General features: G+C 41.2%; 1 pseudogene across 1 annotated transcript; it reads right to left on the bottom strand.

Annotated features, from left to right (window-relative positions):
• Nucleotides 1-32451: 32451 nt before the first annotated feature.
• Nucleotides 32452-55199, bottom strand: LOC120486099 (uncharacterized; annotated as a pseudogene). The gene is made up of 14 exons (XR_016150619.1): nucleotides 54764-55199; nucleotides 48929-49048; nucleotides 48686-48754; nucleotides 48460-48540; nucleotides 48303-48353; nucleotides 44464-44537; nucleotides 44035-44053; nucleotides 38528-38692; nucleotides 38275-38340; nucleotides 37788-37850; nucleotides 34483-34563; nucleotides 34313-34341; nucleotides 33390-33458; nucleotides 32452-33217 (listed from the first exon to the last, which is right to left on the bottom strand). The product of XR_016150619.1 is annotated as an uncharacterized LOC120486099 (transcript).
• Nucleotides 55200-72089: the final 16890 nt, after the last annotated feature.

Here is a 72089-nt window from a genome sequence, read left to right as displayed (position 1 = left end):
CACACTGGGTTCCCGCTTGTTCTGATAACATTTGATAAAGTTATTGTTTTCATAGAGAGAACCCAAAATATTTCACTTAGAGCTGGTATCAGTTGTTTTTGGTTCACCTCGAGCCGATGGGGGAGGGTGTGGGCCCTGGCGCCGTGGCAGAGGCCGAAGAATTCTCGGTGGAGGGGGAGGGCAAAATGGCTGGCCCCGAAAGCTTTGGTGGTTTTGGGGCCTGCCGTTTTTTGGTTGGTATCTGGGGCCTTGCAGCAAAAGAGTGTGATAGTTTGGTTCCAGCATACACCAGTTGTTCCATTTTCTCTGAGAAGCACAGAAGTGGAGATGCTGGAGAGAGTGATAACGTGTCAGGTGAGATGGGCTGTTGCTCTGGTGTTATTGGAGGGTGTAAAATGCTGTCCTGGTTTCCCTCGTTGTTTTCCAGAAAGTCGTCCTTGGGTGCTGAATCTGGGAGCAGTTCTGATTTGTCACAGTCTGTCTGTGGTGAGCTCTGTGGGCAGGGCTCTGCTGAGATTGTATCCGTGAGCAGAGGTTGTTGTTGTGGCTGAGTGGTGTTATCATTGTCCTTGTGTGATGTGTCAGCAATATGTCCATTTAGGCGTTGAAGTGAAGTCCTGTGGTCATTCATATTGTGTCCAGGTTTGTGTTTGCCATTCAGGTTGAGTGGATTGGCACACACTACAGAAGGATGATGGAGGGAGAAGTAGATATTGTCCTTTAGCACTCTTGAACCAAGTTTGTTTGGGTGATGGCCATCCCGTTGAAACAGTTGCCTCTGACTCCAGAAAAGATTGAAGTTGTCAAAAAAGTTCACTCCTTTTATATTGCAGGTTTTTTGCAGCCATGTGTTGAGCCCAAGCAACCGTGAAAACCTGTTTGTTCCTCTTGCTGGGAGTGGGCCACTGATAAATGTCTGAACTTTCAGTCTTTTAAGTGCTTCAAAAAGTTCATTGAAATCCTTCTTAAGGAGTTCCGACTGCTCTTTATGAATATCGTTCTTCCCCACATGAATGATGAATCAATATATGTTTCACCAGAATGTTCTGAAGTTCCCTGTTTACATCAGAAGTTGTTGCTTGTGGAAGGCAGCATGTAGTTGTATCTCTGATACTAATGTTTCTGATTATGGAGTCGCCCACTATCAGAGTCCTGGGCCCCGCTGTGCTCTGAGCTCAGTGCCGCTGTCTGCTCGACCTTGAGCGCCGGTTAGCATCAGTGTTAGCTACAGGCTGACTCAGTCTGTGTTCGATCACATTAGTCAAATTCAGGGATTAATTCATTAATACTTCGAATCTGTTCTCAAGATGAATAGGCGGTGGTAGGAGACCAGTGGTTGCATTCCTGGTCAGAGTCATATCTGGGGTAGATGATGCTACTGCTGAAATATGTGGTGCTCGTGACAATCTGATGTCTCGAATGCCTTTGGGTCTCGCTCCCTGTTTGTGCCATCGATTTGTAAGTCGATCGGCTTGTTTCTCTACAGTCAGTATAGCTTGTCGAGGAGCACTAGATTCATGGGACTCACCGGCTGTATGCTGAGGGCGTCCATGACGAAGCTCTGTTGTGCCTTCCGTCTGGTTTGTCAGTCCCGAAATTAACTTTGTTTCAAGAACTGCAATCCTTTGTAAAAGTCTGTGGCAGTTAGTGCAGCAAGTAGATTCCCGAAGAGGCATTTTCTTATCCTTATGAATGTAGGGAGTTGTGTTTTCTCACGTAAGCAGTGAGAGGCTGGTTGAATAAAAGTGTGAAGTACTTTTTAAGTAATCCCAGCGTCTGAGCACTGTGCTGATTTGCTGAAGTTAAAATTAGGTGAAAAGGAGATAAAATATATAAAAAATATTAAAGCGATAGAGCAAAGCGCGGAGCAGTAAGCAGGAGCGTCCGAACAGTAGCTGAGCAGGAAGATAACCCTGCTATGGCATTTACCATAATTACCATAGCACGCGAACGCATCATCAGACCGGGCCAATACTTTCAATCTGAGGGGGGATACGAGCGGCCCCTCCCAACTTGGACTGATCCTCGTTTTTCCTGACATCCGATTGGCTCAAACTAGGCGCCGATTAAAGGACTTTACTTTTGGTCATGTTTGGCGGGTTTGTGTGAATGCAACAGAGACGGATGGTAAAAACGGCCAAAAGAAGGAAAGAAGAGAAAGAAATGGATGGGGCCAAAAAATATGAATTAAAAAGAAAAAAACATTGGCACAAGAGGCAGCTAAATGGCAGCTGGAGGTGCAGATGAGGAAGGACCCAGCAGCATGGACAGCACAGGAGCACGATTAGTGATATATTAGTGATTTATTATACACTGTTATTGTTCATATTTGCATTTAAAGATAGGCATTTATTACATGGCTTGGTAGAATTACACGGTTTCTTGATAACAGACGCCGCTCAGTATAACACACGGGTGTCAGTTTGGGTTGAAATGTGCTGGACAGAGACGCATTCGGAAGTGCATTTTCAAAAGTGCTGGTACAAACTGTGCAGCCTTTCTGCTCAACCCGTAAATAAATGCATCAATCCGCAAATATTTGCTCGAGTTCTTCAATGGTCCAGTGGAAGATGTTTTGCCAAGCGTGTCAGAGGTTACGGGTTTTATATCCGCACTCGTTTTTTTCTCCCATCAAAACCGAATATGTTCATCAGTGGTTACAGTCTATATCAAGCAGAGACACGTTTGAGTGCATTTTATTTCGTGATTTCACCAGAATGAATAGAGTCTCCGCAACAGCGATAGATTGAAGTACGCGCAGTGTGTGTCCGAGTGAAGACTGTCCAAACACTGTATCCATGACACAAAACATTGTTTTAAAAAGGAGTTTATTAATTTAAAAAACGATTATATTACCGGAGTGAACAGAACTGCGTCCATAGCAACACCATACCTGCCAACTTTTGGGTTTTGCTTGGCGTGAGATCTGTTGATGGCAGGACCGGCTCTACATTATTTGGTGCCCAAGGCGAGAGTGCCCTCAACCCCCCCCCCCCCCCCCCCCCCCCCCATTGAAAAAAAAATAGTAATAAATAATATTTTCTTCATGTATCAAAAAAAAATCCAGCATAAATCTGAATTTTTTTACACAGAAATGAAGGCCTAGTACTAGAGCATACATGCAATGTATCATTAAAAAAAAAAAATTCATATGCAAGCTAATGTAGTTGAGGAATTAAAGAACAAAAGTACTTTATATCTCCAAAAACACAGCATTAATGAATAAATGAGAAGTAAACAAAAAAAATATATAATATTTGTATGATTAAAAATGTATATTTTTTGTACAATTACTCAATCAATTGTTGGGGTCGTATAGACCCCGAAGCCCAGAAGTGTAAACAGGAAACGAAGACCATTTGAAGGTTAATATAACACCGACGAACTAGCACTGATGAAAGCCGACTGTGTTGTCGCCTCTCGTCCGCTCTCGTCGGGGTAAAAAGCTGCACTTGAACCATGACTTGAACACACCGAGAGAACTACAGGCGACTGTCAGCTATAATGTGCATTCTGCGCCTGCGTGCAATGAGCCAACTGTCTATTTCTGCAGATATATTAGTCTTTATTCGTCATTCAAAAAGGAAAACCGACGCTGTTGGCCGGCTGCAGAAATAACGTAAACAAAGCAGCGCGTGCCAACCATTTTGAATATACACGGGCATCCCCTTGTCAACATGTGGAATCGGGCGAAACAAAGCCGACGAGGACTATTTTGAGCCGAAGGCACGGAACCGTGCGTATCACACCGAGGAAACTAAAGCGCTAAAACCGTCAGATGTTTTCGCGCCACTCCCGGTTGCTGAGCAACGCGCGTGAGTTTGACAGCTGCCTGTCGGAGTCACTCAGTCGTTTTTTAGGATTGTATAATCTTGTAAAAGAAATGGACAAATACAAGCAGTGTGTGGACAATGCACAGTAAAATTGTACAGCGTGTGCACAGCTTTCCATAGTACGATACATACATTTAATTAACTTTTATTTTTCAATTCTGCAATTTGCGCCCCGTCCAGCAGATGGCGCCCCAGGCGGCCGCCTGTGTCGCCTGTCGGCAAAGCCGGCCCTGGTTGACGGGATCTACTTCCTGAACTTCAGCCAGCTCCTTGTTTCCTGTCAGCCATTATTGGCCAAATTGATTAATTCAGGTGTGTCTGATTATTGTTGCCATGACTACTGAGGTCAAGCACACCTGAATTAATCAATTTGGCCAATAATGGCTACCAGGAAACAAAGAGCTGGCTGAAGTTCAGGAAGTAGTGCAGCTGGGCATAAAGCCCATTTGCGGTACAGTTAGTGGATCAAGAGTGGCCCAACAGATTTTTTTCGGACAATTCTTACTCACAAAGCAATAAATCAAAAAGTCTAAAGAGTTCAGAACTAGCCCACTGAAGAAATAGAAATTTATTCAATGTTTCATTAAGGTTTAACAGTATTTTCAACTGTAAAATGTATACAGTGTTTACCATTTTGAGGCCAATAAGATTAAGCCAAGCATTCCAGGTGTCACACATTAGCTTTTGTCTTTATGCGCTTCCTGGCCATTAAGTTCAAGATTCAGCTTTGCTTTTGTAATGGTAAAAGTGTGACCACGCTGGTCAGACTGATTAGATTAGCGTCTCTGGTAATCTGCTGAATCATTTACATTTGCTTTGTTTCAAGAGACTCCTCCTCAATGTAACTCCTCCAGATTAGCATCTCAAGGCACAGAAAACTGCTATGCTGATGAACTGAGGTGCCTGTTGAATCATATTCATTTGCATGCTTTGTTTCAGTTTCTCCCCCCGCAATGTAAACTCCTCCCCTCTAAATGTATAAATTGTAAGGGAATATTTTCCCTTAGTTAGACTATCTTTGAGATGACTACAGCTACGCAATAAAGAACTTCTGCGTGTAAGATACCTCAAGAGTCTCCTGGTCTGTTGCGTGGAAGAAGAAAAACTTCACTACAGATGGTGCCTTGTGACCCGGATAGAGAAATCTTACCTGAATCAAGAACTGCAACAAAAGATTTCAACAGAGAAATCTTACCTGAGTTCCAGAACAAGATCAACAAAGTGAACTGAGTTCCAGAACAAGAACAAAAAGAACTTTTCTGACTGAGTTCCAGACTGAATCTTTTCATACAAGCAACGATTCGGTGAGTTTCACTCTATTCAAAGAACCAGACCAGTACCAAAGTTGTGCCTCTGCGCCGTCAGAGAAAGAGTTATCAGGCAGCTGTAGTGTTTGATTAACTAAAGTTATCCTTTAAAAGTGGTCTTTTAAAGATGATAGATATCCTCTGTTGTCAGGCAGGGAAGATTGACATTAAATGTTAATATTTTGGGATCCTCTGAATAAGTCAGGGAAGTTCTAAGATATCCTCTGAATGAGTCAGGGAAGTTTTTTCGAACGGAATAGTGCCTCTACGTTGCTAGAGAAGATATCCTCTAAACTTAGGGAAGATTAACATTACGTGTTAATATTGGTGATAACCTCTGTTCGCAGAGAAGGATTAGCATTTTTTTTTTTTTTTTTTTTTTTGCTAGTTTTTTTGGTCATCCTCTAAAAGTTTTGGAAGGTGAAAGATCCTTTCCATTTTCTTTCAGGGAAGATTAGCGTAACATGCTAATAGTTTGTGTTGTTTTTTTTTTTTGTTTTGTGGTGTTACCCTCTAAAAATGTACTTTAGAGATGAAAGTTTGAACCTCTGTACAAACAGGGAAGTATTAGCATAAAGTGCTAGTAATATTGTGGATTTCCTTTGCTCTGTCAAAGAAGGTTTACAACAGTCGATCTGTGTAAACAAGTGTAGCCTCTGTTGATCAGAGAAAGTTAGTTGTTTTGTGTGATAACAAAGAAACTCACAAAATGGTTGTGACGAATGCTAGGTTGGTTCCTACAACTGAGAAAAGTGGCCTTGCCGCTCCATTGTGGTCAGATAGTGAATTTAAGTCATTGTTAGGAGAGCACATGGACTCCATAGTGACTCAGTCAGTCAGAGTGAATTTGACAAAGAAATTTGGCATTCACCCAGAAAAAGTATGGTCTATAGATGAGTGTAAAAAAGTGCTAGGAGCAAGTATTCGCAAGAACAATGTGAAAGCTATTATCTGTTGTTACAAAGAATACAGTTTATCCATTGCACAAGAGCAAGCTAGGTGTATTGCTAAGTTAAATGAACAGAACAAACAATTGCAGACTCAATTGTCCTGTTTCAAGACAAAGGTGGGCCATAACCAGGCCTCAGCCAAATGTAACACTGAAGACCAACAGTCAGATGAAACTTTTCCTGACTTACAAGCATTGTTTGAAAGAGATGTAGACATCCCATCAGTAACAGATAAGCATGTAAATTCAGTGAAGGTGTGTGCTGCTAGAAAAAGACCGCAGGGAATTGAACAGTCAGAAAGTGTTCCTTCCAGTGCTTCTGTTGTTCAAATCCAAACTGTTGCTACAACGCTTGGACCTAGAGACATAGAGAGATTGTCACAGAGTTTACCGCCAGCACGCACACAGTTCACTGAATTTAGAAGAGCATTGGTCAGCAAAATGCGTCTCTACGACATGTCGTTAACAGAAATCACACAGTTAATGTCTCAAATTCTAACTGAATCTGAATTCAACAGTTTTGAGTCTGCTGTTACTTCTGAACTGCAACATGCCAGAAAAGATGAATTGAGAGAAGGTGTTCTGAAAATCCTAAAGAATATCCTAGGACCCAAGATAGATTGGTCTAGAATTACTAACTGTGTACAAAAGAAAGAAGAAACTGTGAATGAATACACTGAGAGGTTTTGTCAGTCAGCTGTAACGTACAGTGGAATAGTGGATGATTCTGAAAGTGTACTCAATGACAAAGGACCGCTGGTCCGCATCTGGTCAGATGGCCTTATAGCTGACTACAGAAGTGCTTTGCCATTTTTGGATCTGACTTGGTCTCACAGAACTCTTAGAAGTAACCTGGACAGGTTAACTGCTTGGGAAAGAGATTTTGATGTTAAGGCAAGAGTACAAATTGCAGCAGCCTCTTTTAAGGTCAGCACAGAAAACCCACAGATACGTAAATGTCCTAAGAGAGAGGGCAGGTGTTATTACTGTGGTCAGCCGGGACATTGGAGCAGAGAGTGTAGAAAAAGCAGAAAGAAATTTAACGAAGTCAACCTTTTTGCCCAACTTCTCAGTTTGCTTGCTACTCTGAAGCCGCCATTCCCCACGTCTTTAAACGGGTGGGGCAGCTTGTTGCCGTGTTAACCATTTGGACTGTGAGTGCTTAATTTCCCCAGTAACTTACAACAGAGATAAAAGACTTATGTTTGTTTAACGGAACAAAAGGAAAGTGACTGTCTCAGCTTTTCCTTTGGGGGACTGCTTTAAGTAAACTCACAGCCTTAAATGGTATTCTACAGCACAGGCCTTTCATCAATAATAGTGTTAGGTCAGACTGTAAAGGCCCACATGCAGTGTAGCAATAATGAATGAAGCAAAAGTCAATTTTGTCACCTTTTCCCATTGGGGAAAGTGATTTAACTATCCTCACCCATTCTCACGTATGATGTCTACAACGACTGATGTTTTGTTAGAGGATGAAGGAGAAATAACTCATAATTGGGTTATGCAGATCAAAGTACACATGTCACAGGACAGGTCAAGCCATTAGAGCCTAAGTGGCATGTGCCCCATCAAGGGATGTTGATCGGGCAGTATTGTGTCAAGGAAGAAAAGAAACTTGGTATCATGTATCACAATGAAAAGTGTTCTGTCACATTGCAAAGTGTTCTGCAAAGTTCTGCCCACTGACAGGGACATAAAAAGGACACGAACCAGTGAGGAACCCAAGGGAAGAACCGAAATGCCATATGCGTCGGGGGTCACCCCTTGGGCGAAGATTCCCTCATAGGCCTTCCCCATCCATTTAATCCATCCTCACCTCACTGTTTTCTTTAGGTGTCAAGAATTAAGGAATAGGGAAAGAGGGAACAATAGCAGACTCAGTGTTTACTCAGCAGGATACAACCCTTGTCTTTGAAGAAATACTGCTCTCTTGTTTTCTTTTTCCTCTGTGCAGATACCACTTGATGACTATCCCGAGACCCATACACACCGACCCTTCACCTGTGTAGGAAGACACCACTTCCAGAAAAACAACGAGACCCACTGCCGGGCCAACTAGCATCAAAGAAAAGAAGAAAAAAATACACAACGCAGAGAAAAGACTTACGGAACCTTCAGTCATCCAACATGATCAAGATTGTCGTACTACTAACCATCCTGGACATCACACAGAGTGTGGACGTCAGAAACAACATATTCCTAGAACTCATGAATATGTCAAGAAACGCCTTGTTTGCGGGAAAGAACGTGTGCATGCCACACGCACCTTCAGTAGGAGCAGGAATCCCATGGGTGGCGCATCCTATCTCCAAATGTGACACGTGCACCTTATTCGATCATCATAGCAGTGGATTATACAACAAGGACACATGCCACAACATAACACTTCCTCCAGTTTCTTCATGTTGCATTCCAGGACTACCATCCTGCAACCTAACTTCAGCTACTCCCATCATGACAGATGTACTTCTGCCAATGATGTTCTACTGGTGCATGGAAAATTATGCTCCAGCATCGACTCCACTGGGTGAAATTCCTCGTGAACGCTGCAGATTTGTGATTGAAAGAGGAGAAGAAGAATCCCATGTGTATGTTCTAACAACCGAGGAGAAACAGGAAAATGACTTAAAAAGTTGTCTCTACAGGAACCCATCCCTACCAAAATTTTTTGCCGTAAATCAGTTGTGTAGGATCCCTCCACCACCTGACACTTTTTGGTTATGTGGAACTTCTGTTTACAGCATCCTCCCCAGCCAGTTCAACGGAAGGTGCACGCTGGTTTATGTTCTACCAGCTATCAGAGAGAATACACATTCCACCTCAAGCTCCCCACAGCTACAAAATTCAGCTCCCACCACAAACCAAGAAGATGGGTGCATTCCTGGACTCACTTGTGCACAAACATGGTGGTCAAGAACTCTTGGAGCATTAATACCGTCTTATGGTGTCATGCAGGCCTTGGATCAAGTCAGAAGCTTATCGAATTCTGTACAAAAATTGGCCAATGATACAGCATTAGCACTGGGTAACATCACAAACACTCTCGCTTCACACAAGATAATGATCTTACAGAACAGAGTGGCCTTGGATTACATTCTAGCATCACAAGGAGGAGCCTGTACCATCATCGGTCCTGAGTGCTGCACCGGGTTAATGGACCCCACAGAAAACTTGACCAAAATCCAACAAGACATTCTTGATCTCTCAACTGGATTAAAGAAGATGACTGAAGACAATTCGACATGGTTCGGAAACTTGATTGGTAAACCGTGGATGTGGATGAAGGAAATAGCAATTCTGCTGTTGTTTCTCTTATTAGCGTACAATCTATGTGTCCACAGTATCAAGTGTTTCATCCAAAAAATGAATTACACCTCTCACGAGAAAATCACCGTTCCAACCAGTAAAGACTATTATCCGTAAGAACTTCACGGACCCTAATTGCATGTTTGTTTTCTGTGTCAGCACGCAATTATAGAAAAAGCAAACACAGAACATAAGTATGTGCCTGTAACTAGCACAAGTTACATGAATTAACTTTCTTAAGTGTTTAAATTTGTACATAATGTGAGAGTTATTAATACTCTCAAAAGGGGGGACTGAAGAAATAGAAATTTATTCAATGTTTCATTAAGGTTTAACAGTATTTTCAACTGTAAAATGTATACAGTGTTTACCATTTTGAGGCCAATAAGATTAAGCCAAGCATTCCAGGTGTCACACATTAGCTTTTGTCTTTATGCGCTTCCTGGCCATTAAGTTCAAGATTCAGCTTTGCTTTTGTAATGGTAAAAGTGTGACCACGCTGGTCAGACTGATTAGATTAGCGTCTCTGGTAATCTGCTGAATCATTTACATTTGCTTTGTTTCAAGAGACTCCTCCTCAATGTAACTCCTCCAGATTAGCATCTCAAGGCACAGAAAACTGCTATGCTGATGAACTGAGGTGCCTGTTGAATCATATTCATTTGCATGCTTTGTTTCAGTTTCTCCCCCCGCAATGTAAACTCCTCCCCTCTAAATGTATAAATTGTAAGGGAATATTTTCCCTTAGTTAGACTATCTTTGAGATGACTACAGCTACGCAATAAAGAACTTCTGCGTGTAAGATACCTCAAGAGTCTCCTGGTCTGTTGCGTGGAAGAAGAAAAACTTCACTACACCCACATATGTGTGAGAAAGAGCACTGTGTCATTAAAAAAATACCATCCCTGCTGAAAAATCCAGCTAAAACCAGCCTAGGCTGGTTGGCTGGTCTTTAAGCTGGAAGTAGCTGGTTTTAGTTGGTCACCCAACCTGGCTTAGCTGGTCAAGCTGGTCTCCCAGCCTGGCTTAGCTGGTCAAGCTGGTCACCCAGCCTGACCAGCTAAGACCAACTTGATCAGCTAAGATCAGCCTGACCAGCTGAAAAAGTGTTCAAAACCCCTCTAAAACCAGCCTGATAAACCAACTATAACCAGGCTGGGAGACCAGCCAAAACCAGCCAACCAGCCTTAGCTGGTTTTAGAGCCCTGCACGGGCCTCAAATCTAGGCCCTAGCCCGGCCCCTGGCCCGAGACGTCCAGGCCCTAGCCCGGCCCGTGTCCGACAGCTCATCAGAATGATCAGCCCGAGTCCGACCCGAGCCCGTTATTTAAAAAAAAAAAAAAACACCTTACACAGCCTGCCCTGTTGCAGCAGTCATGTCCTCAATGGCAAAGTAGTTACCGTTTAGATTATTTTCATTTCTTTATAAAGTTAATTAAGACAAATGTTTCTTTTTATTTTTTTATGACGACCAAGCACCCGACAGCGAGTTAAACATGTTTGATCCATTTATAGCCTCTCAAATCAACACTTTACTTGGCTACAATAACATCCATAGATATAAAACAACTTAAACATATTCACAAAGACAGTTAACGTTAGTGTAAACATTTGTTAAACGTTTATTGTCATTTTTGAAAAGCTGAGGGAAACTGCTCTGCTGCTCGCAACAGCGCTCGTAAATGCTTACAATACAATACAATACAGAGAATGCAATCTAAACAAATCAGATAAATTACATTAAAAACAAACATGCAGGTTATCTTACCTCAAAAATCAAGTCTTCACTACAGAACATGGCCATTCGTATTTCCAAAAGTTTCCAACAGACTCATGAAACTGAAGTCCAATCAAAAAACAACAAGACAACCTCCTAAACAGTCTCTTACAGAGCATCGTGCAGAAAAAGCACCATCCACCGAGGAAAGTTTTAATCCAGTCGTACTTTTTCCAGCTGCGCTGAAGTCACACTCACTACTTCTGCTGCTGGCGGGACACTAAACAGAGAACGAGCCGGTCGCGCGGATCGCGTTGCCGGGAAACCTGTGTGCGCGTGTGCGTGCCGTGAGCAGACTGTCAGTCATATATGTCAGTATGACGTTATAAAACGTCTTTCTATGTTTGCTTTTCAATAGTCATCTTCTCATATTTTATTTTAAGTAATATCGAAAATAGGTTATAAAAAAGATAAGCCTAAAACAGGCCCGAGGCCCGGCCCGCGTGTGAACTATGACGTTAAAATTGGCCCGAAGCCCGGCCCGAGGAGTGTAAATAAGTCGGGGCCCGTCGGGCTCGGGCTGAAATGCAGGCCTCTAGCTGGTTTTAGCTGGATTTTTCAGCAGGGATAGAGAATGTTTAAATACTAAGATCAGGTTACGAGGGAAAAGGGGAGGCTGCTTCTGCTGGAGATGATTGGGAGAGGTCTCTGCACCTTGAGGTCTCTGCGCACGCTGACATGGAGTAAAGCCTATGAGTAAAGCCTTGTTTATACTCGACGCGTCTGCACGAGCGCGGTAAAAATGACGCGTTGGGTGCGCAAGACCGGCAATACCTCACTTCGAGCTGTGTGCAAAGCTATTGTGTTACAGCGGGCGCGGAACCGCATCCGAGGACGATCGACTTCAAGCCGAATCTGTCCGAGCTTGTACGTCTCACACAATCAGAGTGTAAAAATACGAGATATTTTACGGGAAATACTAACATGGGAAGACAGTAAAAGAGCTAAAATACGTGAGAAACCCGGAAAAACGGGAGGGTTGACACTTCAGCGTGAGAAATCGGGGGTGTGGCGTGTGAACGTGTGAAACCAATCAAATGCGGGTGTCTCACGGCCAATGCGTGAGAGTTGGCAGCTATGCAACACAATCTAGCTGTTAAAACATGCAATGGTAAAATATGTGATCAACAAAAAAGGCTAACGTTAACGTTATATGAATAGTAAAAATTAAAAAGTGAATCAGCGGTATCAGCGGTAAACAGCTTTAAATCCCCCCTCTCTAAATCACTTGAGCCGATGTGTTTAATAGTTTAACAAACATTAAATAAATGGCAAAACTGAAATGAATCTTAACATTTGCTTACATTTGAAAGCATATTGCCGTTATCACTCCGACTCCGCTAACGTTCAACATTTTCTATTTTTTGAACAAGCAAAGCTATCAGGATTGTGGGTGATTTGAGAGCGCGAAGCCTACACCCTTTCCTGTGTATGGGATATTTTCCGAACGAAGAGGATCCTCGTCATTCAAAGTCAGGGTATTTGTAAGACGTTGTGTTCGGAGTAAACTATGGAAATGTCACTTATCTGGAGTCGTTTCAGAGGCCACAGACTCACGGAGCGATCGGGAATTCACAACTCACTCTTTATTCCCCAGTTGATCTCCTGTAACTCTCTGTCAGACACGATCAGCCGTCCACAGCGTTATTAACTAAACACAATTACTTTAAAAAGAGCATCAGACAGAAATAACCCGCATGGTGTGATCGAGACGCACATACAAAAGCAGAGCATTCAACAGGGAGCGCGCAGCTCTTAAAGGGGCCACACCTTATTTCTTATACCTTATTTTTGAAAGTCTATAAAACTTGTTAAAACTCCGCAAACTTGTTAAAACTCCACTTGTCTAAACAGAACACAGTTTAAACATCAGTCATTCTATTAAACTTCCACTTAGCAATTTTCCAAATTTTCATTAAAAAAATATTATTTTTAAAAAAACGTACAACTTTAAAGATACGTTAATCCTCCACAAAACATATTTTCCCACCTTTTATTCAGGCAAGGTAGTCTTGAAATATAACAGACAGAAATATATATTTTTAAATCGAATGTTTCCCTAATAGTAAAATGCTAGTGGAAACCATTAATATAAAGTCTTTATATATTAATATTCAGGTATTAGTGCATGATTATTCATGTAGCCTTAATGTAAAGTGTTACCCTTTGACACTATGTCCAGTATCAGGAATAATACAGTATGATCTGTGTGTATCAATACACAACTCTGAGATCACAACGTGAATGTGTGCAAGAATAAACTGAGCATGTTCAAATCAACTCTTTCCAGACTAATTCCACTAAATGTGTTTAGAGAAAATACAGATTTCTTTACCTGTGAGAAGTGAAGAGAGAATGATCAGTCCCAGCAGACACAGATCACACTGATCAGACATTTCTGCTTCTGTCAGCTTCTGTCTGTCTTCCTCTTTATTATATATAGTTACAGCTCCTCCTTTAATCATCATCAGCTCCTCCTCTTCATTATATATAGTTACAGCTCCTCCTTTAATCATCATCAGCTCCCCCTCATCATTATATATAGTTACAGCTCCTCCTTTAATCATCAGCTCCTCCTCTTCATTATATGCAGTTACATCTCTTTCTCTTTAATAACTTTTATGTCCGCAGGTTATACATTCATGTTAAAAATACAATATTATAAAATAAACAGTTTAGTTATTTAAAATTATATTTATTGCACCACGAAAAAATGTTATACACTAAAATCAGTATGATTTCCATTTTTAAAATTATTTTCATCACTAATATTTGGCTATTCAGGCCTTGTCCCCAACCCAGACTTCAAAACTTGTCTGCTCTAAAAATGTGATAAAATGTTATCAGTTCATTAAAAAATTACAATATATGTTTAAACAGTAACTTTAAAAGGCACTTGATGCATAATTCAGGTTAATATCTGTGCAATTTGTGAATATTTTTAACAATTTAGTATTGTCCACAACAATACTGTCATTACCGCAACAGTCTATAATTACAACAAGGATATTTCTGAGGGTGAGACTTGTTTATCCCGTAACCATGGAAATGAAGACTAGAAGTGGAGCACTTGTCAGCCATGAAAGAACAGTGAAATTTGATGTCTGAAAAAGTAAGTTATTTAATCTTGAATTCTTTCTGACCATGGAGTAGACTTATTCAGCGTCATTACCATAAATGTTGTAGCAGCAATATTTTGATACATTTATATATACATTCACGTGATTTATGTGTATTTAAAGTTTTTTTGTACTAGCTGTTGAGTAATGTTAGCAAAACCATGACCTAGCATCTTTTTTCCTGAAAAAAATTAAAAATGTCATTACCGCAACACGTCATTACCAACACACAACTTGTTGTGATGGTAATGACAAGTGATGGTGGTAATGACATGTTCCGTGTCACTATCTATATCATATTGTGTGTTTTTTAATTAAGTTAAAGAAGCATAATACTGTGGTTTTACAGTGAAACTTAAGTGATAGGTCTTACTTCATAAAACATTTATTTCTTATTTTTTTAACCAGAATGGCTTCCAAGAAATCAACAGAAAGGTCTATAGATTATAGAAAAAAATTGATGGGAGATCCTGTAAAATATCAGCAGTATGTTGACAGAGAAAAGGAAAGATAGAAAAGAAGAAAAGAAACAGGAAAGCTTAAAGTAATCTCACACTTTAAGGCATTTTTCCACTACACAGTACCAGCTCGACGGTGTTAGGCCACTCGTGAGCAGTGTGGAACCTGTGTTAGGCTGGGTCCATTTGTTGCGGTCCCTGTGACGGGAGTGTGTGATGCAAATCACGCACGCCAATTACATTGGCTTGTTCAATAGTACTCGAAGAACATAGGCTCTCTGGCATGATCCCCATTCAGGTCAACAGTCGACTACGTCCTCCGTTCCCTCCTTCAGGGAACGGTGGGTTGCATACGCAACCAGGGCGATTTCTTTTAACAACACTCACCAGAAGCCATTATTTTAAGCCTTTAAATTTGCTTTACGTATCAGTGCACTTTTCATTTATGTCATTACCAAAACACTATGTCATTACCAGAACAGTATGTCATTACCGCCACGTTGCTTAATTTACAGCAAATGTACCTTTAAAAATGTTTTATGTTCAATCCTGAGGTGCTACATGAAAAGCCTAATAAAATACTCATTCACCTATTCAAAAAAAAAACATCTAAAATTTATTTTCCAGAAATTAAACAAAAGTGTGCTTTGATGAACACAGAAAAAATACGTTTTTATGGTAAGAACAAGACAATATCCGTAATTCGCTGAGTGGAAACATTTTGTTTTTTATACGCATTGTTAAAGGTTAAAAATATTTGCAAGATAAATGAGTTTAAATGATCTCCTTGATGCATTCTGTGCATTATAAGACTTTTTGATGTTGTGATGGGAATGACATTTTGAAGTGCCAGTTGACAAATAGATATAAAATACTCAAATAATATTTAAGCTCAGTTGCGGCCATTATTAGATCTTTACATCAAAACATGTAAACATTGTCTTGACATAATTCTAACAAAATTTAACCAAATTTCATTAATCAAAATCTAAGATGGCAAAATAGCCCCCAATTGAAGAATCACCCATATATAGTTACAGCTCCTCCTCTTCATAGTTTCAGCTCCTCCTCCTCTTCATTATATAGTTACAGCTCCTCCTCTTTATTATATATAGTCACAGCTCCTCCTCTTCATTATATATAGTTACAGCTCTTCCTCTTCATTATATAGTTACAGCTCCTCTTCTTCATTATATAGTTACAGCTCCTCTTCATTATATAGTTACAGCTCCTCCTCTTCATTATATATAGTTACAGCTCCTCCTCTTCATTATATAGTTACAGCTCCTCTTCATTATATAGTTACAGCTCCTCCTCTTCATTATATAGTTACAGCTCCTCCTCTTCATTATATATAGTTACAGCTCCTCCTCTTCATTATATACAGTTACAGCTCCTCCTCTTCATTATATATAGTTACAGCTCCTCCTCTTCATTATATATAGTTACAGCTCCTCCTCTTCATTATATAGTTACAGCTCCTCATCTTCATTATATATAGTTACAGCTCCTCCTCTTCATTATATACAGTTACAGCTCCTCCTCTTCATTATATATAGTTACAGCTCCTCCTCTTCATTATATATAGTTACAGCTTTTCCTCTTAATTATATATAGTCACAGCTCCTCCTCTTCATTATATATAGTTACAGCTCTTCCTCTTCATTATATAGTTACAGCTCCTCCTCTTCATTATATAGTTTCAGCTCCTCTTCATTATGTAGTTACAGCTCCTCATCTTCATTATATACAGTTACAGCTCCTCCTCTTCATTATATATAGTTACAGCTCCTCCTCTTCATTATATATAGTTACAGCTTTTCCTCTTCATTATATATAGTCACAGCTCCTCCTCTTCATTATATATAGTTACAGCTCTTCCTCTTCATTATATAGTTACAGCTCCTCCTCTTCATTATATAGTTACAGCTCCTCTTCATTATATATAGTTACAGCTTTTCCTCTTCATTATATATAGTCACAGCTCCTCCTCTTCATTATATATAGTTACAGCTCTTCCTCTTCATTATATAGTTACAGCTCCTCCTCTTCATTATATACAGTTACAGCTCCTCCTCTTCATTATATATAGTCTCCTCCTCTTCATTATATATAGTTACAGCTCCTCCTCTTCATTATATAGAGCTACAGCTCCTCCTCTTCATTATATATAGTTACAGCTCCTCCTCTTCATTATATATAGTTACAGCTCCTCCTCTTCATTATATACAGCTACAGCTCCTCCTCTTCATTATATACAGTTACAGCTCCTCCTCATCATTATATACACTTACAGCTCCTCCTCTTCATTATATAGTTACAGCTCCTCCTCCTCATTATATATAGTTACAGCTCCTCCTCTTCATTATATAGTTACAGCTCCTCCTCGTCATTATATACAGTTACAGCTCCTCCTCCAACAGATAAGTTATTATCTGTGACCATTTCATTTACAATAACCGCCTTAGGTGTGAGCGATCTAATGTTTAGAAGACCTAGCTTTAGAAATTGTTTTTGTTCACCGATATTTAGATTTTCTGGTTAAGATTTTTGCTAGATCCTGCACTAGATTTATTGTTTGGCTTCACTAAACGAGGAATAGACACAGTTTCTATATAATGTTCCACACTATGCATATTAGGTAAGTTTGGGCCGCAAAGGCTGTGATTTGGACTTTGACTTACTAGTCATCTGGTGCGTAACGTCTTGGAGATGTTGTCCGACAGCACAGCCGCTCCGATTCGGCTGGGATGGAGTCCGTCTGCACGATACAGCCTGGGTCTCTCCCAAAACAGATGCCAATTATTTACAAAGAGCAGCTTCTGTTCATTACACAATGACATTAACCATTCATTTAATGCAAATAGTCTACTGAACCTTTCCTGTCCTTGTCTGTACGTGGGAAGCGGTCCAGACACGATGATCATTGCTTTAGGCGCTGTGCTGCGTACCGTCTCGATCAGGCTCCTGTAGTCCTTCTTCAGAACCTCCGTCTGCCGCAGCCTGATGTCGTTCGCTCCCGCGTGCAGCACAACAGCTCCGACGCGCTCGTCACCATTCAGGATCTCGGGAACCTGTGCAGCGACATCAAGAACATGAGCACCAGGAAAGCAGTGAGTGCGCACCTTACCTTTCCCCGAAGTAGTAGCGCGGACATGACGGACCAAGGATGTGCCGATGATCACGGCGTCGTCGCGTTCCGGCTCGCGAAGAGGGGAGAAGCGGTTCCGGGTGGAGATCTCGAAGACCGGGAGGGGCGGAGAGGCAGCTCTGGTCCTGGCTCGTGTCTTCCGCTGTGTGATCCACGGTCCATGTTGCTGTTTCGGTGCCGGAGTGAATGAAGCCCGAGATGATCGCGTCCTCCTGGGCAGAGTAACATACGGAGTAGACGAAGTCGGATTCAAAGAGTTAACGTTACTAACCACTGATTTGCGCGTGATGCTTCAAGCGTTGAGCGCCGATCCAACAGCTCGGCTTGCTTCACCAGCAGACCACGGATCTGTTTCTCGACGTATTCCAGCTCCTGCTTCACCGTGAAGAGCTCGAACGTGTCCTCACCTGCACTCAGAGGTAATGTTAGACACGCATCTGATGTGTTCGCCCTTATAACAGATGAACAGTAAGTTAGTAGTGAAACTACAACTATCACTACTAATTTAGGACTGAAATGCCGGAAATAACCAGGATTCAGTGAAACGGGTGTAAAATGAGACGGCCAATAGGCCACGCGTGGAATGCTAGCGGGCTAAAGGCTAGTAGCTGGGATTAGGAAGGTTGGATATAAGTAGCGATATCAAAGCAATCCAATTGTTTTTTATAAGGAATAGTATCGAGGATAAGTTCACATGATATAAAAATAGAAAGTGCTTCTTTATAAATAAGTGGTAAAGAAGAAAATCAAGGATTAGTGAAGAAATTCTCCAGAGCTACAAACACAAACATGAGTTGTGTGCTTATAATGTTTAAAATGTATTTAAATTAAATCGAAAAGAAGCAGAGTGGTGTTTTATAATCGTTTTATAATATAATTAGTTTTATTGTTGAGCATTACACGAGGATCCACACTGGAGAGAAGCCGTTCACATGTGATCAATGTGAAAAGAGATTACCATCAGTAGGGATGGGCGGATCGATCCTTAAGTATCGATATTTTTTCGATACTGCTTTTGTATCGAAAGGATCGATTCTCACATACAAGTATCGATACTATCTGTTTTTTGTGTACGTTTTTTTTTTCATTTTTAAAATGAGTAGTACGCCGTATTGTACAAATACACTTAAATCATAACATCAATGGGAACTATATCTTCTTACGTGAGCGAACTGTATCACCGCGTTCGCTCACGTTACGTCTCCTTCCGCTGTATATCACCGTGCGCGCCGCGGCGCTCAAACACTCACAACAAGTCCAGCACAGGAGCACGCTCAGTCAGTCAGCGCAGACAGTCAGGTTTAAGAAAGGTGATCGTTAGAGTGCATGGCTGCGATGAGTGAAAGAAAAAGAAGTGTAATTTGGAGTTATTTCACTCCAGTAAATACTGATGAAGCCTCGTGTGACATTTGTAAAAAAAACATACGCCACTGTGGTAATACCACAAATTTGACAAAACATCTTAAAGCAAAACACCCTACAGACACGACGAAGTGCAGCTGAAGCGAGCAGAGGAGGTAACACAGACACGACCCCCATCTTCTGGTTCGAGGCAGAGTTCATTAGCAGAATGCTTTCAGAGAGGTCAACGACGTTATCCAGGTATCAAGTGGTTGTTAGATTATTTGAATACAAAAAGTTAAAGGGATAGTTGACTTTGAAATTAATTTGATATGTTTTATCTTACCTCAAGGGCATCCAAGATGTAGGTGTCTTTGTTTCCACGGTATTTTCAATTTTGACATTTTTCAGTCAAACCGTTGTTGTCTATCAGTCTATCACTGGAGGCTAAGGCCAAAAAGCATGCACAGAGAAGTCAAAATTAAACATGATTTAATGACTCGTAAATGTAAGTACACATTGATGGCCTAAGACACGAAACGAGAGGTTTGTGTGAGAAAACGAACATAATTTATATAGTTTTTACCTTTTACCAGTACCTTGAGGTTAGCTAAAACATATCAAAAATTAATTTCAAAGTGAACTATCCCTTTAAGTCACTATATTTTATAGCTATAGGCTACTTTGTACAATACATAGGCCTACTGTTTCGGATATGAAGATGTGGAGCAGAATATTAAACTGGATATTTTGCTTTAAATGTTTTTTATTAGCTATATCTATTTCTGTTACTTGATAGGCTATCTGGTGGATATTCTTAATTAAATAATTTATATATTATTTTTATCATTTAAAAAAATGATTAAACAAATGACAGTTTAAGTGTCAAGTAATACAGGAGAGATTTACTATCATTATAAATTCTTAATGCCTGTAACAGCTTTAAGAATAAAATATATGTATTATATTTTATAGATGACTCGCAGAGAGCATCAGAAATTACAAGAGGCATAGGAGAGATGATTGCAAGGGACCTCCAGCCAATCTCAGTTGTAGAAGACAGAGGATTTATTGCTCTTGTCAAGATTCTTGATCCACGTTACCAAATCCCTTCCCGGAAAAAGATGATGGAGTGCACAATTAACAATATGTATGCTGAATGTAAAGCCAAAGTAATGACAAAATTACAACATGCAAACCATGTCATTCTCACAACAGATATGTGGACCTCAAGGTCCATAGAGGCATATTGAACTGTGACCTGTCATTTTATTGACAACAACTGGCAAATGCAGGATTTTGTGCTAGAAACCTGCCATTTCAGTGTACAGCACACAGCTGACAATATTAGTGCAGAGCTGAAAAGAATAGCTGAAGAATGGGGCATAACTCAAAAGGTGCTTGCAGTTGTCACAGACAATGGTGCAAACATGGTTGCAGCAGTGCATAAGGCTGGGTGGAGGCATTACCCATGTTTTGCCCACACATTAAACTTGGTGGTCAAAGATGCAATAAAGGAATCTCCGGAGACCGTTCATCTGCTGGAAAAATGCAGAAGCATTGTATCCTTTTTCCACCACAGCACAAAAGCCACAGAGAAGCTTAAACAGATACAAAATCAACTGAAAGTGGCAGAACATAAACTGATTATTTCAGTTGAAACCCGGTGGAATTCAGCTTTCTACATGTTGGAGAGGCTACATCCGGTTACCACAGCCCTCTGTTTACTTGGAAAGAGTGACCTGTGCTTTACAACTGAAGAGCGGTCTGTTATCCACCTAACCATTGAGGCCCTGAAACCTTTTGAGGAGGCAACACGTGAAGTATCAGCAGAAACATACACTTCTGTCTCAAAGGTCATTCCCCTAGTATCACTGCTGCTTAAAGCATCTGCTGCCACTGAGCGTCAAGGAAGCTCTTTTGCCACAGAACTGGCATAGCAATGTCAGCGGAGATTCACAGTCTTGGTGCCAGCACCTTTCTTGACATAAGGTTTAAGCACCTGGCATTTCGTGACAAGGATCATGTAGAACAGGGGTGCCCAAACTTTTTCCTACGAAGGGCCAAAAATCAAACTTGATTGTAAAGTAAATTTTGCATCATAAATCAAACGGTATTACATTAAAGTTGCTATGGGTTTATTTATTTTATAATATTTAAAATAAATATAAAACAACTTCAATCTGATTAACTAATGCAGTTTTATTTGTAAAGTTTTGCATTTTAAAGAAATCCCCTCCAGTGTTTCCTCTAGGATTTTTCCAAGCTGTGGTGGCAGGCCCATATCCCCAGGGGGAGGGGGCGTGGCCCACGAGTGATATTCCCTTAGGCCACGCCCCCTTGTCTCCCCTAAAGGCCAATTTATACTTCTGCGTAGGGTTCGCGCGGTAGGTACGCCGTAGCATACGCACAGACGCGTCCCATACCGCGTACACTTCGCCGTCGCCTGACGCGCACCTCTTCAAAAATGTAACTACACGTCGCGACGACGCAGACCGCAAGATCGGTGATTGGTCGGCTTGGTAGCATCGCATTTCCTCCTACGCATTTCCGCACGTACCTTCTCACTCATTTCCACCACTATCTATGATTTCCACACGTACCATCTCCTCCGACGTCTTCTCTCATTTCTGCCTTTCAGTTTTAGTAATTTCACTAAATTGAACTGTTTTTCCACCGCAATAAGCTCCAACTCCAACATGATCCACTCTCTTTCAGTCGCTATTGCTTGTAGTAACCTAGCCGTGAGGAATCTAAACACAGTGGAACATTAAAACCCTCCGCCGCCAACTAGCGTTTCGGAGCAGTACTGCAGTGCAACCAAGACCTGAACGCAGAAGTATAAATGTTCACAACGGCGTCGCCTACGTGCGTAGCCAACGCCGTACATTACGGCGTACCCTCGACGCAGAAGTATAAATTGGCCTTAAGTATTATAATATGAAAGGCTCCACAAGCGATCGAGCTTTTTAAAAAAATTATTAGGCTTAAAAAAATATAACAGCTTTTAAATAAAGTGAACTTCAAACAATCCTCACATAAACCCATAAGTGCCATATTTACATGTGCCCTTCCTGTCTTAAAAAGTAGGATACAGAAATTGAATAAACAGTCTGCGCTGCATGAATTATAAATTATATACAGACTTTATTAAAGCTACTAAAGTTCTTTAGTCAAGACCAGTGAGTAAAAAGAGCAGCAGTTGCCGAGACGCGGATCTCACGCGCGCCTCATTCTCCCACATGCACAACTCTTTTCGTCCATATAAGACTTTTCTTATGTTATTAACATACTCGACAAAACGACATTTTGGCATAATTGTGTGTGTTATTGTTCGTTCAAGCTCGAAAGAGAACTGCATTCTCTGGTGCGCGGTCTGCGCATTATTCTGGCGCGCGTCTTTCTGCGAGTCTCATTCAGGACATCCAGGCAGCGCGCTCTCTTTTGACTTCTTGTCGTACAAAATGCAAAACGGCATTTTCACGAATAAGAGCGGGATCATGTAACACTAGTCAAAACGATGACAAAAAAGAAGAGATATCCTACTGTACTGCGTTAATATCCCTAATTTGTTTATTTCATAAAATCGCGGCATTTTGCGTTATATAGCCTACTAAACGCTATTATTACGATTGCTATATGATATGATTAATCATGCAGCACTAATGCTTAGTGTATTCTATCTATGCAACAGTTTTTTTTAGCCTTTTCTTTTAACATTTTTAAATTTCAGTTACGCAGTGCGCATGAAGAACAATTATAGCACTCGACTCCAGTGCTGGAATCTTACGGACACCTGGGAGAAAGGGATATGATTTAGAAAGGGCAATAAACTCCAACGAGATAAAGTCATTTTAGACCTTTATGCTTTATCTACAAATAAAGTAGCCTATTATAATGGGAACATTGATCTTGAAGAGAGTGTCGTCGTGTTACTGTCGCAACCGAACGCGACGTGCAGTTTGAATGCTGAATGGAGAATGACTGAGGAGAGATGACTTAACTTTACGACTTAAATATTCATTTTACCTCACATTATGCTATTGAATGACTTTAGAAGTCTTGGAATATAGTGCGAAAACTCGATTGTGCTTTACAAAGTTTTTTATGCCTTTAGTGGGGCTCAACAAAATAACACAATACAGAAGCTGCAGCCGTGCAGGGAGGATTTTAGGTGTGGCGGCCCGCCACAGCGGAATGAATGTAGCGGAAACACTGCTCTCTCCCCGGACGGTATGGCGGGCCAAATCAATCAAATGAATCAATCAAATTTGGCCCGCGGGCCCTAGTTTGGGCATCTCTGATGTAGAAGCTGTAAAAAAGCGACTCCTATCTGAAATGCGGGATGTTCACTTGAGCTACCTCAACATCTACCCTAAGGTCTGTGTCAGTACCTGCAAACTGTGCATCATCCGAGACTCCTCCAATGACCCCATGTACTGCATCATCTACAGCTAAAGGAGGCATATGGGGGGATTTTGACTCGCAGGTTCTATCAGCACAACAACAACAATCAGGAAGCAGCGATTCCATAATTGAAATGCGTCGCTATGCTGAGGAAAAAGTACTTCCATTAGTTTGGTGGAGAAATCACGAACAAACGTTTCCAACTCTCAGCAAACTAGCAGGAAAATATCTTGGGGTCACTGCATCATCTGTCCCTTCTGAGAGACTTTTTTCCAAAGCAGGGGAGTTGATCAGTCACAGAAGAAACAGACTAAAGGGCAAAAATGTCAACATTCTCTTGTTCCTTAACAAAAACCTATAAATCAGTTCTAAATCATTTAATGGTTTACTCATGCTGGCTGTGTATATATCAGTACATGCACATATGCAACCCGGTCTCACCCCAAGACGTCATATAACTGACGTTTTGGGACGTCTTTTGACCATACGTCAATATTCGCCTTTTTAGGGCCCCCTTAAACGTCGGTAGATGAGGTTATGGGATCCTAACTCTACCCCATACCTAAACCTAACCCTAAACCTAACCCGTCACTTAACTGACGTTAAAGGTAAAGCGTCAGTTGTATGACGGCCCGGGATCGCCATCTACCGACGTTTAAGGGGGCCCTAAAAAGGCTGATATTGACGTATGGTCAAAATACGTCCCAAAACGTCAGTTATATGACTTTTTTGGGATGAGACTGTGTTAACATATGAAGATTCCAACTTAACAAGTTCAGGTTCAAGTTTGACATTTAACTAATTTGAAGTGTTCTCAGCCTAACAGTCATCCCTGGTTTGGTTTCAAGTGCATTCCAGTCTTTTATCAGGGGGTTATTTTATTTTTTAAGCTGTAGAGTTTATCAGTCATAGAAAAAACAGGCTCAAGAGGAAAATGTTAATGTCAACTTGTTTCATCTCAAAAACCTATAAAGGGAAGAAATGTGGTAAAAGTGTTCAGTGTTTGTTAATAAACGCAAGCAAAACGTTATCATGTCCATTTTATTTATTATTAATAATGTTGCTATCAAAATACTCTATAAAATCACGTACATAAAAATATTTCATAAAAGTATCGGTATCGGCGATACTTGTCCTGAAAGTACTTGGTATCGGATCAAAAAGAAAATAACTGGTATCGCCCATCCCTAGTTTTGGATAAGCGTAACGTTATAATGTTAAGTATGTTGCATGATCCATATCAAATATATATAACTTCTTTTTACCTCTTTCTCTTCTTCTTCGTCTTCTTTTCCTTGTTCTACAGTGTGCTCCGCCATAATTAAAACTTTTACTGTCTTAAAACCTTTTTCTGTGTAGTCTAAACACGTCTAAACACAGCTAATGAAGAGACGGCGCGAGCGAGCGGTGACGTCATCGGCAAACCAACGCACGAGTGTACGGACACCCCCGCAAGCAATCAGGGCCACGCCATAGTACGGAATACAGTCGTTTCTCTTTTGATTACGGAGCAGCTACATGTTTTTTTCAATTCACTACTTAGCTTTTGTAAAATGAATGGGGCAGACAGAAGCATGTGTGCATAAAAGCATTTTATGTTAAATAAACTGGTAACACTTTACAATACGGGTGCACTAAAATACATTAATTCATGCTTAACTAATGCACAGATAATCATGAGTTAATGTATAACTAATGAAGAACTAAACCATTAATTAATGATTACTGCATCAGCAACTAATAAAGAGTCTATGATTAATAGATTAAGTAATACATGAATTGCTATTAATTCAATGTGTCATTGTGGATTAATTCCTTAATAACACATTTTATTAAGTAATCGTGGAAATGAATGTGTTAATTACCACAATTAGTCAAAGCTATGCACTTCAATTCAAAAAATGTATTTAAGGGGGCCGAAGAAGGCCAATTTAGCTCAAAGGGAAATGATTCATTGATTTGCAATGAATCTATGGAACCGAATCACTGAACCGAGCAAATGACTCGCTTAGAATTCATTTGAACGGGCCGTAATTATAACCAAATCTATAGTGAAACACTATGTCTTAGCAAGGTAACTTTAGATCGAACAGTACAAGACATTAAATGTGCAAACACAACACAGGGCAATTATCTTTTCAAACATATGGAAGACTTTATTAGCTATTCTAAACACAACTAAGGTCTACACATAATCACGCACACACATTCATGGGTGATTCTTCAATTAGGGGAACTTTTATGTCCCCAGGTTATACATTCATGTTAAAAATACAATATTATAAAATAAACAGTTTAGTTATTTAAAATTATATTTATTGTACCACGAAAAAATGTTATACACTAAAATCAGTATGATTTCCATTTTTAAAATTATTTTCATCACTAATGTTTGGCTATTCAGGCCTTGTCCCCAACCCAGACTTCAAAACTTGTCTGCTCTGAAAATGTGATAAAATGTAATCAGTTCATTAAAAAATTACAATATATGTTTAAACAGTAACTTTAAAAGGCACTTGATGCATAATTCGGGTTAATATCTGTGCAATTTGTGAATATTTTTAACAATTTAGTATTGTCCACAACAATACTGTCATTACCGCAACAGTCTATAATTACAACAAGGATATTTCTGAGGGTGAGACTTGTTTATCCCGTAACCATGGAAATGAAGACTAGAAGTGGAGCACATGTCAGCCATGAAAGAACAGTGAAATTTGATGTCTGAAAAAGTAAGTTATTTAATCTTGAATTCTTTCTGATCATGGAGTAGACTTATTCAGCGTCATTACCATAAATGTTGTAGCAGCAATATTTTGATACATTTATATATACATTCACGTGATTTATGTGTATTTAAAGTTTTTTTGTACTAGCTGTTGAGTAATGTTAGCAAAACCATGACCTAGCATCTTTTTTCCTGAAAAAAATTAAAAATGTCATTACCGCAACACGTCATTACCAACACACAACTTGTTGTGATGGTAATGACAAGTGATGGTGGTAATGACATGTTCCATGTCACTATCTATATCATATTGTGTGTTTATTAATTAAGTTAAAGAAGCATAATACTGTGGTTTTACAGTGAAACTTAAGTGATAGGTCTTACTTCATAAAACAATTTTTTCTTATTTTTTTAACCAGAATGGCTTCCAAGAAATCAACAGAAAGGTCTAGAGATTATGGAAAAAAATTGAAGGGAGATCCTGTAAAATATCAGCAGTATGTTTACAGAGAAAAAGAAAGATACAAAAGAAGAAAAGAAACAGGAAAGCTTAAAGTAATCTCACACTTTAAGGCATTTTTCCACTACACAGTACCAGCTCGACGGTGTTAGGCCTACCACTCATAAGCAGTGTGGAACCTGTGTTAGGCTGGGTCCATATGTTGCGGTCCCTACAGTGACGGGAGTGTGTGATGCAAATCACGCACGCCAATTACATTGGCTCGTTCAATAGTACTCGAAGAACATAGGCTCTCTGGCGCGATCCCCATTCAGTCAACAATCGACTACGTCCTCAGTTCCCTCCTTCAGGGAACGGTGGGTTGCATACGCAACCAGGGCGATTTCTTTTAACAACACTCACCAAAAGTCATTATTTTAAGCCTTTAAATTTGCTTTACGTATCAGTGCACTTTTCATTTATGTCATTACCAAAACACTATGTCATTACCAGAACAGTATGTCATTACCGCCACGTTGCTTAATTTACAGCAAATGTACCTTTAAAAATGTTTTATGTTCAATCCTGAGGTGCTACATGAAAAGCCTAATAAAATACTCATTCACCTATTCAAAGAAAAAACATCTAAAATTAATTTTCCAGAAATTAAACAAAAGTGTGCTTTGACGAACACAGAAAAATACGTTTTTATGGTAAGAACAAGAAAATATCCGTAATTCGCTGAGTGGAAACATTTTGTTTTTTTATACGCATTGTTAAAGGTTAAAAATATTTGCAAGATAAATGAGTTTAAATGATCTCCTTGAAACATTCTGTGCATTATAAGACTTTTTGATGTTGTGATGGGAATGACATTTTGAAGTGCCAGTTGACAAATAGATATAAAATACTCAAATAATATTTAAGCTCAGTTGCGGCCATTATTATATCTTTACATCAAAACATGTAAACATTGTCTTGACATAATTCTAACAAAATTTAACCAAATTTCATTAATCAAAATCTAAGATGGCAAAATAGCCCCCAATTGAAGAATCACCCTCATACAGTCGCGAAAGGGAAAGAGTGAGTTGGAAAGAGTGAAAGAAAGTTTTAACTTTCTATATGCACGTAAGACATGACCTGAAAGGACCACCAAGCATTAATTTGAACCTTCGTTTCTTAGAGAGGTTATTCAATTTACATTAAAGCACCAGTTCAGCTAAGAGTCTGGAGTACTTGCTTGTTTCTTTGCGTGGCTTTGGGGATTCCTTTGTTGCGTTGCATCGAAGGCGGTTCCCCGGGTCCTCGTGGCAGGTTGTCTTTAAAGTGCCTGGCTGGAAGTTCCTGAGTTTGCCGGTCACGTGTGACTAGCAGCCGAATGAAAAGTCTTTACGATTTCGAAGCGCGTTGCGGAGAGCCGTTTAAAACGAAGCTTTGCAGCAAACTTAACTTTGAAACGAGACTTTTACGAAAAAGGAAATAAAGGAAAGAAATGAAAGTAAGGCGAGTCGGATGGCTTGACTGAGCTGAATTGTAACCCTGATCTTGATGGGTTATTCGTCTGCTGGTCGAATTTGGTCTAGTCGATGTAGATACATGCGAACACGCTCTTTGTTTCAGATATAAGCACGAACAGAACACTCTTGCTGGTTTTAGAGAGAGGCACGAACTTAACAGTTACAAACTGGAAAACACGAACAAAAAAATCTAACATGAACGGAACATGAGGACTTGTTCCTTTGTTTGAATCTTTAACTTAAACTCTAGTCCAACCTCCTAGAAACTTCTGGCCAATGAGGTAATGGCATGATTTAAGGAGGTGGATCTACTTCTTGCTTATCATAATTTATGCATGGTCTGTGAGCTGGTCTCCAGCACTTAGCAGAGAGACAAAATACTATAGTTTAAACCTTATGATTATTATAATCATAAAACAAAACCTTTTACGCAGATTTCAATCAAGCCATCTTTTGAATTAAGAGAATACGGTTCGTTTAAGAGTAAACGAGGCATTCACACTTCTAATGGTTGTATAACAATTACAAGAGTTAATAGTTAACAACAATTACATGATTATTATGTGATCTAAGCATAATAACACATGAAGTCTAGGAACAACAAGAATTATGATTGGTTATAAGTAGGGTTGGGTATCGAGAATCGAGTATCGATTGGAACCGAGACTAACTTTTTGTTTTTCCCGGAATCGTTCAAAAGTTAAAATTTCGATTCCTAGTTTCGATATTCACAGTCCGCCGAGCGTAAGAAGAAACCGCTGAACAACACCAACGAAGAAGCGTCTGCCGGAAGTGTTGGCATAACCACGCGAGTCGAACATGAGTACCTTACGTCGGCGATCCAAAGTGTGGCTTCACAGTATTTTTACAGAAGGATTATTTCCTTCAGAAAGACCGTTGGTTAGCAAGGTTAGCTAAACTTTTTTGACCCTGCCTCTTAAAAGAATCGGAATCGAGAATCGTTAGGAACCGGAATCGAAACAAGGAATCGGAATCAGAATCGTTCAAATTCAAACGATACCCAACCCTATAAGTCCAAAAATTGTTCTGTGGTGAGTTTATATGATTTTATGTGGGAGATCTCCGATCTCAACCGCAAGGTCACTGAGGGTTCAACTCGTAGGGGACGAGGAAAGGTGTTCTGTTGAACATCTCTGTCAGGGGATCAAAGGGGTCTTAGTTGTGAGCCTCTCGTTCCACCATTTTGGAGCCGATTTGTCTTAGTAAAACATTAACATATTGACACGTTTCTTCCTGTGGCATTCTGTTGCTATCTGCAGGACCATAAAAAGTTTTCGGAGGGGGGGGGTTTATTGTCCTTTTGGAGCAGACCCTTGGTGCCGTTCCGTGACTCTGTTGAAGCCATGTGAATTAATCCCATGAGAGATTAATTTGATTAAGTTGTGTTTGATTCGCCTCGATTCTCTACATTAAGATATTAATTAACACTATTAGTTAAACAAAAATTGTTATAATGGAATTAATCCACAATTACATATTTAATTAATAACATTTCATGTATGAACTAATACATTAACCTTTCAGACTCTTAATTAGTTCCTAATGTGGTAATCATTAATGAATAGTTTAAATAATCATTAGTTACACATTAATTCAGTATTATCTGTGCATTAGTTAAGCATGAATTAATGCACCCGTATTGTAAAGTGTTACCAATAAACTTTATAAAAGACCCAGATTTCTAACTTTCATTCCTGGGGATACCATGAATAATTTTACAAGGTTTAATGTAAGACTTTTGCCCATTTTTTTTTTTTGTGGAAAATACTGGTTAAAATCTGTAATAAGTCACTTTAACCACTAGATGGCTATAGAGATCCTAGGCCTATATAGGCTACTATTTGAATTACTGAAAGATATAGTTTCTAAAGTTGGATTCAGATCTAAATATTATAAAATCACAATTATAACAAAAATAAAATACTTTTTGTCAAAGTTTAGCATTTGTTTTTGTACTGAAGAAACCACAGTTTTTCAATAATGTTACATTATGATTAGAATCAAACCTGAACAACATGTTACAAAGAGAAATGTTGGAGTATTAAGATTTGATCATTTATTTCAGCTGAACAGCAGTAACAAATTAGCAGATAAAGCAGTAAAAATAAAATATTTGTAAAAATAAATAAAAGTAAATGGGCCTTGTTCCCACTGTGCAGGCTGGTGGTGGTGGTGTAATGGTGTGGGGATGTTTTCTGGACACACTTTAGTGCTGAAGTGATGATGTCACTTTGTGGGACAACTCAGAAGTTAGCAGCACATGGGTTCCCTCGATCGAAAAGCTATGCATTTTCACCATTAAAATTACGTAGAATTAAAGCAATTCTGAAGGTGAAATGGGGTCAAACACAGTATTAGTATGGTGTTCCTAATAATCCTTATATATATGAAGAGTTCAGATGCAAAAGCCTCTAAATGCCATTTGAAATTTTCTTCTTTAATGATGATTTTTATCAAACTTGTATATTTAAGTTCAGTGATTTCACTTAAATGGCAATGATAATTACCTATTAATTGTTATTTAAGTGAAATTACTGAACTTAAATATACAAGTTTGATAAAAATCATCATTAAAGAAGAAAATTTCAAATGGCATTTAGAGGCTTTTGCATCTGAACTCTTCAATATATGTATAATGTTTGATTCACTGACCATTTACACACATTTATTTGGGGTCAATAAAACATGATAAGGAATACATCAAGGATCTGCGATATAGACCATTTCACAAGATGTAAACAACACTGGTCCAGAAGCACTTCCTGTTTCAGTTTTTTAACACTACATAAAAGCTGGGATAAAATACAACCAACAGAACATTTAAAACTGAATCAAAAAGTTAAACAAACATCTTTAAGATGTTTTCTTTACATGTGAAATAAAGAAAACAGTTACAAACTGAAACAGGAAGTGCTTCTGGACCAGTGTTGTTTACATCTTGTGAAATGGTCTATATGGAAGTTCATTTTCTCTTGCAACATTGTTTTCATGTTCAGGTTCCCAGGTTCAGTCCAAACTGGGTTCAGAGATGACCAGTTGTGTGTGGGTGAGGATGTCAGTTCCTCTTCTTTCTTTCTTCTTTAACCACACATGTTTCTCTAATAGCGTGTGTGGTTAAACTAACTGAGCTCTCACACTCATCAGTAACATGTTCCCAGACCTCAACAGTGAGTTCATCGCTCTGAAAATACTACTGAAAATATGAAGTCACACTAGCTCCAATTAATTAGACTAAAGGTTATTAAAATAGTTCTGAAAGCACAAGAACTCCAAGAGGACAAAAGACAACAATTAGGCAGAAACGCGTGTGTGTTAGTTTGGCCATACTGGTTTTAGACATTTGGCGCTTTTCCACTGCATAGTACGGTACGGTTCGGCTCAGTAGCGAAGCGAAAACTGCGTACTGTACCGTACCATGCAGTGGAAAAGCACCACAAGTGAGCCGTACCGAACCGAACCATACTATGCAGTGGAAAAGCGCCTATTGAGAATTGAGAAAGCAATAATTCTATTGGTATATTTATAAAAAAATAAATAAAAAAAGATATACAGTGGTATGAATAAGTTTTGGCACCCATGCTAAAGTTTCCCAAAAAGAGGAATAAAAAATCATCTTTTGGATATTGATCCACACCTAGAGATTGGCATGGTTTTACTTCAGTTAGCCTAATAGCTGGTTTGATTTGCATTGAAAGATGATCTTATGGAAAGTACCCCATGCCAATCTCTAGGTGTGGTGGAAGGTGTGTGATGATGTGGGGATATTTTAATCCCAAAGGCCAAGGGAACTTTATCACGATGTATATTATCCTGGATCCATGAAATAACTGGCTTTTAAAAATAAAAATCTGCCTGACTCTATGGGAATTTAACATAGGGGTGCCCTGACTTATGCACCCTGTATTTTAAGGAAAAACATTTATTTATTTATGATACATTATTCATTCACAAAGAAAATTTGTGTCCTTAAAGGTTGGAGTTTTCCTCATTTTTCTAATTAAGGCATTAAGATCAATATCCAAAAGATGATTTTTTTTATTCCTCTTTTTAGGCAACTTTAGCATGGGTGCAAAACTTATTCATACCACTGTATGATACAGTTAAAAATTATTTAAAATAGTAAAAAGATGTTGCATTAGATAAACTTCTCATCTGGCAAAACTTCGATGTATTGTATTTTTCACAACACCCAGTTTTACCCTGAGATTTTCGATTACACTTGTTCTTTTGGCGCAATATAAATCTACTGGGTGTCTCTGATGGACCCGATTTCCCCCTAAAGTCGGACAGGGCGAGCTCTAGGACTGACTCACGGGGTAACCTCGGGTTCACAAACCCCCAAAACCCATTTGTCCAAACTGGGTTCAGAGATGACCAGTTGTGTGAGAGTTAAGATTCAGTTCCTCTTCTTTCTTTCTTCTTTAACCACACGTGTTTCTCTAATAGCATGTGTGGTCAAACTAACTGAGTTCTCACACACATCAGTAACATGTTCCCAGACCTCAACAGTGAGTTCATCGCTCTGAAAATACTACTGAAAATATATACCATTAGTCACACTAGCTCCATATCGCTAAATTAAAACTAGACCAAAGGTTATTAAAACAGTTCTGAAAGCGCTAGAACTCAAAGCCAGAACACAAAGAGGATAAAAGACAACAATTCACTACAATTAGTTTGTTAACATGTTAAAGAATGAGTTATATTAGATTGATATTCCTGTGCTGACGTGTGTTTTGTATAATTATTTGACTGGTGTGTTCTTGTTCACAGAGGCATAAAGTTCACTGCAGTTCTCCTGAGCTCCAGCTTTTGCTCCTCTGATGGAAGCATACGTCACTCTATCATCACAGCGAACCTGAATGAACATCACAGTCGTTTCAACCCACCATTATTACAGCATGTTGTCTGAGCTCAATTCATGAAGAACTGCATATCATCACACAAATCAAGAATAACTGAATATGAGAGGAAAACACAAACTATCATGTTGAGTGAAGCTGGACAACATCAAGGAAGTGTTCGCTCACCTTGTTCTTTTTGTTTTGTTTTTTACTGTACGCAGCGACTTCAGTATAAGTCACGTCATCTGTCTGCTCCTAAACATCAATGGAAATAAAATTAAAAATTAAATGCCATCCATCAATAATATTTTACTCGGGTTTTGCAGTAGCACAACAACACACACACTCAGGGTATGTTTACTCTAAAACATTATGCTTAAAAAAATAAGTTTTTCCTTTGAGTTTTCCGTGTACAGACGACACGATTGTCAAAATTATCCCCGTTCACACAGATCCGCGAAAACCACTAAACACTGTATTTTTCTGCCAGGCCACTAGATGGCGATGAAACACTATAGACTGAACATGTAATACGCATGTGCATGATGTTATCGTCTCCACAGATTCACGTTTTTGTTGTTTACATTTCAAAGATTTCAGGCACCCAAAACACTGTCGTGTAAATAAAAAGTTTTATGTTTTTGGTTGAAAGCGTTGTCGTGAACGTGTCGTTGAACGTTCCTCACGAAACTGATTTCAGACTTCTGCTACGGTTTAATAATTGACAACAAAATAGAGCGAACTTTGGTGAAAACTGAGAGAATATTTAATGACTACAATAGTAATTTATCGCTAGAAATGACACCACAAGCGGTAAAAGTTAATCAAAAATTTACATTTACACACAAACAGCCGCAACTTTCAGACGCCATCTTAATTTGTCAGTTTCACTTTATTTGGACGGTCCCTTTAACACATTCAGTTGACTATAAGTTACGTTGCACCTACATGTGGTAGCGAATCTATGTGCCTCATGAAATTTCCTAGTTTATGGAAATGTGGTGGTGTAGTCTGCTCTTTATCTTACTCTATTTTGTACATTAGTGTAATTTTTGCCCTTCCCCACCACATGAACATTAATAACTCATGGTTAAACCTGCAATACTTACCACAGAGTCACCAGACCCTCTTCTGTTGCCTGAAACAGAGTCACCAGTCCCTCTTCTGTTAACTGAAACATAATGTCACAGGAAAGTTTATGATCAAACACACAGTCTATAATGCAGATGACAATCAGTTTTTAAAATTTTGTCTGTTGTTACAAATATGAAAAACTCACCTGCTCTTTTTTTACGAATCACCCAGAGAATAAGAGCCAGAGCGAATGAAGCGGCAACAATCACAATCACAGCCACAAGCCCTGAGAGAGACATTATAAATAGAGACACATTCAGCAGGACTATATTACTGTTTAACCAAAAACATAAAAACAACTATAGCATAATTATCCATATTTATCATAAAGTAAATTGATGAATTTATATAAAGTTCAGTAAGTTTCTGTCAGATATTATTATAGTGATGGTCCTCTGAGATACTGTTGTTGCTTCATAGTTCAGCAGCTGTAAAGTGTTTATTATCTTAAAGCCTTAACTATAAATACAGCAACAACACAAACAATATCAGTAAATAAGAGTATATATTAAGAGTATACTCAATATAAGAGTGATATTAATAATAATTCAAGTTTTGCAGATTGTTTATATGTGCTGAAAGCCATCTGCACACCAATTGACTGTACCACACACGTTCACTAGTCGGGGTGTGACAAAATCTCGCGAGGGTAAAATGTGAAGAGATCTCATTGGACTTAAATGTGACGGGATCTCGTGGGACTAAAATGTGGTGAGATCTCACAAGACTAAAATGTGACAAGATTTCGCAATACTAAAATGTGACGAGATCTCACGAGAATAAAATGTGACGAGATCTCACGAGAATAAAATGTGACGAGATCTCGCGAGAATAAAATGTGACGAGATCTCACGAGAATAAAATGTGACGAGATCTCACTAGAATAAAATGTGACGAGACCTCGCTAGAATAAAATGTGTCGAGACCTCGCGAGAATAAAATGTGACGAGACCTCACGAGAGAAAAATGTGACGAGACCTCGCGAGAATAAAATGTGACGAGATCTCACGAGACAAAAATGTGATGAGACCTCGCGAGAATAAAATGTGACGAGACCTCGCGAGAATAAAATGTGACGAGACCTCGCGAGAATAAAATGTGACGAGACCTCGCGAGAATAAAATGTGATGAGATCTCGCGAGAATAAAATGTGACGAGATCTCACGAGAATAAAATGTGACGAGACCTCGCTAGAATAAAATGTGACGAGATCTCACGAGAAAAAATGTGACGAGACCTTGCGAGAAAAAAATGTGACGAGATCTCACGAGACTAAAATGTGACGAGACCTCGCGAGAATAAAATGTGATGAGATCTTGCAATACTAAAATGTGACGAGATCTCACGAGAAAAAATGTGACGAGACCTCGCGAGAATAAAATGTGACGAGACCTCGCGAGAATAAAATGTGATGAGATCTTGCAATACTAAAATGTTACGAGATCTCGCGAGAATAAAATGTGACAAGATATCGCAATACTAAAATGTGACGAGATCTCGTGAGAAAAAAATGTGACGAGATCTCACGAGACAAAAATGTGACGAGATCTCACGAGACAAAAATGTGACGAGACCTCGCGAGAATAAAATGTGATGAGATCTTGCAATACTAAAATGTGACGAGATCTCGCGAGAATAAAATGTGACGAGATCTCACGAGACAAAAATGTGACGAGATATCACGAGACAAAAATGTGACGAGACCTCGCGAGAATAAAATGTGATGAGATCTCTTGTCGAGTGAAAGTGGTCTTGTGATATCGCCTTGACGGAGTGCAAGGGTGGAATTAGCACAGAATATGCGCCTCTACATTCACATTACGACCGCGTCACTGCCTCCAAGATCGTTTTTGCTGTTTCTTTAAAAATAAAAACCATTGTAAACTATTGTAAACATCTGCTCTGCTCATCCAGCACGAGTCGCCAGAGAGGACTCACAGGGATACAACCACGTTCTGCCTTCCACAAGCAACAACTTATGATGTAAACAGGGAACTTCAGAACATTCTGATGAAACATATTGATTCATCATTCATGTGGGGAAAGATTGATATTCATAAAGAGCAGTCAGAACTCCTAAAGAATGATTTCAATGAACTTTTTGAAGCACTTAAAAGACTGAAAGTTCAGACATTCATCAGTGGACCACTCCCAGCAAGAGGAACAAACAGGTTTTCACGGTTGCTTGGGCTCAACACATGGCTGCAAAAAACCTGCAATATAAAAGGAGTGAACTTCATTGACAACTTCAATCTTTTCTGGAGTCAGAGGCAACTGTTTCAACGGGATGGCCACCACCCAAACAAACTCGGTTCAAGAGTACTAAAGGACTATATCTTCTTCTCCCTCAATCATCCTTCTGCAATGTGTGGCAATCCACTCAACCTGAATGGCACACACACACCTGGACACAGTATGAATGACCACAGGACTTCACGTCAACACCTGAATGGACATGCGGTTGACATACCACACAAGGACAATGATAACACCTCACAGACACAATTTCAGCAGAGCTCTGCCCACAATTCACCGCAGACAGACTGTGACATGCTAGAACTGCTCCAAGATTCAGATACCAGGGACAACTTTCTGGAAAAAGCGAGGGAACAGTTATCCCTCTCTCCAGCATTTCAACCAGGAAAAACTGGTGTATGCTGGAACTAAACTATCCCACTCTTTTGCTGCAAGCCCCCAGATGTCAACCAAAAAACGGCAGGCCTCACAACCACCAAAGCCTGTAGGCCCAGCTCACCCCCAAGCCCTCCTCCCCCCTCCTCTGAGAGCTCTTTGGCCTATGACACAGCACCAGACCCCATACCCTCCTCCGGCGGCTCGAGGTGAACCAAAAACAACTGATACTAGCTCTCAGTGATATGTATCGGGTCCCCGCTATGATAACAGTAACTTTCTTGAATGTTTACAAAACAAGCGGGAACCCAGTGTGTCTGAATCTTTCTCTATTGCTGTGCATAATAGAAAGTCTAAGGCCTTCAAAAGCCACACAGCAAACCCATCTAATCTGGTGCCTATTACATGCCAAACTAAGATTGCTGTGGGTACAAAAAGACTGTTAAGTTAGCGATTTTAAACATCCGCTCACTTAAAAATTAATAACTTCTGGTCAACGACTTAATAACCACATAAAACCTGGACTTTATGTTTCTAAATGAAACTTGCCTATAAGACAGTCCTCAATGGAACTTTACAGTTATGAGTGTCTGCAGAGCGGGTAAGAGAGGCGGGGGATTAGCTGCTCTTTTTAAATATGTTTATGAATGTAAGCAAATCACTCCCCTATTGTTTAGGACAGTCTGGATGAGAATGATGTATCTTTGACAATAACAATCAATATTTGTGATCAGCTGTTTGAACAACTTTAGAGAGGATTCAGATACTGATTCTGTAAACTCTATGAGTCGATCAAATGAGGATGATGTTCATACACACCTGGATTCAGAGATTTTGCTGTGGGAAGTCCTGTTACTGTAGTTGATGTAGTTGTAGTTACACCTATTAAAACAAGATGGAAATAGAAATATGTCATATTTTAATGCATGAACAGAATGTCAAGGCATTTATTTTCCAAAAATGAATCCACACGATCATTTGAATTTATCATGGGATGGCATGAGATACACTATCTGTATAATATTTATAATTAATTTGTATCAGACAACAGAAAGTACAAGTCATACTGTCCCAGTAAGCAAAAATTATTTCCAAAAGATGTCTTTTGGACATCATTGTGTTTAGTGGGGTATGTATTAAAATGGCATAGACTCACTGACAAATCTGACTTAAGAGATACTTTTTGTAGATAATATCTGTGATAATAAACCAGCCTGAGAGAGACAGTGCAAACCACTGAAGCGTGAGTGATGATGTGTGATCAGAAACTGATTCTCTGGATGATGAGGATGATGTTCATACACACCTGGATTCGGAGAGGTTGTTGTGGGACGTGTTGTTACTGTAGTTGAAGTAGTTGAAGTAGTCACAACTATTAAAAACAAGATGGAAAAAGAAATATGTCATATTTTAATGAATGAACACAATATATCCTTTGAGGTTTCAATACTGAATTGATGGAATTATCCGGCTGATTTTACTGTGGTGTGATCAAACCACTGAAGCGAGAGTGATGATGTGTGCCAGTGGTCATGTGATCATGAACCTTGTGCAGTAACCTTTTGTAACAGCTGTTTCTTGCTTGTTGTTGTTTGCTGTGGTGTCTGGAGTCAGAGCTGTTGCTGTAGTTCTGCTTGATGTCTTCTCAGAGTTTGATCTGCTGACTGGAGTCAGTGTTGTTGAAGAGACTGGAGCTGCAGAAGATGAATGTTCACACACATCACCTGTAGGACATTAACATCATATCTTCACATTGTGAAGATGCTTTCCAACAGGTTTTATCGTAGTTTTTGTACCAAGTCAAGTCAATGGAGTCGGACAAAACTACACTAAAACCTGTTGGAAAGCATCTTTTATAGCTATTTTTTGTGTGATTTGTGTATCAGTGAACACCCCAGACCACTCGGTGAGTTTCACGTCTTTGTAAACTAAAGTTTAATGCGTTTTATGAATGATTGTTTCAGTGCACATAGACGACCATTGTGTATGTGGGGGTGCTAACACAGAAAACTACAATTCTCGGGACAGCAGCATTTGTCCAAATTTCAATCTTAACCGTTTTATTTCATCAGAAACGATCTTAAAACAGGGCTTTAAGTGTAAAATACCGAACTAACCCTAGAGAGGTTCGTTTATAATAACAACTTAAACATTTTTAATGATGTAAGTAAAGAAAAAATATAATATGTAGCCTAATATAGTGGACATATTTAACAAAACGCTTCTCTCTATAGCTAATTTGTCTAGTCTGTATGATCATTAAATGGCTTTCGTGAGGTAAATGTAACGTTGACATGTTGTTCTCCAGCTGTTTTATGGACCTCTTTCCCCGGTTGATAAACACTGATCAAGAGTTTTTATTTAAAATTTTTAAATTATATATTTTTCAAAATGGCCTATTGATAATTCATGCTTATATTAGTAGTAAAGAAGAGTAACAGATGATCGGTTACGTGCCGCTTGAACTGAAGCGCTACTGAGATCTGTCACGACACACTTACAAGAGCCAAAACGCCATTTATTGATTGAATTTGGTAATAAAATGGACAGAATCTGAGCGCTGATCATTTGTTTTGTATTAAAGTAACCTGCTATGTCTTGTCTGTCGGTGTCAGTGTCCTCTTTGCTACATGATCATTCTCTGTGTGAGTAAATGGATGTGTGGTGAGAGTGTGTGGAAAGGGTCAACTGTGTGAGTCTCGCGCTCAATGCGTGACAGTTTACAGTAAAACTCGTCAGAACTCAGCGAATCACAACAAGTGTATCAGTGAAAACACTTATTTAAACAGCACACACACACACACACACACACACACACACACACACACACACACACACACACACACACACACAAACTCGACTGCACATCACATTTTTGACATTATTGGTCCTGCGGATTGGCCATCGGGAATACCGGGAACAATCCTGAACGGCCGGTCCAATTCAGGCCGAAAACCGGTCGGTGGTCAAAGAGTTAACGTTATATGAAGTAAAAATTAAAGGTACTGTATGGAGTTTTTAGCGGCCTCTAGCGGTGATGTTTCAGAATGCAACAAGAGCGCTCGTGCTCGTGTCCATGTCTGTGCTAGATCTCAAGAATGAGCATTCACTAGCGGCCACACGGAGACTTTCAACGCAACGGCGAAATCATCACACAACATGCTGAAAACTAATGTAAACTCCCACTGCAGGTACAATAATAGCCTACTTTTATCAGCTTGACGTTGAACTAATGCTCTGTGCTCGTACCATGATCATAATGTTACAATAAACTGCATTTAGCCGACATGTGATGTTATATAGCATAAGCCATTTCTCTAACTATTCGTGTATCTTTCACAGTCAGATATGTCAACACAGGTGAATGTATAATATGATAACGAAAACGGTTAGTGAAATAAACTGAACAGTTTCAGTGTATCAGTAAGATCGCAGGAAGTGACATTACTGTAGTGAACGTGTCTGGAAATGTGTATAAACAATATGGTAGTAGTGGATGAGTGACGTTAGTCAGTAGATCTAGTAAATAAAATAAGTTACATCCTAAACCACCGACTTTTTGTTATCCTGGAACATTCTTTCGTATTCATGTCATGTTTCATGCACGTTTTGGGGAGTTATCAGACTCCGTGTCGTCAGCTGAAGTGCCGTTGGTCACATGTTGAAATCAAAGGGGTTACTGTGTCCATTTCCTTTACTGTCTATGGGTCGCATAGGCTGTAGGATAGAGAGGCTCGGGAGCGTGCATGCACGTCACATCCGAAGGATTTCGCAGGGAATCCGACCCGGAGACCTCTCATATAAATATGAATATTGGCCTTCAGAGGTAATAGCAAAACCCGAAAAGTGGATCATTGCAATGTGTGATTACAACCCCTTCAAACACAGGCAATAAAAAGAGGATTCATTTTATAAAATAAGTCCCATATAGAACCTTTAATAAGTGAATCACCGGTATAAGAGAACAGCTTTAAATCCCCCCTCGTAAATCACTTGAGCTGATAATGTAATTAATGTATCTATTAATAGTTTAACAAACATTACATAAATGGCAAAACTGAAATTAATCTTAAACTTGCTTACATTTGAAAGCACATTGCCGTTATCACTCCGACTCCTAACGTCCGACATTTTCTATTTTTTGAACAAGCGATCAGGATTGGGGGTGATTTGAGAGCGTTAGGCTACACGCATCCTTTCCTGTGAATGGGATATTTCCCGAAATAAGGACTCACTCCTTGGTTGAAATTCTGAGGATCCTCCACATTCAAAGTCAGGGTATTTGTAAGACGTTGTGTTCGGAGTAAACTATGGAAATCTCATTTAAGTTATCTGGAGTCGTTTCAGAGGCCACAGACTCACGGAGCGATCGGGAATTCACAACTCACTCTTTATTCCCCAGTTGATCTCCTGTAACTCTCTGTCAGACACGATCAGCCGTCCACAGCGTTATTAACTAAACACAATTACTTTAAAAAGAGCATCAGACAGAAATAACCGGCATGGTGTGATCGAGGCGCACATACAAAAGCAGAGCATTCAACAGGGAGCGCGCAGCTCTTAAAGGGGCCACACCTTATTTCTACTCGCTACTTCTTGACTTTTTTTTTTAGGTCACAACTTTTGAATTTTTCAAAGTCTATAAAACTCGTCAAAACTCCACAAATCACAACAAGCGTATCGATGAGAACACTTGTCTAACAGAACACAGTTTATGTACTAATGACAAATTATTAAAAATAGTATGTTATTCTTTAAAAATAGTATTTTATCACATATCATGTTAACAAAAAAAAAAAAACTTGAATTAATAACTTTAAGCTTTGTAAACACATTTTGGGACATTTTTGTGCCTTAAACATCTCATCAAACGTTGCGGACCCAAATGGCACCAGTTTGGTAGAATGACTCGCATCAAATTTTTGACATTATTTTTGACATTATTGATACTGCTTTCAATCGTAATGCAACGGACTGGTCTACAGGACATAAATTAACCCTTTAAATAAAAGGGTTATTGGGCTGTTTACACTGAAACACACAATAGAAGAGCGTACACAGATACAGGAAATAGAAATGAACACAAAAGCTGCAGCTGCTGCACCCCCACTTCCTGTATCTCTGGTTTGATTAGGTTTATCCATAAATGTTAATGAATTAATTAATTATCAAACATGTATAACATGTAGTGAAGGCTGCCGTTATTCATGTGTGAATCCGTAATGACAGTCGTAGTTCAACAAAACTCTTCATTGATTCGGTCGTGCCTTTAATAATTATTAGTTCATGTTTAATTAAGTATTAATTCAGGTATTAGTGCATGATTATTCATGTAGCCTTATTGTAAAGTGTTACTCTTTGACACTATGTCCAGTATCAGGAATAATACAGTATGATCTGTGTGTATCAATACACAACTCTGAGATCACAACGTGAATGTGTGCAAGAATAAACTGAGCATGTTCAAATCAACTCTTTCCAGACTAATTCCACTAAATGTGTTTAGAGAAAATACAGATTTCTTTACCTGTGAGAAGTGAAGAGAGAATGATCAGTCCCAGCAGACACAGATCACACTGATCAGACATTTCTGCTTCTGTCCGTTTCTGTCTGTCTTCCTCTTTATTATATATAGTTACAGCTCCTCCTTTAAACATCATCAGCTCCTCCTCTTCATTATATATAAGTAGTTACAGCTCCTCCTCTTCATTATATATAGTTACAGCTCCTCCTCTTCATTATATAGTTACAGCTCCTCCTCCTCATTATATATAGCTACAGCTCCTCCTCTTCATTATATATAGTTACAGCTCCTCCTCTTCATTATATATATTTACAGCTCCTCCTCCTCATTATATATAGTTACAGCTCCTCCTCCTCATTATATATAGTTACAGCTCCTCCTCCTCATTATATATAGTTACAGCTCCTCCTCTTCATTATATATAGTTACAGCTCCTCCTCTTCATTATATATAGTTACAGCTCCTCCTCCTCATTATATATAGTTACAGCTCCTCCTCTTCATTATATATAGTTACAGCTCCTCCTCATCATTATATATAGTTACAGCTCCTCCTCCTCATTATATATAGTTACAGCTCCTCCTCTTCATTATATATAGTTACAGCTCCTCCTCATCATTATATATAGTTACAGCTCCTCCTCCTCATTATATATAGTTACAGCTCCTCCTCTTCATTATATATAGTTACAGCTCCTCCTCTTCATTATATATAGTTACAGCTCCTCCTCTTCATTATATATAGTTACAGCTCCTCCTCCTCATTATATATAGTTACAGCTCCTCCTCTTCATTATATATAGTTACAGCTCCTCCTCTTCATTATATATAGTTACAGCTCCTCCTCCTCATTATATATAGTTACAGCTCCTCCTCTTCATTATATACAGTTACAGCTCCTCCTCCAACAGATAAGTTATTATCTGTGACCATTTCATTTACAATAACCGCCTTAGGTGTGAGCGATCTAATGTTTAGAAGACCTAGCTTTAGAAATTGTTTTTGTTCACCGATATTTAGATTTTCTGGTTAAGATTTTTGCTAGATCCTGCACTAGATTTATTGTTTGGCTTCACTAAACGAGGAATAGACACAGTTTCTATATAATGTTCCACACTATGCATATTAGGTAAGTTTGGGCCGCAAAGGCTGTGATTTGGACTTTGACTTACTAGTCATCTGGTGCGTAACGTCTTGGAGATGTTGTCCGACAGAACAGCCGCTCCGATTCTGCTGGGGTGAAGGCCATCAGCACGATACAGCCTCGGTCTCTCCCAAAACAGATGCCAATTATTTACAAAGAGCAGCTTCTGTTAATTACACAATGACATTAACCATTCATTTAATGCAAATAGTCTACTGAACCTTTCCTGTAATTGTCTGTACGTGGGAAGCGGTCCAGACACGATGATCGCTGCTTTAGGCGCTGTGCTGCGTACCGTCTTGATCAGGCTCCTGTAGTCCTTCTTCAGAACCTCCGTCTGCCGCAGCCTGATGTCGTTCGCTCCCGCGTGCAGCACAACAGCTACGACGCGCTCGTCACCGTTCAGGATCTCGGGAACCTGTGCAGCGACATCGAGAACACGAGCACCAGGAAAGCAGTGAGTGCGCACCTTACCTTTCCCCGAAGTAGTAGCGCGGACGTGACGGACCATGGATGTGCCGATGATCACGGCGTCGTCGCGTTCCGGCTCGCGAAGAGGGGAGAAGCGGTTCCGGGTGGAGATCTCGAAGACCGGGAGGGGCGGAGAGGCAGCTCTGGTCCTGGCTCGTGTCTTCCGCTGTGTGATCCACGGTCCATGTTGCTGTTTTGGTGCCGGAGTGAATGAAGCCCGAGATGATCGCGTCCTCCTGGGCAGAGGAACATACGGAGTAGACGAAGTCGGAGTCAAAGAGTTAACGTTACTAACCACTGATTTGCGCGTGATGCTTCAAGCGTTGAGCGCCGATCCAACAACTCGGTTTGCTTCACCAGCAGACCACGGATCTGTTTCTCAACGTATTCCAGCTCCTGCTTCACCGTGAAGAGCTCGAACGTGTCCTCACCTGCACTCAGAGGTAATGTTAGACACGCATCTGATGTGTTCGCCATTATAACAGATGAACAGTAAGTTAGTAGTGATACTACAACTATCACTACTAATTTAGGACTGAAATGCCGGAAATAACCAGGATTCAGTGAAACGGGTGTAAAATGAGACGGCCAATAGGCCACGCGTGGAATGCTAGCGGGCTAAAGGCTAGTAGCCGGGATTCGGAAGGTTGGATATAAGTAGCGATATCAAAGCAATCCAATTGTTTTTTATAACGAATAGTATCGAGGATAAGTTCACATGATATAAAAATAGAAAGTGCTTGTTTATAAATAAGCGGTAAAGAAGAAAATCAAGGATTAGTGAAGAAATTCTCCGGAGCTACAAACACAAACATGAGTTGTGTGCTTATAAATTTAAAATGTATTTAAATGAAATCGAAAAGAAGCAGAGTGGTGTTTTATAATCGTTTTATAATATAATTAGTTTTATTGTTGCCTAGAATGTACATACACAGATAACCGGAGTAGCAGAGCGAGGGGAAAACATTTAAAAAATATATTTTTTCTTTTATTTCAGACCTGATGGAAGAGAGCGAGGAGAGAGAAGAACTGAGTGAAGTGGAGGAGGAACATCATGTCCAACCTGGAGGAAAACCTTTGAGTCGCTCAAAGACTAAACAGACTTTTTTGAAGAAAAGAAGAGCCGAGAAATCTTTCATTTGCACTCAGTGTGGGAAGAGTTACACAACCAAATGTAGTCTTGAGATTCACATGAGAGTTCATACTGGGGAGAAGCCGTTTAAGTGTGATCAATGCGGGAAGAGTTTCACACACAAACAAAATCTTGAGCATCACATGAGGATCCACACTGGAGAGAAGCCGTTCACATGTGATCAATGTGAAAAGATCACCACATCACCACAGTCTGAAATCACGGTAAGTAGTTTATTTTCATGTGCTTAGTAACAAATTCTCTTTTGTGTAAGTTAGCCACACATCACCCTAAAGCCAAATCTCTCCTCTCCCCCTATAATGCTGGAGAGGAATGAAACCCCGCTACTCGTCTGAGCTGTGCATCGCAAACAGTTTATCAGCTCAGAGCAATACGACAGGGTTTACTCGGGTTTGCCGATCTCAATCACAAAACAGCATTAATACACAGAGCTGGGAGATTCATTGAAAAAGCTTTTTAAAGGGATATTTCCATTTTCCATTTGAATTCTTCAATAGTCTAGCGGGTTTTATTCCGCACTCATATAGTTGTTTTTGTTTTGTTTTGATTTTTTCTGTTATGAATGACTTCAGTAGTGAGACTCCAAATGAAATCCAAATTTCTATGAAATTCTGTTTTAAAGCCAAAGTGAAGTCGGGCTGCAGCTATCGATTATTGTAGTAATACTCAATTTTACCAATTATCCCACAGATAAGTCGAGTGATCCACGTGAAACAACAGCCTTTAAAATACAAATATTTAATAACAAGCAATAATTGGTTCAAATAAACTATCAAAGTAATAATTTGGCTTTTATTAAACAACAAATGAATTACACGATCAAAGACATGTTTTAAATATGTGATTACCGTTATTACTAAGGCCGTGTGTCCACCAAAGCATTTTTTCACGCACCTGGCGACTGCCGTATTTTTCCAATTGTTTTCAATGGGAGCGCCGTGTTTTTAAACGCCGTGATCGTAATGAGGCGCTGACCTTTTTTTTTCACGCTAAAGCACTGAGTGTCCGCCGTTTTTACTGGTCGCCCACAGTTGAAAAAAATTAAACTTTGGGGAAAACGCAGCGCTCATCATTTACACCGCCGTCCAATCACAGTGGAGGAGGGGCGGGGCTAATACCACACCGACCAACTGTCACAACAATCTTTCTGTACAACGACGTCAACCAGCAGAGCTAACCGAACAAAATACATTTTTAGTATGAAACAAATTATCTGCGAAATCGGTTTCAAGTAAACTGTGCTGCGGATATTCTGTATCATAGCAACGAAACGTCTCAACGGAAAAACGTTCACAGCGAAGCGTATTCAGTTTTTAATTCAAATTTACGAACGCGTTTTTTCGTGTTCGTCAGTCTAAAAATTCGTCATGCACAGAAACCTTGCACACTGAGTCCGATGGGTATTTATTAAACCTTTGCGGAAAAAAACGCACAAAAATACAAAATGGATTCGTCAAGCAGTGAGGATGATTTTGTTGCCCTCTTATTGAAAAGAGAAGAAAGAGAAAATATTGGGTCCATCCAATCCTGAAAATGCTCCGAGGAAGGAGAGTTCATCTTCCTTATCAAGGAGTCGCGAATTTATCCCGAGATCTTCAAAATTTACTTCAGAATGTCAGTGAAACAGTTTGATGCTTTGCTAGCCAATTTCAGTGAACCAATCGATCCTGAACAGAGACTGGCAGTATGTCTAAGCCAGGTATGGACACACACACACACACACACACACACACACACACACACACACACACACACACACACACACACACACAGCCCGGTGGAAGAGCTGGGCAGACAGAACAGCTGTATCTACAGGTTATTGTACCCAAATAATACAGTAGTTACCGAATTGGCTGCTCAATCACACCTTAATCGATCCGAAATTTTGGGGAGGTTTCCTTTTCTAACCCGATCGAGAGAACATAAATACTTGATCGAACTGAACACCGAAACTGAAAGGACTGCGCATCTGCGATGATGTGCGGATCGCCGAGTTCCCCCCGGCCCTGAATTGTCAAAAAACTTTTCAAAATGCTGGCTGTGGATGCGAAAAACGCAGAAAATCGAACCTGATCCGACGCCGACGTAACGTGAGGTCGCTTTTTTTTAACGCGCGAAAATTTCAGATGCGAATTTCGGACTCAGCGTGCAACGGCCTTCAGTCTGAAATACTGATTATTCCTTTCACATCACGTCTGTTAGAAATGCAACTTGTTTGTTTTTAGCAGAACTGCCCGAGATCACGCCAGTGATCCAGAACCTGCAGAATGAAACACACTGAAGACACTGAAGAACAAGAGGTTGGTGTTTATATCATTATAATTGTATCTACAGCTTGTTGTTATTGTCCAATTTTATTGTCTGCGTTTATTGTCTGTTCGTGACACTTTACTTGAAGGGGTGTGCATAAGACTGACACGACACCCTTCATAACCATGACATGACATGTGTCTTGAACATGAAGTAAGGTTTTATGACAACTGTCATTAAGTCTTTCACTCAATAATGACATTTTTAATGCAAATATGGAATTGTTTAAGAAGTCTTTATCATGAAAACCACAAATGCACAACCCCCAGAAGTGTTGTTGACATCATGATCACACTTCATCTATATTTACACAGCAAAAACTCCAGAGTTAAAATAACTCTCCTGAGAATTCATTTTAGACCACACTAAAAACTGTTAAAACAAAGGTACATTAAAATCTCAATCTCATGAGCCCAACTTAAACACTGATCACTATAATGGTGACTTAAAGGTACAATATGTAGGATTTTTGCAGTAAAATATCCAAAAACGAGAAAATTGCGATGGTAACCAAGGAAACGGGGCGTGTGAGCAGGGCTGAGGGAGTTTCCAGTCAATGGCGTCATATCCACGTTACCCTCAGTTTCTGCTCAGACAACCACAGTAACCATGGCGACAGACGTGGAGAAATGGAGGAAGAGTTTTTTATCTGAGAAGAAAAAAATAAAACAAACTCAGTTTTTGCTATTGTAAATATTGTTGCAGATTTGCTCACAACTCACCAGTTTTTATTGTTGTATTGCAGGCATCTCTATTTCCTCCGGGTGTCTCGAGTTCTTCCTCCCTGCAAAATAAAAGCATTGCCTGACCTCTGGTGTGTGTTTATCATGATTGCAGATGTTCAGATCAGACGAGTGTGAATCTTCAGAGTGTGTGCGGCTCAAACTCACCAGCTCTTCTTGCACAGATGATCTGAAGAAGAATCACAGTAGGAGCAGCAAACACTGCCATCTCAACAATACTCACAATCACTGCAGGAAACATGAGAGGAAGAAGAGAAACTGGACATGACTGAAGTCAAGGGTCTTCATCTATCAACAGTTATTGATGAAGCATTTACAGACGGACTGATAGTGTAATGTTAGAAAGCTGTCCGTCTAAATCAACGTGTCGTACCTCTGTATAATAATCCAGTGGTTCCTGTGGGATGTGTTGTTACTGTAGTTGATGTAGTTGTAGTCACAACTATTAAAAACAAGATGGAAATAGAAATATGTCATATTTTAATGCATGTACACAATATATCCTTTGAGGTTTCAATACTGAATTGATGTAATTATCCGGCTGATTTTACTGTGGTGTGATCAAACCACTGAAGCGAGAGTGATGATGTGTGCCAGTGGTCATGTGATCATGAACCTTGTGTAGGAGCTGTTGCTGTAGTTCTGCTTGATGTCTTCTCAGAGTTTGATCTGCTGACTGGAGTCAGTGTTGTTGAAGAGACTGGAGCTGCAGAAGATGAATGTTCACACACATCACCTGTAGGACATTAACATCATATCTTCACATTGTGAAGATGCTTTCCAACAGGTTTTATCTTAGTTTTTGTAGCAAGTCAAGTCAATGGAGTCGGACAAAACTACGCTAAAACCTGTTGGAAAGCATCTTTTATAGCTATTTTTTGTGTGATTTGTGTATCAATGTACACCCCAGACCACTCGGTGAGTTTCACGTCTTTGTAAAATAAAGTTTAATGTGTTTTATGAATGATTGTTCCAGTGCACATAGACAACCATTGTGTAGGTGGGGGTGCTAACACAGAAAACTACAATTCTCGGGACAGCAAAATTTGTCCAAATTTAAGTGTAAAATACCGAACTAACCCTAGAGAGGTTTGTTTTATAATAACAACTTAAAACTATTTTAATGATATAAGTAAAGTAAAAATATAATATGTAGCCTAATATAGTGGACATATTTAACAAAACGCTTCTCTCTATAGCTAATTTGTCTAGCCTGTATGATCATTAAATGGCTTTCGTGAGGTAAATGTAACGTTGACATGTTGTTCTCCAGCTGTTTTATGGACCTCTTTCCCCGGTTGATAAACACTGATCAAGAGTTTTATTTCAAATTTTTTAAATAGATATTTTTCAAAATGGCTTATTGATAATTCGTGCTTATATTAGTAGTAAAGAAGAGTAACAGATGATCGGTTACGTGCCGCTTGAAATGAAGCGCTACTGAGATCTGTCACGACACACTTACAAGAGCCAAAACGCCATTTATTGATTGAATTTGGTAATAAAATGGACAGAATCTGAGCGCTGATCATTTGTTTTGTATTAAAGTAACCTGCTATGTCTTGTCTGTCGGTGTCAGTGTCCTCTTTGCTACATGATCATTCTCTGTGTGAGTAAATGGATGTGTGGTGAGAGTGTGTGGAAAGGGTCAACTGTGTGAGTCTCGCGCTCAATGCGTGACAGTTTACAGTAAAACTCGTCAGAACTCAGCGAATCACAACAAGTGTATCGGTGAAAACACTTATTTAAACAGCACACACTCTTAGCTGTCCATCGCATTCGATGATGACACTTGCTCCAGGGGTGGGGGTAGGAGGGGGGTTGGGTTCAGCGACCTTGCCGCTGGTGCCACTTCTCGTGGGCATTGAGTCCGATCCTTGAGCCGCACACTCGTCCGCAGATGGAGCAAGGGAAACCAGATGCCAGGGGGGTGCCAGCCACCCACTGATGTCTCTTGATGCGCCTCTCGGATCGTCGGTCTTGGTTGGTTTGGTGTATTTGTGAGACTGCAGAGGCACAGGTGACCTGCCAAGCCGATCTGTCGAGTGCCAGAGATTCAAGCTGCGTAAGGGGGATGTTCGCTCGCTTTAGGATGTCCCTGGTGTAGTCCTTATAGCGCCGCTTTTGCCCTCCAGCAGTCCGCTTTGCACCCATTAGTTGACCATAGAGGACCTGGCGGGGCAAGCGATGTTCAGGCATACGTATGGTGTGCCCGATCCAGCGCAGATGTTTTTTGGCCACAGCTGCTTCCATACAGATCGAGTTAGTGTTACTTAGGATGACTGTATGCAACGGATATGGAATGCCTCTAAGGTGGTGATGTGCTGGCGGTATGGGGCCCATGACTCTGCCCCGTAAAGCAGAGTGGTAAGACACACCGCATTGTAAACTGCAACCTTGGTACTAATCTTCAGGTTACGGTTTTCAAAAACCCTGCTGCGTAGGCGTCCAAAAGATGATGAGGCTTTATTTATCCGGGTGTGTATTTCTACATCAAGGGAGCAGCATGAGGACAGAGTGGAACCAAGGTAGGTGAAGTGGTCCACTGTTTTAAGTGGAACACCATTTATGTGAAAACTGGGGGATGTGGAAGCGGGGGTGGTGAGATGGAACATGACCTCGGTTTTTTGGGTGTTGACCTGTAGGCCAAAGGATTGGTACAGACTAGATATTGTGTTAAGGGCATTCTGCATAGAGTCCGGGCTGTGAGCTAAGACAGCACAGTCATCAGCATACTGAAGCTCACAGATTTTGCGTGTTGTTGTCTTTGTACGGGCCTGAAGCCGACGGATGTTGAAAAGGCTTCCGTCAAGTCTGTATTCCATATGGACACCGTCTTCATGTCCCATTACACGGTGGAAGAGGCAGGTGATGGCAGAGAGGAGAATATTAAAGAGCACTGGAGCCAAGACACAGCCTTGCTTCACCCCAACATTTACCTCGAAAGAATCTGATTGGAGTTCTCCCATAAGGACTCTGGCTTGCATCCCATCATGTAGCTGCTTTAGGATGGTGAGAAACTTGGGTGGAACCCCAAGTTTGGAGAGGTGTTTCCAGAGCAGTTCACGGTTGATGGTATCAAAAGCTTTGCTGAGGTCGATGAAGGCGACGTAAAGGTCTTTGTGCTGTTCTCGGCTCTTTTCCATCAGCTGCCTCAAGACAAAAACCATGTCTGTTGTGGATCTGGTTTTCCGGAAGCCACACTGGGTTTCCGGAAGCACCGTTTCCGAGATGTGCTCAACCAATCTGCTGAGCATGATCTTGGCCAGGACTTTCCCTGCAATGGATAGAAGAGATATCCCGCGGCTGTTGCCGCAGACTGCTCGGTCTCCTTTCTGTTTGAAAATGACCACAATGTTAGCATCCTTCCAGTCTTGTGGGAGGGTCCCATGTTCCCAGATGTTTTGGATCAGGAGGTGCAAGCGACGCGTGAGGATGTATCCCCCGTGTTTGAAAACCTCTGCAGGGATTCCATCGGGTCCAGGGCTTTTGTTGTTCTTCAGCCCTGCAATGGCTTGTCGGAGTTCTGAGTAGAGTGGTGGGGTGTCCAGGTGTATGGTGGGTGGCAGGTCTGGAAGATTATCCAGAATATGTAGGTCAACAGGGTTGATGTGGTTGAGGAGATTTTCAAAATGATTTGCCCAACGGGCAATGATCTCGTGGCGGTCCTTGAAGAGCTTGGCGCCATCAACTGATCGGACTGGGGCAACTGCCCGCTTCCTGGGGCCGTACAGTGCTTTGATGGCATCATAAAAGCCTTGAATATTATTGCAATCTGCCAGGTTCTGGATTTCTTGTGCCTTTTGTACCCACCAGGTGTCCTCCATAGATCTGAGGGCTCGCTGGGTTGCTGTTCTTGCAGCATTGAAGGTGGCTTTAAGGGTGGGAGATCCGGGGCAGGACAGGAGAGCTTTGTGGGCCTCATGCTTAGTTTTTAGGAGTGATTGTATCTCAGCTGAGTTACAGTCAAACCAGTCCTGATGGTGTTTCCTTGATTGGCCTAGTGCCTCTGAGGCTGCGCTGTGAATAGCCTGGCACATAGCTGGCCAGTCGGTTGATTCCTCAGGGATCTTGTTGAGGTTTTCAGCAAGGAGCCGTCGGAGGTTGTCTTTGGTGGTGAGGCTATTCAGCGCTGTGCAGTTGAGTTTCTTGTTAGGAGCTGTCCTTGGGCCACGGGGGTGAATGCTCATGAGTAGTTTGGATCTGACCATGCGGTGGTCAGTCCAGCACTCAGCTCCGCGCATAACACGGGTGATGAGGACATCCTGTCTGTCCTTTTGACGGACAATCACATAGTCAAGAAGATGCCAGTGTTTTGAGCGGGGATGCTGCCAGGTGGTCTTAAGCCTGTTCTTCATCTGGAAGATGGTGTTAGTAATGACTAGCTGGTGCTCCGCACAGAGGGAGAGGAGTCTGAGCCCGTTGTGGTTCATTTTTCCCACACCATGCTGGGCAATGACTTTGCTCCATACCAGGTGCCCCGTGCCCACTCTAGCATTGAAATCTCCCATGAGTATGAGCTTGTCTGTAGCCGGTATTTTCTGTAAGATGGCATCAAGAGCTCTGTAGAAATCCTCTTTGACGTTGTGCTCGGCATCAAGTGTTGGAGCATATGCACTGATGAGAGTGGCGAAGCGTTCCTTTGCCAGGGGAATGCGCCATGTCATCAGTCTTTCATTGATGCCGATGGGGGATTCCGGAATGCACTGCAGCAGTTTAGACTTTACAGCAAAGCCAACTCCATGGTTACGGCGAGTGCCTTCGGGGACCCCCTTCCAGAAGAAGGTATACCCAGCACCAACCTCTGTCAGGGAGTCCTCCCCATGTAGTCTGGTCTCACTGAGCGCTGCTATGTCGATGTTATATCTTGCGAGCTCCAGGGCCACCAGTGCTGTCCTGCGATGGGGCCTATCAGGAGTTTCGGTCAGGTCCAGCAGTGAGCGAACGTTCCACGAAGCAATGCTTAACTTTTTTTTCACTTTGAGTTTTCGACCGCAAAAGGGGGATGCTCCGACGGTTGCGGCTTACCGTCCGGAGTATGAGGAGCAGACAATTTTTGGACCACCTTTTCCAGGTCCTTCCCCATTCCAGGGGTGAGCAGTGTGGAGCTGCTCAGTCACAGTGGAAGCTGCCGAAAAGACGCACTGCTCCATCCTGCAGTCCTAACGACCATCACTCCATTGCCGCCTGTGTGCATGGTTTGGTTAGACACTCCCAGCCACATCCTTGGCCTGTGTCCACCACCATTCCACATCGCCACAGGACTTTGGTGGGGGGGGGGGGGGGGCAAGAAGCTTGCGCATAGGTGAGGATTAAGGTGAGGGTGTGGGTGCGCAGACCTCACTCCCACCATCTTCACTCCTACCAGATGACTTCCAGTGGCACGAGAGAACCCATGACGACCTTTGACTGGCAGGAGTTGCAGGGGGCTGCCGGTGATCCGGTCATTTGGACTCCGCCTTTGCCTGTCCCCAGGTGCAGGTTTGTCATCGGGGTTTGCTCCCCTAGCCACTACACCCTCCTGGGTTAACCCACGTGGCCTGGGTTTGCCTTCTTCCGCCTTTCCAGCCGTTGTGGTGGTTCTCACATCACCATCTTCCGCCTGCGCCGTCGTTGAGGTCTTCACTGTTTACCCATAGCTGGGGCTATTTGCCCATAACTGGGACAGTGGTTAACGGGAATCAGGGCATTTCCATACACCGATGGGCCTGCATGCCGCGTCTCTGGGGCCCACTGCTGCTCCGAGATCCCGTACAACTTAGCCTGGAACCTCAAAGGGACCAGTTACCATGTGTGCCGCGAGGAGGCGTGTACGAGATCTTGGCAGTGGAGAGGCTATGTACCGGCTGAGGAGGCTTACACACTCGGCTCCTCTTTTCACCCCTGAAAACAGAGGGCTATCCGGTGGCAGTAGCTGAAAGCAGAAAGGCAAGCAGAGGCAGCATGCAGCATGCACTAACTACAAGCATTCCTACTCCAACACTGCTGCACTGACGCATCACACGCCCTGTGTGTATTCACACACACACACACACAGCACACACACACAGCACACACACACACACACACAAACTCGACTGCACATCACATTTTTGACATTATTGGTCCTGCTTTCAATCGTAATGCAACGGACCTGTCTAATAATTTTATATGATTTATATGAGAGTGAAACACAGTTGAGCTGCTTCCCATAAACCTTCAGCTTTCCTGAATGAAGGACATTATTAAGCCGTATAACTCCTAAAGCTGAACTCCTACATGGGTCATACTAGGCTTTAATAGACTCTTCTGATTTATGCAATTTATCATGTGTGAAATATATCGTGACTTTTAAGGATTTTTATGCAGTTCATGACTTTGACCACTAATATTTTACAATTGAAGTCATCATAAAGAGTAGAGCCAGTCTGTGGAAGTTTTCTCAAATCTGTCTTCTAACAGTGTTTCTCACCTGAATACTTGACAGTGTATGTGACTGACGTCTGGAGTTGATTTCTGCGAGTAAGCTGACATCTCCACTGTCTGTTGTTATCTTCATTCAGGAGTGTTGTAGTCAGAGTGATGATGATGATACAGCGATATTGATATGATGATGATGATGATGATGATGATGATGATGATGATGATATCTGATATCTGGAGTCTGTCTTCAGATCAACACCAGCCTGATTCACCCACAACAGCTCAACTCCCTCAGAACGAACCCAATAATCACAGGAGAGTCCAGGATATGAATACAACTGACAGGAGAGAGTCACAGAGCAGCCTGGACTGATCTCAGTCTGTGAGGATGAAGATGATGATGATGATGATGGAGACACTGAAACTGAACACAAGACACAAATCACAGACTCTTCAATCATCATCTGAGTTTAATAAAGAATCTGCCCTTTTTAAATTGACCATATAATCATAAACTTACCATGAAGAACATTCAGATAAACACGTACATCAGTTTCTGGTTGGTGATATAGTCCGTGCACATATTGTCTGCAGCTGTATAATCCATAATCTTCTTCTGTGACGTTCTTGATGTTCAGAGAGCAGTCAGACTCCAGACTCAGTCTCTCATGTCTCTCTGTGTCTTTATTCTTTACCCCTAAATTAATCAATTCAACTGTTGAATGTCTGAAGCTGTTATAGATCCATGATGTTGATTTGCAGTCAGAAAGAGCATTATTACAGGACAGACGGACATCTACACCAGAACTGATGAACACATGATCATCATCCACTCCACTGGTGCCTGAAACACAGTAGATCTCAGTGATCATTATGATATTTATTAATAAATTAAACCATAAACCATACCAGTATAACAAGCAGAAGATTACAATCATACAGTATTTTTCCGGTATCGCTTTACAATAAGGGTTTATGAATAATCATGTACCATAGAGGTCTGCACACACAAGGCAGGGGCGGATTGGCCATCGGGAATACCGGGAACAATCCCAACCGTCTGGTCCAATTCAGGCCGAAGACCGGTCGGTGGTCAAAGAGTTTAAAAAAAAATGTATGATACATGACCGGCCGCTCAGCCCCAGTGGAACACTGTGTGTGTGTGTGTGTGTGTGTGTGTGTGTGTCATGGTGTGTTCACGTGCTATAGAAAATATATTTTCCACTTGTGAACTGGTATTTAACGTTACCAGTGTGTTGCGGTCAAGTGCTTTTGTTGTCGTAAAAAGTGTGGTAAAAAGATGGAGATCCAGACCTGTTATTTAGCTAAAACTATTTTCAGGGTGGCTACAGGTATAAACAATTTAAATTTAAGACTTTTTAATACCACTTCTAAATTAAATTTAAGACCAAACTTACGATGGAAATATAAATTAAAACTGAAAATATACAGTAATATTTAAAAATTATACACACTGTCTGTTCAAGAGAGTGAAAAGAAATATAAAAGGTATTTTTATAAATGTCTTAAAAATAATAAAGTATATTAATAAAGGCTTAGATTTAATTTACTAATAAAGGCATAGAACCAGTTTATTTATAGTGTACTGATAATAGTTTCATATAATTAGTTTGTTAATTAAACTAATAAAAAGATAAAAAAAAGGTTTGGTTATTGTACCTTTAATTAATAAATTAAAATTTATTTGCTACATTTCAGATCAATATGTTTATTTTCCTTAATTTTAATTAACCCTAACTTTATTCTCATCATAAGAATTATAAATAATTGATTTCCGTATAAAATAATACTAAAAACACTTAAAAATAAACAGATTAGTGCCCTGTTTTGAGGACAAGAAATGAAAACCAATACGATATGATGAATGTCCGAAAGATGGAACTTTGTAACGGCCACCTAGTGTTCAGTAGGGTTCATGACATGTTGATATGCCTTTAAGATGACTTCTATGGCGTTCGTTATGGGCTCTATGCACGGCGGTATTTCCGGTGAAGGATTAAGGATGCTCGATAACTTCCGCCGATCGTAGAGTCCAATGCAATACAGAGAATTTATATTGAATTTAATACTCCATGGTTATACTAATGAAATGTTAGTCACAAAAACAGATAAAACAGACACCCCTCGTTGTGCTTCTTTTTAAAATTATATTAAATAAACATAACTATATATAAAATTACATCTAAACGTATGTACGTTTCGTTTCAAAAACGGGAGGACAGTAAATTTTGAAGACTCTGCCATAATCCCGTTTTCCTCTGTTCTCCTCCACTTAAATCTCCATAACCGGAAAAGGACGAGCATCCTTACGTCAAATGCGGAACTTATGCGTGCATATAGCCCATTGTACCGATATGCGTGATGTTGTTATGTGAGCACGCACGCTCAGTGAGAATGCTCGTGTGACGGTCCTCTATTTATTACTCTTGTTGTGTATATGGAACATCTGCACAAGGGGAAACCAAAACGAATCAGGAGTGGCATGACATCGCAAACAGAGAATAAAACACAGCCCTACACAACACACAGTAAATCAGATGGAGGAATATCATTAGCGGCAGCCATGCAACATGTGCTACATATAACATTAAACTCTAAACTAGTGACTCACTCAACATCAGACAAACAGCATACATCTCTTAATTACATTATTACAAAAATACAGTGAAATAAACATTGTGTAGTGATATTTAAGGCACTTAGGCTATTTTTGTCTCTGCAGCGTTTAACATGCGACTTACCACAGCAGTTACCAGAAATTCTGCTGTGGATTACCCAGAATTCGCCATTTTTAACACCGTGGCGCAATACCAAGTGACGCCAGCAGATGGCGCTTACCCCATTTAAGCAGGAATTTAACTATATACAAACCGTTACACTCGCGCAAAGAGGGAGATTAACGTTCTATCGCGGGTTTGTTTTATTATAATGTGTTTACTTCCACTTTGATTTGTAGCGTTTAACAGAGTGTTTTCTTTAACCTGTTATCATCCGGATGTTTGTGAAGAGTGTGCTTAACTGAAAGAAAGCAACTATAAAAGGACTCGTGGAACTATCAGTTCGTTTGCACTGTCTTTCCTATTCTTCTTCTGGGCAGACCTCAAGCTCTTGACAGTTGTTACAAGGGGTTGGATAAATATGTTTTGCTTTTAAAACTGTGTTTTAATGCGAGTATAGGCCTACACAAATATAAGTAAACACTTTGCAGACTGAATGTTTGACCTGTATGAACAAAATGACGAATGTTTTTCATGACTCCACTGTTCGATCGCACCCGCGTGTCTCTAACACACACACACACACACACACACACACACACACACACACACACAGGTTACGTTACCTTGTAGAAAATATTCAACCTGGCTGGCAGAATGATTGCCTTTGCCTGCATCTTTGCGGTGACATGACAAACATATTTAAGACCTATTCAATCTGAATTTAAGACAATTTAATACTTTTTAAGGCCTTATTTTTAGGAAAATTGATTTAAGACTTTTTAATACTTTTTAATGACCCGCGGCCACCCTGATTTTAGATTGCTTACATCATCTGCTACAGCACAAAAATGATTTATCAAAACTTAAACGGTAAATAATATGCTGTATATTTTATAGATCATGAATAGTACATAGTTTTACCATTCACGACTCTCGTGTTGCTCTCCGCCATTTTGAAAAGGTCAAAGGTTATCTCATATCGGCAACTCGTGCATCTAAATATTCTACGGGCTGCCCAGTGGAAATACCACATGAGTGTGTTCATGTACATTTCCCACGATTTACCATAATTACCATAGCACGCGAACGCATCATCAGACCGGGCCAATACTTTCAATCTGAGGGGGGATACGAGCGGCCCCTCCCAACCTGGACTGATCCTCGTTTCTCCTGACATCCGATTGGCTCAAACTAGGCGCCGATCAAAGGACTTTACTTTTGGTCATGTTTGGTGATAAAAATAGCCAAAAGAAGGAAAGAAGAGAAAGAAATGGATGAGGCCGAAAAAATATGAATTAAAAAGTAAAAAACATTGGCACAAGAGGCAGCTAAATGGCAGCTGGAGGTGCAGATGAGGAAGGACCCAGCAGCATGGACAGCACAGGAGCACGATTAGTGATATATTAGTGATTTATTATACACTGTTATTGTTCATATTTGCATTTAAAGATAGGCATTTATTACATGGCTTGGTAGAATTACACGGTTTCTTGATAACAGACGCCGCTCAGTATAACACACGGGTGTCAGTTTGGGTTGAAATGTGCTGGACAGAGACGCATTCAGAAGTGCATTTTCAAAAGTGCTGGTACAAACTGACACAAAATATTGATTTAAAAAGGAGTTTATTAATTTAAAAACGATTATATTACCGGAGTGAACAGAACTGCGTTCATAGCAACACAATCTAGCTGTTAAAACATGCAATGGTAAAATATGTGCTCAACAAAAAAGGCTAACGTTAACGTTATATGAAGTAAAAATTAAAGGTACTCTATGGAGTTTTTAGCGGCCTCTAGCGGTGATGTTTCAGAATGCAACAAGAGCGCTCGTGTCTGTGCTAGATCTCAAGAGCGAGCATTCACTAGCGGCCACACGGAGACTTTCAACGCAACGGCGAAATCATCACACAACATGCTGGAAACTAATGTAAACTCCCACTGCAGGTACAATAATAGCCTACTTTTATCAGCTTGACGTTGAACTAATGCTCTGTGCTCGTACCATGATCATAATGTTACAATAAACTGCATTTAGCCGACATGTGATGTTATATAGCATAAGCCATTTCGATAACTATTCGTGTATCTTTCACAGTCAGATATGTCAACACAGGTGAATGTATAATATGATAACGAAAACGGTTAGTGAAATAAACTGAACAGTTTCAGTGTATCAGTAAGATCGCAGGAAGTGACATTACTGTAGTGAACGTGTCTGGAAATGTGTATAAACAATATGGTAGTAGTGGATGAGTGACGTTAGTCAGTAGATCTAGTAAATAAAATAAGTTACATCCTAAAGCACCGACTTTTTGTTATCCTGGATCATTCTTTTGTATTCATGTCATGTTTCATGTACTTTACCTGCTATTTCACTAGAGTTTACTAATATGTTGCCGATGTTGATCCGCGTTTGCGTCCGGAGTCGATCAGATTCACGTTTTGCCTGACGAGCTTCAGCAGATAAAACTTTTGTTTTTTATATTTTTGTGGAGTCTGTGTTGTGAGACGTTTTGGGGAGTTATCAGACTCCGTGTCGTCAGCTGAAGTGCCGTTGGTCGCATGTTGAAATCAACGGGGTTACTGTGTCCATTTCCTTTACTGTCTATGGGTCACATAGGCTGTAGGATAGAGAGGCTCGGGAGCGCGCATGCACGTCACATCCGAAGGATTTCGCAGGGAATCCGACCCGGAGACCTCTCATATAAATATGAATATTGGCCTTCAGAGGTAATAGCAAAACCCGAAAAGTGGATCATTGCAATGTGTGATTACAACCCCTTCAAACACAGGCAATAAAAAGAGGATTCATTTTATAAAATAAGTCCCATATAGAACCTTTAATAAGTGAATCACCGGTATAAGGGAACAGCTTTAAATCGTAAATCACTTGAGCTGATAATGTCATTAATGTATCTATTAATAGTTTAACAAACATTAAATAAATGGCAAAACTGAAATTAATCTTAAACTTGCTTACATTTGAAAGCACATTGCCGTTATCACTCCGACTCCTAACGTTCGACATTTTCTATTTTTTGAACAAGCGATCAGGATTGGGGGTGATTTGAGAGCGTTAGGCTACACGCATCCTTTCCTGTGAATGGGATATTTCCCGAAATAAGGACTCACTCCTTGGTTGAAATTCTGAGGATCCTCCACATTCAAAGTCAGGGTTTGTAAGACGTTGTGTTCGGAGTAAACTATGGAAATCTCATTTAAGTTATCTGGAATAATTTCAGAGGCCACAGACTCACGGAGCGATCGGGAATTCACAACTCACTCTTTATTCCCCAGTTGATCTCCTGTAACTCTCTGTCAGACACGATCAGCCGTCCACAGCGTTATTAACTAAACACAATTACTTTAAAAAGAGCATCAGACAGAAATAACCGGCATGGTGTGATCGAGACGCACATACAAAAGCAGAGCATTCAACCGGGAGCGCGCAGCTCTTAAAGGGGCCACACCTTATTTCTACTCGCTACTTATTTCCTTTTTTTTTTAGGTCACCACTTTTGAATTTTTGAAAGTCTATAAAACTCGTCAAAACTCCACAAATAACAACAAGCGTATCGATGAGAACACTTGTCTAAACAGAACACAGTTTATGTACTAATGACAAATTATTAAAAATAGTATGTTATTCTTTAAAAAAAGTATTTTATCACATATCATTTTAACAAAAAAAAAAAAAAAACTTGAATTAATAACTTTAAGCTGTGTAAACACATTTTGGGACATTTTTGTGCCTTAAACATCTCATGAAACGTTCCAGACCCAAATGGCACCAGTTTGCTAGAATGACTCGCATCAAATTTTTGACATTATTTTCGACATTATTGATACTGCTTTCAATCGTAATGCAACGGACTGGTCTACAGGACATAAATTAACCCTTTAAATAAAAGGGTTATTGGGCTGTTTACACTGAAACACACAATAGAAGAGCGTACACAGATACAGGAAATAGAAATGAACACAAAAGCTGCAGCTGCTGCACCCCCACTTCCTGTATCTCTGGTTTGATTAAGTTTATCCATAAATGTTAATGAATTAATTAATTATCAAACATGTACAACATGTAGTGGCTGCCGTTATTCATGTGTGAATCCGTAATGACAGTCGTAGTTCAAGATAACTCTTCATTGGTTCATGATTCGGTCGTGCCTTCAATAATTATTAGTTCATGTTTAATAAAGTATTAATTCAAGTATTAGTACATGATTATTCATGTAGCCTTATTGTAAAGTGTTACCCTTTGACACTATGTCCAGTATCAGGAATAATACAGTATGATCTGTGTGTATCAATACACAACTCTGAGATCACAACGTGAATGTGTGCAAGAATAAACTGAGCATGTTCAAATCAACTCTTTCCAGACTAATTCCACTAAATGTGTTTAGAGAAAATACAGATTTCTTTACCTGTGAGAAGTGAAGAGAGAATGATCAGTCCCAGCAGACACAGATCACACTGATCAGACATTTCTGCTTCTGTCAGCTTCTGTCTGTCTTCCTCTTTATTATATATAGTTACAGCTCCTCCTTTAAACACCATCAGCTCCTCCTCTTCATTATATAGTTACAGCTCCTCCTCTTCATTATATATAGTTACAGCTCCTCCTCTTCATTATATACAGTTACATCTCTTTCTCTTTAATATATATAGTTACAGCTCCTCCTCTTCATTATATATAGTTTCAGCTCCTCCTCCTCTTCATTATATAGTTACAGCTCCTCCTCTTTATTATATATAGTTACAGCTCCTCCTCTTCATTATATAGTTACAGCTCCTCATCTTCATTATATATAGTTACAGCTCCTCCTCTTCATTATATAGTTACAGCTCCCCTATTCATTATATATAGTTACAGCTCCTCCTCTTAATTATATATATGTAGTTAAAGCTCCTCCTCTGTATTATATATAGTTACAGCTCCTCCTCTTAATTATATAGTTACAGCTCCTCTTCATTATATAGTTACAGCTCCTCATCTTCATTATATATAGTTACAGCTTTTCCTCTTCATTATATATAGTTACAGCTCCTCCTCTTCATTATATACAGTTACATCTCTTTCTCTTTAATATATATAGTTACAGCTCCTCCTCTTCATTATATATAGTTTCAGCTCCTCCTCCTCTTCATTATATAGTTACAGCTCCTCCTCTTTATTATATATAGTTACAGCTCCTCCTCCTCTTCATTATATAGTTACAGCTCCTCATCTTCATTATATATAGTTACAGCTCCTCCTCTTCATTATATAGTTACAGCTCCCCTATTCATTATATATAGTTACAGCTCCTCCTCTTAATTATATATATGTAGTTAAAGCTCCTCCTCTGTATTATATATAGTTACAGCTCCTCCTCTTAATTATATAGTTACAGCTCCTCTTCATTATATAGTTACAGCTCCTCATCTTCATTATATATAGTTACAGCTCCTCCTCTTCATTATATATAGTTACAGCTCTTCCTCTTGATTATATAGTTACAGCTCCTCCTCTTCATTATATAGTTACAGCTCCTCCTCTTCATTATATAGTTACAGCTCCTCTTCATTATATATAGTTACAGCTCCTCCTCTTCATTATATACAGTTACGGCTCCTCCTCTTCATTATATATAGTCTCCTCCTCTTCATTATATATAGTTACAGCTCTTCCTCTTCATTATATAGTTACAGCTCCTCCTCTTCATTATATAGTTACAGCTTCTCCTCTTCATTATATACAGTTACAGCTCCTCCTCTTCATTATATATAGTCTCCTCCTCTTCATTATATATAGTTACAGCTCCTCCTTTTCATTATATACAGCTACAGCTCCTCCTCTTCATTATATATAGTTACAGCTCATCCTCTTCATTATATATAGTTACAGCTCCTCGTCATCATTATATACAGTTACAGCTCCTCCTCATCATTATATACAGTTACAGCTCCTCCTCATCATTATATACAGTTACAGCTCCTCCTCATCATTATATACAGTTACAGCTCCTCCTCATCATTATATATAGTTACAGCTCCTCCTCTTAATTATATAGTTACAGCTCCTCCTCTTCATTATATATAGTTAAAGCTCCTCCTCATCATTATATATAGTTACAGCTCCTCATCATTATATATAGTTACAGCTCCTCCTCTTCATTATATAGTTACAGCTCCTCCTCTTCATTACATAGTTACAGCTCCTCCTCGTCATTATATATAGTTACAGCTCCTACTCTTCATTATATATAGTTACAGCTCCTCCTCCTCATTATATATAGTTACAGCTCCTCCTCTTCATTATATACAGTTACAGCTCCTCCTCCAACAGATAAGTTATTATCTGTGACCATTTCATTTACAATAACCGCCTTAGGTGTGAGCGATCTAATGTTTAGAAGACCTAGCTTTAGAAATTGTTTTTGTTCACCGATATTTAGATTTTCTGGTTAAGATTTTTGCTAGATCCTGCACTAGATTTATTGTTTGGCTTCACTAAACGAGGAATAGACACAGTTTCTATATAATGTTCCTCACTATGCATATTAGGTAAGTTTGGGCCGCAAAGGCTGTGATTTGGACTTTGACTTACTAGTCATCTGGTGCGTAACGTCTTGGAGATGTTGTCCGACAGAACAGCCGCTCTGATTCTGCTGGGATGGAGTCCGTCTGCACGTTACAGCCTGGGTCTCTCCCAAAACAGATGCCAATTATTTACAAAGAGCAGCTTCTGTTAATTACACAATGACATTAACCATTCATTTAATGCAAATAGTCTACTGAACCTTTCCTGTCCTTGTCTGTATGTGGGAAGCGGTCCAGACACGATGATCGCTGCTTTAGGCGCTGTGCTGCGTAACGTCTCGATCAGGCTCCTGTAGTCCTTCTTCAGAACCTCCGTCTGCCGCAGCCTGATGTCGTTCGCTCCCGCGTGCAGCACAACAGCTCCGACGCGCTCGTCCCCGTTCAGGATCTCGGGAACCTGTGCAGCAACATCAAGAACACGAGCACCAGGAAAGCAGTGAGTGCGCACCTTACCTTTACCCGAAATAGCGCGGACGTGACGGACCATGGATGTGCCGATGATCACGGCGTCGTCGCGTTCCGGCTCGCGAAGAGGGGAGAAGCGGTTCCGGGTGGAGATCTCGAAGACCGGGAGGGGCGGAGAGGCAGCTCTGGTCCTGGCTCGTGTCTTCCGCTGTGTGATCCATGGTCCATTTTGCTGTTTCGGTGCCGGAGTGAATGAAGCCCGAGATGATCGCGTCCTCCTGGGCAGAGGAACATACGGAGTAGACGAAGTCGGAGTCAAAGAGTTAACGTTACTAACCACTGATTTGCGCGTGATGCTTCAAGCGTTGAGCGCCGATCCAACAACTCGGTTTGCTTCACCAGCAGACCACGGATCTGTTTCTCGACGTATTCCAGCTCCTGCTTCACCGTGAAGAGCTCGAACGTGTCCTCACCTGCACTCAGAGGTAATGTTAGACACGCATCTGATGTGTTCGCCATTATAACAGATGAACAGTAAGTTAGTAGTGATACTACAACTATCACCACTAATTTAGGACTGAAATGCCAGAAATAACCAGGATTCAGTGAAACGGGTGTAAAATGAGACGGCCAATAGGCCACGCGTGGAATGCTAGCGGGCTAAAGGCTAGTAGCCGGGATTAGGAAGGTTGGATACAAGTAGCGATATCAAAGCAATCCAATTGTTTTTTATAAGGAATATTATCGAGGATAAGTTCACATGATATAAAAATAGAAAGTGCTTGTTTATAAATAAGTGGTAAAGAAGAAAATCAAGGATTAGTGACAAAATTCTCCGGAGCTACAAACACAAACATGAGTTGTGTGCTTATAATGTTTAAAATGTATTTAAATTAGGGATGCACCGATCCACATTTTTTCACTTCCGATCCGATCCCGATACCTGACTTTGGATATCGGCCGATACCGATACTTTTCCGATACCAGACCTGTGTTTGCTTTAACATTATTTATCATTATTGTTGATTTTATATGATGCTGAAATAAACACCTCTCTACAAGCAAGGATGATGCGTACGTATGTAGCCTATGTCAATATATATATATATATATATATATATATATATATATAATATATATATTAAACAATAGATAGACAATTAAACAAATATATACGCATTATACAGGCCTACACAGTGCTTTAATTTCAGGAAGGTCTACTAACATTATTCAGGTATATCGTCTAAAAAGAATTATAATAAAGTAATCAAAAGTAAAATAGCACTGCAAAGTTTATCACAGATAGATTTATGCTTATTAAAGCTGAAGTTATTCATTCAAGAGCTGTGAGTGATTTTCTCTTTGCCTTTTGTTGTTTTATTCTCAGTAATGTCGCAATCATCACGTTTATACTGCTGCCCCTTTAAGAGTGCGGATTTCATAGTCTACTGATGCACCATATTTTCTCCCAACTATTTCCATAAACTAAACTAAATTTCTTTAGGGAGAAATGACAGTGCACCGCCGCGATGGGAAGGAAGTTGGCTACACAGAATGCGGCTATTGTTTAATGTTTTTTTTTACCTCAATATATTCTTTAATCTTTGGAAATCAGACTAATATCACAGATCTAAAGTGTAACCAGGCTATGTTTCCTCTGTCGTCACTCATTAAGCAGGGCTGTCGTGTTGTGCGTGCTGTGGCACCGCGTGAGAGATCTCTCTCTCTTTCTCTTCTGGACTGCGAATTGCAAACATGCATCACAGACAAATAGTTTAATTTATACGGCTTTGCAAACATTGCATTTTGCTGTCTTGCTCTGCTGCGGTATTTCCAGTGTGAAGTATTTCCACCATAGGATTTCCACACAGCGAACATATTGGTAGCTCAATGCTATCCTGCTAGCTGGCTGCAAACTGCGGAATGGATTTCTTGAGCGGGCGTCTGTGTGTCTCATTGAGCCCTATTTTTTACAGTCTATGATTAAGCTGCACCTCCGTTCAGGTTATCCATTCCACAGTTTGCAGCCAGCTAGCTGACTAGCAGCCCCGGGGAATCCCTTTTGGAGTCATTTCAGCAGCCAACGTTAAAGCGCAGACATGGATCATAAATATCGGATTTTTATCCGCAGGTTGGATCGGAAAAATCCGATACGTGAATTACGCTGGTATCGGTCCCGATACTGATACTGGATCGGATCGGCCCCATCCCTAATTTAAATGAAATCGAAAAGAAGCAGAGTGGTGTTTTATAATCGTTTTATAATATAATTAGTTTTATTGTTGCCTAGAATGTACATACACAGATAACCGGAGTAGCAGAGCGAGGTGAAAACATTTAAAATATATATTTTTTCTTTTATTTCAGACCCGATGGAAGAGAGCGAGGAGAGAGAAGAACTGAGTGAAGTGAAGGAGGAACATCATGTCCAACCTGGAGGAAAACCCTTGAGTCGCTCAAAGACTAAACAGACTTTTTTAAAGAAAAGAAGAGCCGAGAAATCTTTCACCTGCACTCAGTGTGGGAAGAGTCTCACAACCAAATGTAGTCTTGAGATTCACATGAGAGTTCATACTGGGGAGAAGCCGTTTAAGTGTGATCAATGCGGGAAGAGTTTCACACACAAACAAAATCTTGAGCATCACACGAGGATCCACACTGGAGAGAAGCCGTTCACATGTGATCAGTGCGGAAAGAGTTTCTCTATTAAAAGTCACCTGAAGCAACACATGAAGATCCATACAGTGGAGAAACCACATCACCACAGTCTGAAATCACGGTAAGTAGTTTATTTTCATGTGCTTAGCAACAAATTCTCTTTTGTGTAAGTTAGCCACACATCACCCTAAAGCCAAATCTCTCCTCTCCCCCTATAATGCTGGAGAGGAATGAAACCCCGCTACTCGTCTGAGCTGTGCATCACAAACAGTTTATCAGCTCAGAGCAATACGACAGGGTTTACTCGGGTTTGCCGATCTCAATCACAAAACAGCATTAATACACAGAGCTGGGAGATTCATTGAAAAAGCTTTTTAAAGGGATATTTCCATTTTCCATTTGAATTCTTCAATAGTCTAGCGGGTTTTATTCCGCACTCATATAGTTGTTTTTTTGTTGTTGATTTTTTTGCTATCTGCACGTTTTCGTCGATGGGCGTGTCCGTGGCATCGATGTTTCGCCATGAAACAGGAAGTTGTAGTAACTTGGCTGTAAATGCCCAGATCTGCACGAAATTTTACACATTTGACAAGAGTCCCGCCCTGAACAAACCTACATGTCGATATTCACCCACAGTCAAAGCGCCACCTGCTGGCAACAGGAAGTGACCTTTAACGAAGCAGCCCCCGTCGCATGTTTGACCGACATGTACGAAATATCTGTGGTACATCTACCATGTCCAGACGCACAGAAAAGTCTCTTGGAGCGATGCCCTAAACTCAACAGGAAGTCAGCCATTTCTAATTTTACCGCCATTTTGGGATGATTTACTCATTACGTACTTTAACAAACTCCACCTAGGGATTTAGTTGGATCGACTTCAAATTTCTGCTGTGCCTTCTAAAGGCATTGACGATGTAAAGTTGTGCTATCTGCGCGTTTTCGTCGATGGGCGTGTCCGTGGCGTCGAAGATTCGCCATGAAACAGGAAGTTGTAGTAACTTGGCTGTAAATGCCCAGATCTACACGAAATTTTACACATTTGACAAGAGTCCCGCCCTGAACAAATCTACATGCCGACATTCACCCACAGTCATAGCGCCACCTAGAAAATTGGAAAAAATTAGCCCCTCGTCCATGTTCAACCTACATGCACGAAATTTTGTGGGGACGTGTATCATATCAAGATGCACAAAAAAGCCTCAAGATCCCATACCCTAAACTCAACAGGAAGTTGGCCATTTTGAATTTGGCGGCCATTTTTGGACGATTTACACACTCCGTACTTTAACGAACTCCTCCTAGGGATTTAGTCGGATCGACTTCAAATTTCTGCTGTACCTTCTAAAGGCATTGACGATGTAAAGTTGTGCTATCTGCGCGTTTCCGTCGATGGGCGTGTCCGTGGCGTCGAAGATTCGCCATGAAACAGGAAGTTGTAGTAACTTGGCTGTAAATGCCCAGATCTGCACGAAATTTTACACATTTGACAAGAGTCCCGTCCTGAACAAATCTACATGCCGACATTCACCCACAGTCATAGCGCCACCTGCTGGCAACAGGAAGTGACCTTTAACGAAGCAGCGTAGCAAATGCACATCCGCACTGGCTGAGCTGCAGAAAATGCAACACGGCTGCCTCAGACCCCGACGTGCTACAGGTGCGAGGGCCCGCCCATCGCTGCTTGCAGCTTTAATTATTTTATTTTTTCACATTTTTTCTGCAAAGTAGGCGCCATTTTCGGGGTCGCAACATGCTCAAAAACTCACCAAATTTGGCACTCATGTCAGGACTGGTGAAAAATTTCGTATCGATGATGACCAGGTCGTGCTTCCCTAAGGACTTACCTTCCACTGCTTCATGAGAAGCGGCAATGGCCGCGACGTAAACCTTAAGGGTGGAGGGCGACAGCCTGCGTTCCAACCCTTCTTGCAGGAAGGAAAGCACAACCGCGATCGAACATCTCCGGGGGTCTTCTCCGCGAGAAGAACACCAATTGACGAAGAGGTTCCACTTCAACGCATAAAGGTGTCTCGTGGACGATGCTCTTGCGGAAGTGATGGTTGCCGCCACCGCAGGTGGCAGCGAACTCAAACCTGCCTCGTCCCGTCCAGGGGCCACACGTGCAGCCTCCAAAGATCGGGACGAGGGTGCCACAGAGTGCCCCGTCTCTGAGAGAGTAGGTCCTGTCTCAGAGGAATAGGCCAAGGAGGTGCTGTCGCGAGGAGCATGAGTTCGGAGAACCACGTCCTGGTGGGCCAATAGGGGGCTACCAGCAAGACCTGCTCCTCGTCCTCCTTGATCTTGCACAACACCCGTGCAAGGAGGCTCACTGGGGGAAACGCATACTTGCAGCTGTGCGCCAGCGCATCTGAGCCGAGCGTACCCTCGGTCAGGGAATAAAACTGGGCGCAGTGGGATGAGTCCCGAGAGGCGAACAGATCTATCTGTGCCTCCCCGAACTGGTCCCAAATCAGCTGGACCGACTGGGGATGGAGTCGCCATTCGCCGGAGATAGGACGGACCCGTGACAGTTCGTCGGCTGCCAGGTTCCGGTCTCCAGGAATGTAAACTGCACGAAGGGACCTCAGGTGCTTCTGACTCCATAACAAGAGGTGGCGGGCGAGCTGCGACAACCGGCGTGAGCGTAGACCCCCCTGGTGGTTGATGTACGCTACTGCCGTAGTGTTGTCTGAACGGACAAGCACATGCTGGCCCGTGAGCAACGCTCGGAAGCGGTGCAGGGCGAGCCGTACTGCCAGCAGCTCGAGGCAATTGATGTGCATGAGGCGCTGGGCTCCTGTCCAGGAAGACAACGAGGTGCCTGAAAACTCGCTGAATAGGGACGCCGGTCCGTAAGAAGCTGAGGTTCGACCACGGGAAGAAGGTTCGGCGGCCTGCTGGAGTCACTGGAACTCGGAGCGAACCGCGATGCCATGCCCACCTCGGGACTCGATCGCGAAGCCACAGCTGAAGCGGTCTCATATGAAGCAAACCGAGCGGTGTTGCCGGGCCGCGGATGCCATATGCCCCAGGAGCCTCTGAAATAGTTTCAGTGGAACCGCACTCTTGCCCTCGAACTGTCGAAGACAAGTCAGCAGTGAGTGCGCGCGCTCGTTCGTGAGCTGCGCGGACATGGCGACCGAGTCTATCCCCACGCCGAGAAAAGAGATCCTCTGCACGGGGCAAAGTTTGCTCTTTTCCCCGTTGACCCGAAGGCCCAGACGGGCTAGGTGCCGGAGCACCAGGTCTCTGTGTTCGCAAACCTGAGCTCGAGAGTGTGCTAGTATCAGCCAGTCGTCGAGATAGGGGAACAAGGGCTGCCTCGACGATCTTCGTGAAGACGCGAGGGGACAGAGCTAACCCGAATGGGAGAACGGCGTACTGGTATGCCTGGCCCTCGAAGGCAAACCGAAGAAACGGTCTGTGTCGAGGGAGAATGGAGACATGGAAGTACGCGTCCTTCAGGTCGATCGCTGCAAACCAATCCTGATACCGAACACATTCGAAAATGCGTTTGGCCGTGAGCATTTTGAACGGTAGTCGATGGAGAGAACGGTTCAAAATGCGCAGGTCCAGGATCGGTCGTAACCCACCGGTCTTTTTGGGGACAATGAAGTAGGGGCTGTAAAACCCGGACCTCATCTCGGCTGGAGGGACCGTCTCGATTGCACCCTTCGCCAGCAGGGTCGCAATCTCCGCTCTCATGACCGGGGCATTGCCACCGACCATCGTGGAGCGAACTCCCCCAAAACGGGGAGGAGACTGTGCGAACTGAATCGCGTAGCCGAATCTGATCGTTCTGACGACCCAGCGGGACAGCCCGGGAAGCTCTAGCCAGGCTTCCAGGAAGTGAACCAGCGGGGTCATCCGAACCACAGACGTCCCACCGGAGGGGCAGCGAGGCGGGTCGACCGGCATGCGCGCAGGAGTTGCCCCGCCCGGATGCACAGTCGAAGCCCGCTCCCCGACAGAAGAGACCAGGGAAGGCAGAGCGTTTCACGGGGGTCTGGCGATAGAGGGGGAGGGGAGTGGCGTAGCCCGGGGACGACACACGCTCCCTTCCGCACCCTCAGAGACAGAGAGGAATGAGTGGGCTGACGCACTGGGACGTCGAGCGCACCCAATCCTGTCTGTGTGCTCAGTGATGATGTCAAGTCTTTCTTTAACCAACTCAGGGTGCTGCCCACCCGGCGGGGAGCTGAGAACAAAAGATTCTCCCCCGGCCCTCCACCCTGCTACCGCCTCCTGGGAAAAACTCAACTTCATCACTGAGCAGCCCGTGTCAGGAACGTCGCTTAGCCTGGCGTTTAGCAGGGCGTGCAGCCTGAGGGGGCTGTGACGCCTGCCTGTGCCGACGACTGGGTGGAGGCAGCAGCTGGTCGTCAGGGCAGAATATGTCTGATTGCCTCCGTCTGCTTCTGGGCAGTGGAGAACTGCTGGGCAAAGTCCTCGACTGCACTGCCGAAAAGGCCAACCTGGGAGAGTGGGGCGTCGAGCAGACGAGTCCGCTCAGCGTCCCGAGTGTCTGCCAGGTTGAGCCAGAGATGACGCTCCTGGACCACACTGGTGGCCATCACCTGACCAACGGCGCGAGCGGCCACTTTCGTCGCCCGGAGAGCAAGGTCAGTGGCGGCCCGCAAATCTTTGAATGCCGTTGGATCAGTCCCGCCCTCGTGCATTTCTCTGAGCAGCTTCGCTTGGAAGACCTGCAAAGTGCTCATCGCATGCAAAGCGGAGGCCGCCTGTCCCGCCGCTCTATAGGAACGCGCCGCCATAGCAGACGAGAACCTACAGGCTTTGGATGGGTGCTTAGGAGGACCACGGGAGGAGGCGCCCTGTGGACACAGCTGCATCGCAACAGAGCGCTCCACCGGGGGCATCCCAGTGTACCCACGGGCGGCCCCACCATTGAGGGGGGGAAAGGCGGGGGAGAGATCGCGCTCTCGAGTGGACAGGGGAGCCCCCCAAGAGCGCGACA

The sequence above is a fragment of the Pimephales promelas genome, chromosome 3, assembly GCF_988280905.1.
Source record: "Pimephales promelas chromosome 3, fPimPro1.hap1.1, whole genome shotgun sequence".
Classification (NCBI taxonomy): domain Eukaryota; kingdom Metazoa; phylum Chordata; class Actinopteri; order Cypriniformes; family Leuciscidae; genus Pimephales; species Pimephales promelas.
The sequence above is the reverse complement of the archived record's forward strand: the minus strand, read 5'-3'. Positions and strand labels throughout refer to the sequence as shown.